Consider the following 72,089-nt stretch of genomic DNA (forward strand, 5'->3'; position numbering starts at 1 on the left):
TCTCATTTTCTGCTAATCAAAAGATCTTTCCTCTTTGCCCTAAATGCCAACAAAACAGGCATCACCTGAGCATATCTTGAACTGTTTAGGGCTGGACTGGACATTCATTCCTCTCCCCTTTTGGTTTCGGACTTCCTAAATGTCCACGGATTTATTGATCTGGTGTGACTCCGTCAGACCAGAGATGAATTAGCAACAACAAGGAAAACTAAAAAGGAAGCCATTGATTTGAATCAGGAATTAGAAGAAGCATTTTCTGAATTGAAGGGTAGACTAACGAAAAAACCAGTATTGTAAGACCCAAATTATTCAAAAGAGTTTGTCATTCAAACTGATACCTCTGACAAAGGTGTTGGGGGTAATTATGGCACAGAGGGGGAGGGCGAATAATGAACACCCTGTTCTTTATCTTAGCCGAAAATTTTCCGAACCAGAAAAACGGTTCAGCACGACGGAGAAGGAATGTGCAGGAATAATTTTCACAATCAAAAAATTAAGACACTACTTGGATGGACAAAAGTTCATAATAGAAACTGACCATAATCCTCTCGTATGGCTGAAAACAAATGCTGGAAATAATTTTCGTTTGAAGAGGTGGGCATTAGCCTTACAACCTTTTAATTAAACTGTGATTCACAGACCAGGACAGGATATAAAGCATAACGACTGTCTCAGTAGAATAGAATAAAATTAATGAATTTTTATTTTTTGCTGTGTTATTAAATTTGTATTAATTTTTTGTTTGTATAAATTTTTTTGTATTATTTTTTGTTCAATCATTAAAAAGAAAAGAGATTTTTTTCCTTTCTTTTTCATAATTATTGTTTCAGTTGTAAATTCTTTTCTTAAAATTAATGTAATCGGTTAGTGTTATTAAGTTAGTCTTTTTCTTATTGGCCTCTAGTAAAGTGATTAAGCTGCCTTTGTTGTCTAACTATTATTTTTTAGCAAAGCAATTTTGCTCCTGATGTTCGCAAAATCGTTTTAAGGAGGCGGGGGGACATGGACAACTGACCCCCAAGTTCATTCCCCTCGGCATCCGGTGTCTCCCACAAAATTATGAGAACTCCAAGCACGTGTTGAAGGGGAGAAATACTGGACTTTGTGACAGAGGAGGACAGATCAGTCTTGACGGACAGGAGATGATCAGCGGACCTAGGGCCGTCTCGATTAAGAGAAATAATTCTCTTTGTTTTTATTAATCTAGTGTTCGGTAGAAAGCGACTATTATCATCTAGAACTGTGTAAATATTTGTAATTAAGCCTTGTACATATAATTTTAATCTGGAAAATTATATTAAAAGATTTGTTTTTGATAAGAGTGATTTAGTTCAACCCGAACAAAGTAACAAAATCGCTACAGTTCTCAAGCAGTACATTTGTTAAACTGTTCCAAATTTAATAAATTTCATTGATATAAAATTATTAATTTGATATAAAATATCGAATTATCAGTATTATCATTTTTTTCTAATTATCTAATTTTTTCAGAGAGGGAGATAAAATTTACATTACAAAATGTAAGATAAATAGAAATACAGTAAGGAAGTTTTTTTTATTAATCCCCAATTTCATTTATTATAATCCTTAATTGGTAAAATCACATTATTTAGCTTTACTGTCGATTAAGCTAATTATCCCCTGATAACTTTGATAAATACAAAATAATGCAACAAAGTTTTTATAGTTTTTCTATTCATGTCATTAAGGACACATGCTTAATAATTTCATACTCCATTATGGTAAAAACATGTTTTTTGAGGACCACTGGTTAAATACCCTAAATTATCTCAGTAATTATAAAATATCGAAACAATCCTTTTTAAATATTTATTTTTATCTCATAAAAAGTATATGGTTCAAATTTGAGACTTCTATCTAGGTAAAAAATGTGCTATTAGTCATTCTTTTCAATTAGGTTAATTACCCTAATAATTACAAAATATTGAAATGCGACCTTCTTAGTTTTTTTATTTATTGCATAAAGAACACAACGTTTCAAAGTTTTGCTTTCTAACTTCATGGGAAGTGGGAAAATTAGTAATGAGTTAAGGCTTTGATTTTTATATAAAGTGCGTAGCCAAATCTTTTAACAAAAAATAAGACCTTTTAAGTACTTTCTAAGCACTCAAAAAACATTTTTAAGCACTATATACATTAAATAACTGCAAAATAATTTTGAAAGACTTTACATGATCATGATAAAATAACTAGTTTATTACAAAACACTATTTTTTTTATTATATTAGCGACTATAAAAAGATCGAGAGTTTTTTTGGTTCAATTTCAGTGGGTGGAAGCTGAAGACTGAAATTAAGAATATTTTGCAAAATGCAGCAGAATAGCCTATAAGAGTGCAAAAATCTCCCCGACCTGAAGACGCACATGCTGGCTCTAGAGTATTTCATCAAACATGTAAAATGATTAGCACTTTTATACACTATGGACCAACAGTAGGCCAAAATGGATTGTGGTTGAATGAATTGTGAAAACGGTGAATAGAACAATGTGAAAAGCCCGATTTTGCATCATACGTGGCGAAAATCGACATTGTGAAGAAAAAAAAATCACATTTTCGAAAAGGGAAAATTAAGCACTTTTTAAAAACAGCTAATGAAAAAAGCACCTTTAAGGGCTTGCTCACTAAAAATTAATATAAAGTAGAAAAGTCACAAGTACTAATTTTCTGAAATTAAATATTGTGAAATTGTATATTACGTATTGAAAAGAAATAACTTAGTTTCAGTATCATAAAACTCAAGTTTCAATTTTTAATGGATATTGCTCACTAATGAAGAAATTCATTGTCAGTTTACCTTTCCTATTTATGAGCAAGGAAATACAGGATAAGAATAGGCAAATTCAAAGTTTTACATAACCATGCTAACATTTAAACATTTTTTAAAATATGAAGAAAAAAAACAATGAAACTTCAATATGTTAAAAAACCCAATTCAACTAAAGAGCTCACAGGAGAAGTGATATTTCAGTGAATTTAAAAACATCAGCTTAAATATAGAAATAACAAGAAACCATGTACAAAAAGTAGCTGAGATATTGGCTCAGGTATAATATGTGCTAAAAGGTTCATTAAATTAAATTTAATAGTTTAGTTTTAAGAGCATATCTAGAAAAAGCATTTTTCTTTTCTTTAAATCTCCCACTCTATCTGACAAAACAAGATTGTGCAAAAGCCAAATAATTGCCTATAAATACTCATATTAAAGATAATAAAATATATTTGATCACAAGGTATTTTCATTTTTACAACTTGGAATGAATAAAATTAAAAATGCAAAAATAAAAATATTAATGTCAATAAAATCCAAAACAATATTTATTAAATTTGGGCTTACATATTTAAAGTTCTGTATAAATTTACATGAATTTCTATACATTGATATTATGTAGAAAATTTTTTATAATAATGATACTCAAGAAAAATATTACGCTTTATGCTTACGCTTTTTACAATGGCATGAATATTGATTGTTGCTCACCTAAATTAAGAATGCAAGAAATGAAAATGTGAATAACTATAAAATATGTATCTATGTTTATTCATATCAATACATATTTAATGCAAATATTTTCATTTAAAATTGTAAGTAAATGTACATAAATTTCTAATTATTTCATTTTTTTTACAATAATATTATGAAAGAAAAACATTATGCAGCACAATTATTTGCATAAATTTTCAAAAATGGAAGCTATTCAGGTGGGAGACATGAACACCAGACATATTTAATAAGTTTATGCCAGATAGATTTGGATTAATGAATTGAGAGGAAAAAAAATAAAAATTATATTTATAGGGGGAAAATAAAGCAATATTAGTTAAAAATTTAAAAAAAAAAACATTTTAAGTTATAGATAGAGTTGAAAGCTAAGTATAATGATTAGCACAAGAGCAAGAATGATATTACAAAGGTGAACGTTACTTATGTACTAGAGTAAATCAGTATCTATTTAAAAATAACAATAAATAAATAAAAACATTCCTCTTGTTAGTCGTCTAGAGCACCGTTGAAGACTATTGTTTCTAGATAAAACTAATTCATGAAGGGGTGTAAACATTCCAGACAAGATTCGCATCAAACCTGAGAGTAAATAGCAAAAGCTCTTTTCTTTGAAATATTCCTTATTTCCTGTGACTGTAGTGAAACTTTTTTGGTTAGAGAGACATTACACGCTCCATCTAACTTAATGTTGAAAATAATATCCACAGAATTGTGCGAACTGTGTTTCTAAATGAACGTTAACACCTTGAATCAGCTATAGGCAGCTGAAAAATTTACAATCGCACCAAACATACAATTATTGATTAATTTTTTTTTCACAACTCCTACATACCACATGTACCCCCAAATTCCGAAGAAAAAAAATTGTAGATATAGAATGTAAAAATAATTTTTATTGAAAACCCTACCTAACACAGAATTACAATGCACAATTTTTTTTAACGATCGCCCCACTTCAAGTCCAACCACATAATTTAAAAATACATCTTAACATATATTATTGGCAATTCTAAAAAACATTACCTTTATATTTTACAAAGGTAGCATTGACTTAAATGAAACAAAATATTAAAAGAAAGATGTTTAGATAATTTTAGTTTAAAAGAAGATGATTTGTGGATATAAATAAAGATTTATGGGTACAAATAAATGATATGAATAATTATTTTGAAACATAAACAGAAAAAGAAATATCATGGCATAGTCAATATTATTATTTTTTTCCTAATATTTGTAAATTCAACATAAATCTTTTAAATTGAAAGATTGACGTATAAACATCTATTTATGCCTTTTATGTGAAACAGTAGTCCAACCATCATCTTCTTCATTCATAGATAAATTTTCTATTTCGTTAGTGACAGAACAAACTGACGAGACCTGAAAAAATTAAAACTCATTTAAATTTGTACTTGTACATTTTAAAACTGATAAGATAACTACAGAATTCAAGCATAAAAATCAATATGGTAACATTAAATATTTTTTAAAATATTCCACACAAAAAAAAACTGAGTAAAAAAAAAGAACAATTTTAATAATTTTTTTTTTTCAGTAACTTTTCCAAACTAAAAGAAATTTCAAAATATTCAAAAATCAGGAGAATTTTTAACTAAACCAGAAGAATGAGCAATTATTGTAAAAGTTAATCAAAAAGTAGTCATTAAAATGAAAATGTTATCATTCTAATGTTTCATTATAAACTAGTGAGCCATAATATTGTCAAACAACAATTTCAAGAGTTCATCTTTCCTAAATAAATAAAGTATCATACAATATTTCAAATTAAAATAGTTACTTCTTTTATGATAGTTTGCATTTATATCCGTGGAATTTACATAGATGCGGAAACTTTTGAATGCTATGCTATGCTAAATTTGAGCCAGGCATGTAAATGTTGAGTTACATAAGAATAACAAACATTTTAAGCACAAATTCTTATAATTCTTGATAGGAACATTCTTTAACTTAGGTGTATAGATAAAAAAGATTAAAACCTTAAGAAGTATGAATAAACATATAAAGTATAAATAAATATAAAAAAATTAGGAAATTCATATTGCTAAATTTTTATCTTGGATATCCTATACAAATTATATACTACAAATTAGTTAGAGAGTTTGATTAAGAGGTACAGAAAAGGACATATCACAATAAGTATTTCATTATTTATGAATAAGCATCTTTAAAAATGGAAATAAAAATGATAATATACCATTTTTTCACACTCTTCAGATTTAGAAATTTTTCTTGTTCGACTAGATGACACTTTTACTTCTCTCATTTCACGAAATATTTCATCATTTGGATTGCTTAAAGATAACCCATAAGCACAGCAAAATTTACTAGACACCTTTTCAAAAAAAGTCAAATTAAAATCTTTTTTTTAAAAGAATAGAGAAATTTTGGTAAGAAAACAAATAACAATAAAATGTTTGTCAAATTTTATTAAATCTTATTTCAGAAATCTAATCACTTTATAAAAGTTACCTGCAAAATTTAAAAAGATTCATGAGTACCTAGTATATAAATTAACAAAAAATGAAACTGTACGAAGTATTGCTTAAAAAGGAATTTCAATTTTTTGTGAAAATAAATGATCATACCATTGATAATGAGTGCTGTCAAATATAACTAAGCTTAACTTTTAATGCTGTTGCTCACTCTTTTTATTGAGTTTAGTGTACATTTTTTTTACTTAATAATTATATCTTTTGCCAAATTTATAAAAATAAAGAGTAATATTATTAAAACTGGGCTTGTAGTAACTTTTATTGAGCAAAAAAAGAAAGAAAAAAGTACTGTCTCATATTATATGAATTGAGTATAAACTTCGAGAAGTTATGAATCAATTATTTTAATTAAAAAATTAAAATCAACTACATAAATCTTTTTTTTTTCTTCAAAAAGACATGAATACAAAAAGGACACAAATACAACTTTAAAATAATTTTAATTGACAAAAACTATTTATTTCTTAAGGTTTAAAAAAGATACAATCACAAAAAAAAAGCCATTAAAATAATTTGAATTAAAATTTTAACTGAGCACATCCTCAAAACTGATAGTTCATCAACAATTAGACTTTAAAATATTAAGATACCTCTGCTAGACTACCATCCTCAAAGTAGGTATCAAATTCATTTTCCAGCATTTCACCAAGATATTCTTCTATTTCCGCAGGTTTAACATTTTCTGTTTAGAAAAAAATAAATACATTAAACAACGATCTATACGAACAAAACAAATTCTATTGATTAAAATTATTAATACATATTTGTTTTTAAAACAAATAATTTTCGTTTATTTGCCAAATCCACTAATTTAAGCAGGCAGATATTGCAAAAATATTTTCAGTTAACAATTAATGTAAAAATTTCATAACAATACTTTTTTTTACATTAATTTAACTGTTGAATATAAAAGATGTAATAATGCAGAAACTAACTGCTAAAAGGGTTTTTTATAAAAACAAAGTAGTTTCATCCTAAAATAGTAATTGTTAGAATAAGAGATGCAAGTGGTCCCAAAATATAATATCATTCAAACAGTGTCTAAGAAGTAACAATAGGAATGGAGAAACACATGTATAAATGATGAAAACTAAGAAAACTAGAAAGAATAATTTACATGAAAATTAAAAACTTTTGTGGGTTCATAGTTGAAAGAGAGAAAGGTTGGTATTAAGAAATGGCAGAGTGAAGTATTTTAAGTATGATTAAGTAATTTGCGATTATAGATTTTTTAAAAAAGAGAGAGAGAACGTTAAAACACAGTAAACAAAACAAAGTATTATACATTTTTTTAAACTTTACCATATTGTTTAAAGTAGTTCTCTACTTGAACTCCAAGCCACACTTCCTTTTCTTTTGCATAAGGTCCACCCATTCCAGCATCAATAGCTGTCTAATAAAATCAAAAGTAACTTGATAAACTAAATGAATAAATACATTCCTACTGATTGATAAATAATATTAATAATGTTGGATATAATGAACTAGAATTCATAAATGCAGATATTTTTTATTGCATAGAATAAAAAAAGAGTTTGACATTAATATTAATTTATACATCCTAACTTTAATTTTAGCTAAAACTATTAGAACTATTTTAATCAGTTTTTAAGCCTTTAGCTAACTAAATTAGCAATTAAACCAGGGTCTGCACTACGGACTTGAAATTATTAGCCAGTAAATTAGTCAAATATCAATAAAACTAATTTTGTGAAGTGATTATTTGAAAACTATTTTTGCGAATATGAGAGAATCCAATTAGGACCACGTCCGTGTAATCTCGGGCGACAAGAGTCAGAAAGGCTTGTTCCACAAATGATAATATTAATATCATATATCACTGTGATGGGTGAAACTCCATGTCTTGAAGGGTAAATTAACAGAGTAGTACATATAATCATAGTACCAGTAGTACTCATTATCATATTGACTTAACAGAAGAGTTTTGGGTTAACCTTAAAGAAGAGTTTGGGTAACCTTAAAGTAACAAATCTAAAGACTGATCAGGGAATGAGTCCGCAAAGCCTTCGTATTCTATGACCAGACCATTGATCAGATCCATGATCATTCCATGAAACATGCATAGAAAAAAGGGTCTAGGCTATCAAACATCTGCATAAAATATTTTGGACAACAAATTTGCAATTTTTAATAAGGTTCAAAAAAGTAAGTGGGAAGGTTTTCCTATCATGTTCTGAAGCAGAATAATCACCAAGTCTTGGCATTTTCCAGACAGCGGCCTGTAAAAAACTAAAAAAACAGTCGAGGTCAAACCCATAAAAGGACTAACCAAGGACAGATAGGATAAACTCAATGAGTATGTCTAGCAACAATCCTCAGGTAATGTACACGTTTTTTTCTTCAAAAAAATTGCATGTTTAAAATCTATTTGGTGGTTATAATTGGCGCAATATGGAAATATACGCTTATGTATCCAGTTTCGATCAAAATTAGTCATATTTTTGGTAGATTTCCATGTCGTGATCAGTGGCAGAATAATCGCAAAGTCTTGGCAATTTTCGGGCAGCAGCCTGTGAGAAACTAAAAAAAAAAATAATTAATTACAGAAAGAGTACAACTCAAAAGGTATAACTCCTAGCCACCCCAGGCAAACATCTACATGTTTTGTTTTGCTTTTAAAAAAAATTTGCAAGCTTAAAATCGATTTGGCACCTTGGCGATTGCAGTTCAGAGTACGAAAATAGACCTTACATTATGACTGCTCATGTTTTATTTTTCATTAATGTAACAAAAACAAATAAAATTGAATTTATTTTCAAATATCTCGGTCAAATTTCAATAAAATCCATCACCTTATTTTTGAAACATTATTAAAGGTATGAAAATATAACAAAATTTCTTAAAAAATAACAAACTAAAAAAAAAGGAGCCTTCTAACTTTTCTTACTTTAAAAAAAAAGTTTTTTTTGCTTAGGAATAATCAATCAAATTAAATATTTCATTAATATCTATACAAATTTAATTTTAACATTTTCAATAATGTCTCCAATTTCTAAAAATGTCTATTTATTTTTTAAAAACTATTGTTGGAGTAACTAGCAAATAAATAATCTCATATAAAGCTACTTCTGTCTAAGATGTTAATAAATGCAAATTTAAAATATATTATTCCTACTTGAAATCCAACCCAATTTTTGAAAATGTGGCGAACGTAGCATAAAAATACACTTTCTTCAGCCATTATTAGATAAAATATAGCAATCACAAGGATTTTATCACAGAAAATATGAGAAATATTTATTTATTTTTATTAAATTAACAATATGTGATAAAATAAAAATTTATATCTATAAATAAAACTATTAAATTTCATTATTGAAAATTGGAATTATTAAGCATGCGCAAATTTGTTTATTTATTAAGAATCCTAGTTATATCTATTTCTGCTCGACTGAAGAATTAACTAACTCTTTAAAAAAATTGAATGATAGAATTAACGAAAATTTGCCTTTCTAACGATTAATTTTAAATGCAAATGTGAATTTTTGATAAAAATAAATATCTATATTATTTATAGTTATATTTAAATTTTTATTAATAATTCAACAACAAGCACATTTTTTACTCAACTTCCTGAAAAATTCGCCGGCGCCTTTCCACATTTTTAACATGTTGGTTTAGAATGACTGATGTCGAATGTTTTGAGTGTCTGTTAAAGAATGCAAGATTGTATGAATGAATTATTTCTTGATACTTTTTTTGATCTTATTTGATTGAATTTATTTCTTACTTTAGTGAGGAATAATATTCAAGATGATGACAAACAGGGAATGAGCATTTATATGCGATGAAGTTCTCCTGGCTTTTCGGATATGATGACTAGAACGGATATCTGAAGTGAATGTGTAGCAACTTTGAACCTATTTTATAGCGTTTGGTTGCTGCGCGTTTTCCTTGTTGTCAATTACAGTCTGATCCGAACTATATAAATAAAAATAACTCATTTTATTGCAACAAAACAATAGTTGGATTTTCCTTGAGAATACGCAACAAAAATGGCTAAAAACGTTCTGCTTTTTAAGAATTTAGTCTCGTACAATACATTTTATTAATTTATTTGATGCCTTCTATATTAATGTATGTGTTTTTAATTTCTTCAATGAAATATTATGTTAATTCTAGTTTTGCTGGTTAAACGAATTTTCTAACTTTGGAAAAGTATCTGAAAAAAATTCTATCAAATTAATTGCCTTACTTTTTATTGCTGACTTGAGTAAGGAGATTTCCATATCGTGATCTGTATCAGAATAATCTCCCAAGTCTTCATAACTTCTAGGCAGCGGCCAGTGAGAAAATGAAAATAACTTAATAATTAATCTATTTGGTGATTGTGGCTGGCACAACAGATTACAATACTGAAATATCCCCAGTAATTGAGTATTACTCCTACTTTATGAATTGATCCTCATTTTATGATGTACCAATTGAAGCTTTTCATGTTTAAAATAAGACCTTTCATTTTAGCTACTGATACAGGAAACCTATAGTCCTGTTTGCTATTTTGCAGTATCATTTTAACACTCTGAGTGTTAAACGGGTGTTTTCTATAGTTAAAAAAAATTTAACTGATAGTAGGTCCAGCTTGGCTTTGCCAACCTTGGAAGCACTGCTAATAGAGAAGTGCAAAAGTTCCGAAACATGCTGCTATGATGCAGTGTTAACTGAACAAGACTTAATAAAAGCTACTTATGTTTCTTTAACTGGCGAAAAAGTTTAAGTCTTTGATATAATTATGTATAATGATAACAATATAACGAGGAAAGTGTTCGTTTTATTAAAATTTATTTTTCATTTGCTTTATAATTATTTTGTCTACAATTCTTTCATAGTAATCTCATTGCATAATGTAAGTTTAAAAAATAATTATACTTTTTTTAAAATCATTAAAAAAGTGAATAATATAGTTAATTTTAATCATGATTTAATAATCTAAGATGGTCTATATATTGTTCAGTAACTAGTATTAATTTTCCATTTTCAATATTTTTCTATTAATTATACCCTTCTAAAGTAATGTATCTTTAAATTTATGCACAAAAATATGAATAAATTTGTTCCGAGTTACACTCCTGAAGAGACTCCCAAAACTCCTGATGTTTTTAATAATATCTCCTGAAATCCTTTTTACAAAGTTACCAGGTCTGCACTCATTAAGATGTCTGGGCTGGTCTGTTCTTACCTAAATAGTACAAACGAAATTTTGTTTTATTTATTGAATTTCAAGAGAAGAAAGACAATGTTCTGCAGTTTTTTTGTTATTAAATTATTTCTTTTCATATTATTGTTAAATAAAGGTGAACATATGCATGAATGATGTTACAAGGCCACCAACTCTTATTCTAAGTGGTCCTCAGCATTATTTATGATAAAAATACTTAGTGATATCTAGATGACTTTCATTATTAAGAAGTGTATATTAAACCCTCAACAGGGAATAAAAGTGTATAAGGTTACAAAAGATTGATTAATTGTATTTTTATTGTCTGAAAAATGTCTTCACTTTTCTAAAAGTGTAATAGGTGGCATATTTCAGAGGTATATTTTGTGGCATGCCTACTAATTTAAAATTAATAAATTTCATTAAATGTTGATAGAAGATAATTGCTTTAATTAATATAACTGTTTTTATTTTATTGACAAAAAAATTTCATCTAGAATAGTCTTGCTATAGATTAAGTCAAATTATCGTTTCAGAAAGTTAACTGAGTAGCCATTGAATAAGGAATAATGTTAAAATGTAGATAGGTTGGTAGTAAAATTGAAAATGTTTTTTTTTGTTTTGTTTATTTACAACAAAAGATAACATAATATTTTAAGCCCCAAATTGAAAGCACTACAAATACATTTAATAGATACCGTGTTAACTATTAATTAATATTTTCTATTAAAAATTTGAAAAATATCCCATAGACCTGTATAATTAAAAATTTTAAGTTAGCTTATTTGTAACTTAACTACTCCATTTAATACTCAGATGCATTTGTTATTTTAAAGTGAATATCAAACGAAGTTTCCCTTTGATAGTTAGTGTATATAAAGATTTTATACTTAACATTTTCAAAGGGCACTCAGCACCATGAAAAATTATCAATTGTGTAATATTAAGTAATAGCTGAAACTGGTTCTTAACAATTTTTAAATTATCCTCATGTATTATCTTATGTGTGTATTTCAAAAAGTAATACTGACTCATCAAAATAAGAGAAAAATTTTTAGTTCATGAAAAATTGGTTACCCTAAACAACTATCACTGTGCACTCATTTTTTCAAAAAAAAGTAAATTAAAGAAATTATTAATTATACAACATGAAAGCTTTTTTCTTTAATTTAAACTAAAATTTTTGAGATTATAAGCATTTAAAGATGCACTTTTTAAAAAAAAAAAAATTAATTTAAAAATTAATATACTCTCTCCGAAAAAAGAGAAACTTTTAAAAATTTAACTAGTGCAGAATAATACTTACAAAATAAACATCTGTAATAATCAGAATTAAACCAATTAATGCAAATAATTTTATCAGTGAGTTAATTTTTTTAAAATGGAATATGGATAGAAAGGCAGTGTTTTTAAGGGAAAATGTTTAGATATAGTTTCCTGCCAAAATATTGATGTGAAAAGTTGAAATGCTTAAAATACAGCACTACCTAAGATACATTTTGCTCCTTACAATCAAAAGCAGAAATGGAAATTAAGTGCTTGACTTAAAAAATTTTTATAATTTACTTTTCGGTTTATGCTTAGAATCATTGAACAAATTTGTAAATTGTATTATGATTTAATTCATATTTTCAAAATACATTATTTGTACTAAGAAATTACAGACCTTTTAGTGGTCTGAAGAAAAAACCAAAACAATTTTTAGTACAGTATACGTATACTAGACTACTTAAAAAAAAGTACAAACTGAAAAAAGTATAATTTGCTCTACTTGAGTACAATGAGACAAGTTTTATTGCAAGAAAGATGATAAAATATGCTATTTTTTAATTTCCGAGTTACTTTATTCTGTTAAAAAAAGTTATAACAATTTTTCCAGTTGAATTCTATTAATGAAGCACTAAGCAACTCATAACAGTTAGAAATAAATATTAAGGAAATTGTAACGGTGCTGCTCAAATTAATATTTTAAAGTTTGGTTTCAATAATTTCAAAATTAATATACTTTTAGCATTTGTGTTCAAAAGTAATTTTCTGGATGAACTATCAATTAAAATAAAAGGATAATATTAGATCAAAAATCCATATCTTTTGATTGTTGAAACCAATTATTTTTAGAACTGTGTTAGTATTTGTAGAAAATGTGATGTTCTAAACACATTAAAATCAGAAATATTAGGACATGAAGCTAAAAATAAAACAAATAAGAACAAAATGTTTTTATCAGAAAAATCAAATTTCAGAACTGCTAACTAAGATATTAATCTTAAAGCTCTATTATTTTAAAATAAAGAAATTTACTTTTAACTTATTATTAAACCATTAGTACGGAATCTTGTAAATTCCTATGCAACCCGTGTCATTTTTCATTACTTTCAGGTAATTATTTTTTTATTCGTTATGCCTGTTATTTGAATGATCAATGTGATGATGATAGCATAGATGGACTACATCACCAGATTAATATTTTTAAGATTATCTGGAACTATAAAGCTAAATATTGGATATATTGGCTAAATCTGGAACTATAAAAAAACTTGAATTGAATATTTCATTAAATAAAATTTTTTCTTTAAAAATGCATCTTGTAATCGGAAATATGAAACATTTCATAAGTTTTGTAAATACAAAATTAATTTAAGTAAAAGAAAAAGTGAACATGTACTTCAACTGTTTATATTTTAGTTTAATAAAAAAAAAATTTTTATCTATTTATGTAAAAATAAGAAACTTTATAAATGCTAAGTCGATCTAGTATTCTATTCTTACACCCTTGGCCAAAGAATGCCTGCTCTTTGTTCGAAAAGCTTACACCTATTAGGGGTAAAAGATATTAAATACAAGTAGATTTTTTTTCAATTAATTATTTATTTGCATGCTTTTTAAAATACATTTTCATTTTTTATGTCCTTATCAAACTGAAGTTTAAAACGTCATAAATCCTAGCAGCTAGCTTAAAACTTGCTCGATCAGTTAAACATACAATTTTAAATGGGGGGGGGGGGGTTTTTCTGGAAAGAAGTAGAAGCTCCCTGATCTTATTTTAACATAGTATATATAAAAAATACTAATTTTCAAGCTATCATCTACTTTGATAGTTCTACTAATATTAAGCTATATTTTTTTTAATTCGTAAGTAATAATGATGTAAAAACTCCCAAAAAAATTTTACTTCTAATTTAACACATTGAGCATAATTATTCAGAAATTTTTCATTAACTAAATAAGTGTCAAATGCGGAATTATGAATTCATATTTAGGAAACGATTTGTATGATAAACTTTTTTAAATAAATTAGTTAAAACCTGTATAAATTTTTGCATTTTAAAAATATATTTTTGTGGCAAAACTTTTCACATTTAGATATTACTTTTAAAATCAAAAAAATAGGGAATTATTATTAGAAATATTAATTTAAGGGGATTAAAACTCCAACTGCTCTAAGTAAAGAAAAGTAAAATTGAAATAATTTGCATGTTCAATTGAATGAACTTCTTTCATAGTAAGTGACAAATTAACAATGTCAGCAAAACTTAATTGTGCCTTAAATACATTTAATTTTGTTTAGACGTTTGCTTTTAAAACCATAAATAATGTGAATTAAAAAAGGATTAATTGAAAAACCATAACTGAAAATAAAGTAAATAAACAAAATTAAAAATAAATAACTAATATGTTCATTTGAATGAGTTTTTCTTCACAGTAAATGACGGATTACGTATTGATAATGTAAACAAATGCATACTATTGAATTTGCTTAATCTAATAACGTGAAGTCACCCAGAAGAGCAACACGTAATCTATTAAGACTAAAGCCTACAGTTTTTTTTGTCGTTGATATTTATCTGTCGATGACTTGGTGATATTATAACAGGTTGCATGTTTTACCGTATTTTCATTGCTTAAATTTCTGTCTTTATGAAGTACGCGTCACTCCCTCGAAGTATGTGGACTACATTATTTAAAATTTCAATCTTAGCATAAAGCAAATTTTAAAATGTTGGCACTATTTTTAAACAACCGTTGAACAGCTGACCCAATTTTGGGTTTATATCTGCTAGGTAATGTTCAACTCCTTAGCCTTGTGAGTTTCAATACAGAGGACAATGGAACTCCCTGGATCAAGTATTGGCAGAAGTTTTTAGGGGCCCTGGGCCTTATACGAGTAATTTTAAAGAAAAAAATCTCACTTTTGAATAATTTTTGTTTTAAGAAAGTACTAAAACGATACATTATTGTACGAGTTTTAATACATCAATACTTTTTACGCGTTTTGAGAGGAGAAGCCTTCCATAACATCATAAAAATCAATTTTTTTTACACATCATATTCAATGCTCATGATTGGCAATTGAATCATTCCTTCTTAAGTCATGGTATTTAGTTTATTAATTATAGTCTGGAGAATGAACGTGAGCCACTACATTTAGTTATGAGTGACAAATGTGTCTTCGAGATAGTTGTTTCTTACTCTTTTATACATCTCATCTATTCCTGATTGGTTTAACTTAATCTCCTATGCCAAATAATGCTTGAAATGTTCTTTTTCATTCATATCATTGGCATAAGATCTTCAAAAATTATAACAATAAAGGATTAGTTTATTGGACTTAAAAAGAAGAAAAAAATCCGAACAAATCAGCTAATGGATTACCATTATAAATTGTCAAAGGAGGAATTCTTGGTGAAGTACGCGTCGTCTTATCTCATATTTACAATTCGGTAAATTTTCCTTGGAAGTAGTTTCATAAATAGACGGCTTTTCTCTCTGTTCACTCTCAAAAGCAATCAATTTCAGACCAGCATCGAAAAGAAGATCTTTCTACTGTATGCTTATTGAAGTCTGATTTATTCTTGATCGCCACAAAATATTCAATTTCCGCCAGCATCGAGTACAGTTTCTAGAAAAAAGCCATAATTTTTCCGTAACTTTTAATGCAGTGCTGTTACTGCGTCTAAATGGGCGCTTAACGACTAGTCCTAAATCTAAACGTCCCGCAGTGGACTGATCGTTAAGACACGGTTCCCAGCAGATCACCGAAGTCAAGCATCACTGGCTGCGGTCAGTGTGCGGGTGGGTGACCACTTGGATCAGTCTGCGAAGGGACCGAGGGTGTGCGGTATTGGTCCTCGTTAAACTGTGCTACCGTAAAGTGCTCGATTTCGCGCGCAGGTCGTCGGGCTACCGAAGCGGGGGTGCCACCCCCCCGCAGAAGATCAAAATTGTGATGGTATGTCTTCGGATAATCCTCAGGGATGTTTCCCAGACCGTTGCCAATAGCCCAATGTGCAGTTCTAGTGCGACGTAAATTAACAACAACCTAAATCTAAACATTCTGTTCAGTTATTCCGCCGATAGGTAGCACTCGAGAAGAAAAAAATTCTCTAAGACGCATCTCGCGGCTTGTGCACGAATTAAGTTTAAGCTATGTGCATGGTAAAACAAATGGCGATGGGGCATTTTTCTTGCCTGCCATATGTGGTGCGTTATCTTATGTTTGTCCTCGACAATCCCTTATATTTATGCCTTTCAAATGGAGAAAAAACGTACCATGGGAATTTCGGCGTTCATATATCGGACAGCAAATGTCTAGTATTGAATTAATAATAATAATAGAAAAATATTTTGCTTTCTTTAGTTCTGCAATTATTTTGTTTTATACTTTATATCTCGCAATTGATTCAGCTTCGATTAATTACAAATCAAAGTTGGTATTTGGGGTTATGTCCATTTCCAGCAAAAAAAAGGTCAAGTTTACTGAATAGTTCCGAAATTTCCAATTAATTTTCATTATGCTGCGATCCTATTGTTTAATCGTCTCCACGGAATGCAAGACTTCGTGATGCTAAAAACTTCATTACTTCTAAAATTCTTCTGAATACTTTTCATTAATTGATTTGGTTGTTCGTCTGATATCAGACGAACAACCAAATCAGTTAACTAATATTAGTTAAAATTCTATCTATTAAGCATTCTTTTTCTTGACCAGTAAATCATTGTAGCGTGTATGTGCTCAAACATATTTTCCTGTTCTAAAATGCACACATTAGTGTGTTACCAATAGTTAAAGCAACTTTCAGAACTAAATGCTTTGCTAAACAATTGATCCATGAAACAAACACGAATGTAAATGTATTAGTGTTTTACAACTTTCAGGAAGATAACTAATTTCGTGATTTTTTTTATATACAGTTGACTCGCGTTATAACGACCCCATCGGGACTGCCCCAATCTGGTCGTTACATCAAATGGTCGCTATATCAAAATGAGCAAATTTCGTTTGAAAATCGGTCACATAATGGTTTTAAACTGTTAAGAATTTTATTTTAAAGTACGGATTAAAAAACATGGTATGACAAAAAAAATCTAGTTTCTAATGAATTAATTTTTTGATGTACATAATTTGCGGTATATATAACGAATTTTTTATGTACATAATCTGCAGTATTATAAAGAAGAATAAACCGAGGAACATAAACGAGGCTTCATTAGACGAAGGCATTAATTTTTTGATGTTCATTAATTTGTTGAAGTTGCATGTTAACAGGACTTAACAGAGGTGTGCTTGTTCAAGGTCAACCAATCAACCCAACTTTCCAATAGGAAGTTAGAAAAGAGAGGTGTTCAAATTCAGAGAGGGTCGTTATATTAAGAGTTGACCTTTTTTACGGTCGTTATAGCAAGAGTAAAATGACGTTATCTTTTATGGATGTGAATTGGGACTCCTTCACAGGGTCGTTATAACACGAGTCGACTGTATATATGAAGTGAAAATTTATACTAAAACAAAATAGGCACCAATTTAAGAAAAAAAAATTCTAATTAAAATTACTGCTCTCTAAAGAAAAACGTATTTATTAGTATAACTTATAAATCAATCGATCATATTTTTTGCTATTTGAGTTCATAATTTCAACGATAATCAATGAATATGCGTAATAAAATTAAACTCACAATCAGAACTTGTTACGTAAAATCGAAATAAAACTGATATATGTGATATGTTATGATTCTCCCACTTACTAGAGCACATGACCTAACTAAGTTTTAATGCTATTCTTATAAGGAATATAGAATACGAATTATATAACGTAAAACTTGAAATGGTATCAAAATTCAAGAAATAAACATTGTTTCCCTTTCCCAAAACTGTATAGCGCGTGCAGTTCTTTCTTTCTTATCACCTTTTCTGTTCTTGTTCTACAAGAACGTATGGCTGAATCAATTTTTTCTTTTAATATTTCATCTCGGACATAACCTTTATTTTTAACAAATTAGTTTGGATAAGAAAAATAAATTTTCGGAACTCGTACCCGCAGGATCCATCCTAAAAAAACAGCTCTGCATGGAGAAAACATGGAATTTCAGACCCTGCTCCGCGGAGGAAAGGCAAGTTAAATTGTCTCGGGGGCCCGGGATTGCTGAAGGCTTGGATTAAATTTCCTACTAACATTTTTTTAATTAATTAATTTAAAAAATATTACCGAAATTTTCTTAAAAAATTATTGCTGCCGACATCACTGTTCTAAAAAAATATTTTCCTCGAACCTGCTTCTAACTGTCACGACTGAAAAACTTGTTGACGAAACAATAATGTCTATAAATTTTGTGAATTGACAAATATTGAAGAAACATGTTGATATGAAAATGTAATTGGTGGACTGTAGTAGCCCTGTGATTTGAGCATTGGACATCAATACGGAGAGGCCGTGGTTTGATTCTCAAAGGCGCTAAGAACAGCTGAGTACATGCTCGTAAAACCTGTGGAATATTAAGTCCTGTGGTCGGTTGCTGATCAGTACCATGGGTACAAACATCTGACAAATGTTCTCTTCCCTATCAGAAAATAAAATTCTGAAAGCGGCAGAACAATAGGGTGTTGCTGCGTTAAGTCACATTTTATGCTAGTTTGGCTTCTGGGTTAGGTTCAAAATTACACAGTACAGAGTTGAACACTGATGGGCGTAAACTCGGAGTTGGGTTGACTATTCAACTACGGTTATAAAATAAATTATGTTAAAGTTATTTCTTGCTCCGCGTAATTCAGTTTAACAAACATCATTTGAGGAAATAAGATTGTTTTTTTTCACAGCCATATACCCATTATGTCTAAAAATAAGTAACTCTTCACGATTTAAGTTTCGAATTAGTTTTGGAGAAATTAAATAATTCTTACTAACATTTTTCGATGTAAAGTGAAGGTTAGTCACAGTAAAATAATTTTTTTTCGGCCGCTCATGCTCAAGAAAAATATTTTTAAAAAAAATTAACTTTTGCTCTTATAAAAATTTCGCATCGATTTTAGCGTAATTAAACTTAAAAAATGTAACAAACAATTAGTATTTTTTCTCCGGTTTTGGACAGAACCGAACCATCTATTCTCCTTTCTATAAAAAAAAAATTATAATTTTGTGCGTTTTTTATCGTTGATATTGATATAAAATACACTCCTAGCATTTAAAATTGCTGCACTTGGAATACAAATAACAGAATGGCATAGGGCTATAGATCCAGAGAAATCGGTACTAAAAGTTGCCACCTAAAACAGAAATAAGTGCATTTATCTACTTAGTCAAGATATCAATCGTACTGATTCTTCGGGGACCTCAGTCATTATATAGCTTCAAGACTGCCATTGTTTATCGACAGTAGTAATTAGTGAGTGGTGACGAATCGGTAATTAACTGAACGTTTTTAACTGTTAAACTATCGAGAACGGTATGGCCACGGCTACTATTGAACATGTTTTGTATCAAGACAGGTCGAGCAACGTACAATATTATCCTTCTGAATTATGCTGCTGAAAAAGAACGTTGATGTTACGGGTTTTAATACAGACACTCAAGACATAATGGGTTTCACTAATACGAATGACATGGCTGCTCGAGTACTTCTGGTAGGGAATATTCTCTACAAAGTAGCTCTGCAGAGTAGCTACTTTCCAGAAAAATTTGAAAACTGTTGATCGGATGAACGAAATGTTTAAACTAATTTTATGTCTGTGTTACAGCTGGTCAACTAATATTAACGTGAAATGGATCTTTTTAAAAAAAATTTACAGAATGTAAGCCACCTTGAAACACAACTAAACACATTTCATTTATCATTCCGCCTACAACGGCAGGAGACTCATCGGCATCATCAGAGAGATGAAGGACCTCCTTCACTCTGACGCATTTAACATTCTGACGCCACGCCCCTCTGAAGATCTACTGCCCACTTCTGCTGGATTCCGAAACTCTTTAAGCTTTATGAGAGCTCTGTCTGAGAATTCCCTGTGAATTTTGAAATAATTTTTCTGTAAAATTGCTCATTCTGCAATTTATTTTAAGCGACAATTACTAATTTACCTTGGAAACATTCTTTTTGAGCAGGGTGCAATGATAGACAGTTTATCATTACCAACAGTTGAGTAGGCGTTACTTTTCATTGCATACTTTACGTAAGAAAGCAAAGATGCGGGTATAAAGTAGGCGTTACTATTCCCATATGCACATTAGGTGTGTAGAAAATGCTCTTTTTCAATATCGATATTCAAATACGGCAAGAATGGTGTGTTCGATGAGGATGGTGAATAATATTTTTTTAGTGCCCTTCCAGACGACTTAAAAGGTCCTTCAAACAAGTCAACAACACAAGATCGAACAACACCAGATCTTTGGAAAAAGATGTTTCTCCATTTGCTAAGCTCCTTTTACTCCGCACAGAACTTGAAACTTATTCAGAATGAAGAAGTCTTCAATTTATTTATCGGACTCATAAAATCTAGAGCTCCTGAAACAACATCCACAAACTTAACATAGACTTTTTAGCAACGGCCAATCAGATGCCAGTAGCTAGGAAGCCATGCCCCTTCAACTTTTTTTTTTTTTGTAAGATCACAGTTTACTGTAATCTTTTATTTTTTCTCTATTTTCAGATCCTCCCGTGTCTGATCCAACATCATAGAGTCACAATTTCGATGGATCAGTTGATGCCGCTTCGCGGCTGTGTACCGAGATTGTTGCCGTTCTGTCAAATTGTAGTTAAAGATCAGATATATTACTCTTTATGTTATAATAGGCATTTGCAAGAATTTGAATTCAGGTGAATGCTGAAACAAAGACAATCATGATTACCACAAGAGGTGGTCACCATGTAGCAATATACACATAATCAGAATTCTCGTGGTGACTTCCAGATGCTTAATACGATATTTATGATCGTGCGAGCTTACTAGTTAAGAAAGAAGAATGTTGCAGTTTTCAATAGATGATATATAGTGAACTAAGTAGATATACGGAGTCGCAAATACTATTTTATTTTACAGTCAACCCAATTCTGAGTTTACGGCTATCTATGTTCGACTTAGTAGTCGTAATTTTCAATGAAATCCGGAAGGCAACGGATCTCCTTGATCAAGTTTCAGAACTAATTAGTCCTCATGGGGAACAAACCCACATTTGCGTTACACAATGAGAAGAACTCCGACTGTCAGCCCGATGACAAGGGGATTATAACATATGATCTGTCTACCACTGCTGATATTTTACGTTAGAACTATGCTCGGAAGCTATAACTCATATTAACCCGCCACCATCGGAATTCGAACTTTAGTCACCTCATTGTGGGCGGAATGCGCCAGAGCCACAGTAGCTCGCGTAAATATTACTGCAGGGATGCGAATGACATTTCTCAAAACTCCTTTTAAAGTTATTATTTATTGATCACTTACCATAAACTCTTTAGAATCACTGAATGTTCTAGATTTTTAAAAATTTTAATTTCAGAACTTTTTTATTTGCAATCACATATGTCCGAGGCATTCCCAGGCACGTAATCATTGACTCGGGAAAATATTTTCATTTCATATCTGGGAAGGATAAACTATTGAAACGCTTGTGAAATACATCAAATTTGAACGAATCTAATTTTAGTCTCATCTTTAGGACACGAATAAATAGGTATTGGTATGAATAATTTAGAAAGAACGCAAGCTCACGGATGAAATCGCCTCTCGTTCTCTTGAAATCTTCCTTTTCCACCTCTGCATAAAAGTAGGCATTACCTTTAATGTCTCGATCAGATTTCTAAAATAAAAAACGCCCACTTTCTACTCAAACCTTGATTGGAATTTCGCGCTATAAATGTATATAAAGCTATGCGCGATAATTGTGAACAAATTGACGAATAAAATTTATCCTGCTGGAACGCTCGTCCTAAAATGTTACACTGGCAGGCAGAATGATATCTCCTTACCTGAGACTGGAAATTCGATACAAATAACGTTATTCAAATTTAAAGTGTTTTTCGTTTGCAGTAAGTCATTAAAACAGCTAAGATTAGATAAATAGTTTAAAAACAATAAAAATTCATGCATAAGAAAATAAATAAATCACTAAGTTTAATTATATCAGTGTTACACAATGGTTATTTATGTGCTTGCACTTTGTATTAAATGCGTTTATAGTATGTAATTTTTTCTTTTTAAATTTTACTATTTACTGCTAATACACATTTGCACTCACTAAGTCCTTTTTTGTAATATTCATTCAAATATCGTGGATTCGATTGAAACATCTGCTCTCCTTTTGTATACAGTGCCTTGAACTTCAAAGTTAAGTCTTTGTACCCGATTCTCAATCAATGCGACATTTTCTTGCCTCAAATGCTAAATACTCTTTAAAGCAGATGCCTGCTTCTAGATCTAGACGCAATTAACAGTTCAAAAGGAAATGAATCGAGCAATATTCAGGGCAGAAAGAGATTACCATGGACACTTATGATCAATTCCTGCTATTGCATAACTTGTTTTTAAAGTAATTTAAAATTATTTAATAATTAAAAATCTTGCATCTATATTGTTACACGCAAGAAATTGATTTCTTATCTTTACGTTCCATCTAGATAAAATAAAGACCTGCACGTGCTAGTGCGTGAGGTGTGTCAAATGGAAAGTGGCCTAATAAATTAGGAAAATTAAATTTTTTTTGTAGGGCCTCACTCGCAATTTACATTTTTGGAATTTGACTTATTTCTAATAGGCCATAAATTGGCACAGACACCTAACCAGCTAACGGTGTTGCTATAAAAATACAATATTTCATGATGTCCTATTTACGAAAAGAGATACAAAATTTGCAATTTTTCCAAATTATTGCAATGACTAAAATGATAACAACTCCTTCCCTTCAAAAGTTGGCTGTGCTCTAATGAAAATGAAACTCCATTCACTGAGAGGGCCAATTTTCGCAGAATCATCTCATCATGTAAACTTTATCATTCTGACAAAACATTATACCAGTATGTAGGCGTTACCTTTAGCCTTAAACATCAGAAAAAATAAAAGTACCAACAGCGTTTAAAGAACAATGTGCATATGTAATTTCAAATATTGAAATACGTTAAGATCATACTTCATAGGATCATTTCTATAGTATGATTAGCGAGTTCACTCACCGAACTTCGCAGAAAACCCAACCACGATGATGCGGAATGGGGCTTTCTCCTGAGCGTGAAGCGGTTGCTCAACTTCTCCTTTGAAGTGAGCAACATTGATGATCGCACTGTTTGGCATTGCGCCAAAGAGATGGAAAAAGCTCGTTCTGAGTGGTTTTTTAAAAATAAAGAAAGCCGAAAGTTAAGAAACAATTATCTTAAGAGACTTCTGATGTGATCTTGTTTTACCGGCTGGACCACGCAGAAGCTCCCAGCCCATCCATAGAAGTCACTGTGGCTGGCTAAACCATGGGGCCTGCGTCCCAAACCCTTAAGAGGACGCGATACCCAGATAAAAAACCGGAATTGGCAAAATCAGAGTTGTAATANAACGTCCCCTTAATCCTCCGTATTGACAAAAAATATATTAGGACATGGCACAAAAATAGGCTCCTTCTTTCGAGGCGGCCCTGATCAGTGTATCCATATATGTAATATAAAGAGTTAGAGGGAGCATCCGTTTTCAAAGAAAAGAACAGACACCAAAGACCGCTGAGCAGGTTTTAATCATGTGACCCTTCTTTCGACTGGGGTACGATTTCATGTGGTGTTTCGATAAAAGCCCGGCTAAAAAATGGTTAAATATTGCTGTGCCTTCACCCGCAAAGAAAAAATCATTAAAGGAGGGCCTGTAACGGTTCACAGGTAAGTTTATTTACATTTTTTGTATTTATATTTTTAGTTAAAAAGTATTTTATTAGTTTTTTCTTTCATTTGGCGATTTTCAAAGGCTTCTCTACATCCCTCTTTCGAGAAGGAAGGAATTTTTTTCTTTTGGGGAAGAAAATGAATTCTTTGGACAATTTTTTAAGAGTTAGATCATTCTGGTGGAGGAAATAATCAACGTATTATTTAAAATTTCATGACAAATATTTCAAAAACTAAAAGAGTTTTTTTTGTTTTGTTAGTAAAACATTTAACGTAACTAAATATAAACATTTGATATTTTTTTTTTAACTTTAACTCAGAATTGTTAATTTATATATTTGATGAGTTTTTTTTTTATTTCCATATACGCATTAAAATTTAATTTGACCTAGTGAAGCCCGAATTTCGAAATATGTTAAACCTTCTTTCAGATACAAAATGCAGATATGTTTCATATATTTAAATAACAATATAGCTAAATTTTTGTTGTTCGAAAAAGTAATAAAAAATAACATTTGTTTTGCATATTAAAAGCAAATCTATGTGTACTTACCGTAGATTCTACATTTTTATCCATTACAGAAGGTCATCTTTATACTATTTAAAAATAGTGACATTTTTAATAAAAATTACTTATAATTTAAAGGCCGAAGATAAATTAAATTAAACAATTTTTAAAAAATTTTTTCAGTAACATCAGATTATATACTATATACAGATTATGCACTATATTTCTGCACTTGAACTAGCAGCTAAAAATATCTAACTTACAATAAACACAAAAAAAAAAGTGTATGACAATAATACCAGGGCTGAAAGCCTGTATATACCAAGACAGAAAAGAGCAAAAACTGGTACGAAAACCATTGCATTCTAGCATTTTTTCGAGAAACATTAAATTTCGGTAATTATCGAGATTTTTTTTACAATTATAACATATATTTAAAACTGCTTCTTTCCTGCGAAAAAGTTGATATTGTTGAATAGTTTTTAAGAAAATAATAGATTTACTCCTCCCGAAAACAAATTGATATTGAAATGGTTTTACTACCAGCTTTTCATTTTTTCCATCTCCCTGTCACGCATGAGTAATACACGAAAGACTTGCTGTGCGGCCAATTAGAAATGAAGATTACAATTTATATTCAAACCGTTGAATGTCAAGGTTTAATTTTTAAAAAAAATAATGATATCAAATTTGAAACGAGTAACACACGACTAACAAACAGACGGCTAAACGGACGACAAACAGACGACTAAGAAATAGACGGTAACAGACTACTAAACGACTAACAAATATCAAACTATGGATTGAGAAATCACTTTAAATCGAAAAAAACGCACTAAAGTATCGAGACTAAGATTAATCTTTAGAAAACTTTAGTAAAACCAAAATTTATGTATGAAAGGGAGAGCTGGCTCATGAAAAAAACTCAGGTACCTATATAAGTTATTAATACTTGAACGAAATATACCAAGAAAAATATTTGGAGCTGTCAGAGAAAGTAATGTCTAGAAAACGCTTTTTAATAACAAAGTTTACACCAAATTCAGAGTATCAATTATTGTGAAAACTGTAAGATTGTATAAATTAAGATTGCTTGGGTATGGTATATCTAATGATAGAATAATCTAAACTCACTGAAAAAAGTGACATTTCAGAAATGTGAGGGAAAAAAGGTAGAACTAACTCTATATGGCATGATGCATTTTGGATCAACTATTAGAAAACTGTGGAAGTGGGTAATTCTTGATGGAAAAACTATTGGAGTAAAACTTGGTATGCAACAGGCTGTAGAACTACATAAGAATGAGAGTCCTTTAGGACTACCTAGACAGGTCACACCTATAAATGTAGCTTTCTGTAAGTCGCGTCGAAGTATACATATGACAGAATTCGCTAAAAAATGAATGTGAGAAGGAAATGAGACAAGTCGCAATAAATATTCGTATGACTTAAGGATGACATGTCGTGACATGCTTCCCACGAGATTGTCAAATGATCAAAATTAGAATAAATTTTATTAACAAATTTAATTAGAACAAAATAAGTTTCTAATTTTATCCGTAATCTGGTTCTCTCTACAAGCTACAAATTTTATACAATTTAACAATATTATCGGAATCAGAATTTTTCAAAATTTACTCGTATAAATGCTCAGTGTCCCCTTCCCCATCCTGAAACGCGATAAGAAAATATTTCAACTTTGATATCTCAGGAACTTTTTTTCTCAAAGTTTGTATATTGTCATGTAAAGTTATATTCTTTAAAATGTTGCAAAAAATTTTTTTACCTTAAAATTCAAAATTTATTCGACTGTTATTGAACATGATAATAAAAAATAATAAATATTTAACTTTAAATATATAAATATCTTTGAACAAACGAATTTTATAACTGCATGCAAAAATTTATATGCAAAATGTGAAATTAACATTAGCGGGTTTAAACTTTGGAGCGCTCTCATGACCAAATTATTGAGACTTCCCAGGTTGCGGAAAATCCCCTGCATTACGGGGGTCAGAAATTCGAATCCGTAGAAAAAAGGATGTGTTCATTCGGAGATAGTACATTTTTTATCTCTGATTTCGTAACATGAAATATCGCCTGCACTTATTAATTGGCATATTTGAGATCACAACCTCGAGCTGTCCTAGAAGATACGATAATTATCCGGGGTAGTAAAAAAAAATTTTTTTTTTGATGCATTGAACACATTTAAACAAAAAAATAAGTAAATAAATAAATTGATGAATAAAGTTATAACCTAAAAATACAAATACCACTTTGAAAAGAATGTGAAGCTTTTTAATGTATTTCAGATCAGAAATTTTCTGCAACGGTATTAAGTAAGCTTAAACGCAAGACCAATGTAGACTACTTACGCGTTAAATGCATTAAAAATTTGTTTCTCTGCTGAGTTATTACTATTATATACTTTTCAAATTAATGAGATCTGGTTTGGAGAAGAAAGTAGGCGTTACTTCTGAGAGTATATGCGAGTATAAGCAGTAATGAAATTTCAACAGATATGACGCTCCAACAATTTTTCAAAACATGCACCTGAAGTACGTTTAATTTTTTTTATTGAGAATTCATTGTTAGATTAGTGAAATAGATCATAAGTAGATGTATTAAGGAATTAACCATTACAAAAAATTAACTATTAGAAAATTGTTTTTTCTTAACTTAAAACTACCAGTAAAATAAAAAAACATTTCTGTATATGTATTTTTTTTTTTCAACGTCGTAAATCGTACTTTAGGAGAATGTAATGGTTTGCAAACACTACGTGCGCTGTGCAACAGCGTTAAGCGTATGTAGTAGCAATAAACAAAACTCGGAAGTATTGACTCGCAGATGGTAAATGTTAAATACAGTTTATTAAATTGCTTTTTTCTTCGATTAAATAATGTGAAGTATTGAAACTGAGGAAGTTTCTCGGCTGAATTATGCACATTATTTCGGCACTTATTCAATAGACGGTATATAATGAACTATGTAGGGCTTTGTAAATAGTCGTTTTTTAGTGGTGACGAACTTTAAGTTATTTTTAGTTTTGTATTTTTCATTTTAAGAGGTTTTTCAAGCACTACATATCAAATATTCAAAGTATCATATAAAATACAACTTTGTTGCAGAGTGGTCACATTTTAAAAAGGGGCGTAATTATCCTTTCTTTTCAAGTTTTACTATTTAAATCTCTACCAATTTATTAAAACTTTTGTAGAAAGCAGAGCAGTTGGCCTACCGGCACTATGTAGTGAGTCGCAAATACTTTTATTTTACACGATTATCTATGTTCCGTAGTCTTGTAATTTTGAACAAAATACGGAAGACAAGGGAACTCTTTGATCAAGCTTTGGGCAAACTAGATCCGTCTGCCTACTGATGATCTCTTACGTCAGCACAGTGTTCATGAGCATAACTCGTATCAACAAGCCGCCGTCGGAATTCGAACTTTAGTTACCTCATTGGGAGGGCAACGCTCTATTGCCAGAATATTAATGCAAGAATGCGAATGACAAATCATTTCTCGAAACTACTTTTAAAGTTTTTATTTATTTATCAATTATCACAAGCTCTTTGGAGTCGGTAAATTTTCTAGACTTATACAATTTTTTTTCTAACCATGCAGGAGGGAAAATATTCGCTTTTCGTACAAAAGCTTTACCTTATTGAATGTATTTGTTGATAATCTAAAAATATTGACATAATGTTATTATTGATGCGCTACCTTCGTTATTTCTCTTCACGTTTAAGCTAAATACAGTTAGAGTTAGGCCATACCCAACATACTGTACTGCAGAATTAATATCCCGCTTTTGGGTCATAGTCATAAAAGTTTAAACTGAGAGATTGAGACCTCACGTGGGCCCTATTTCCATTAATAATGGAGTTTGTAGTGAGAGAATAGGATAACTGGAACGCAAATTGGATGAGGGGTAGAGAATAAGTAGCACGTCGCCTTAAGTTGATCAAGATGCTTGCAGACACGCGATAGAGATTAATAAAGGAAAGGATGATGACTATATAAATGTAGACGTCTACTTACAGCTGATGTTGAAGAGTTAATTTCGCATCATTGTTGAAGAATTATGCAATAATTTGAGGAGTGGAATCTTTTTTAAGTTTTTTAAATTTAATTTATTGTTAAAATTCGCAATATTGAAATCTAGGGATTCATCAAAAAGTTCCTGATCAGCTTCTTAAAATATTGATTAAATGAAACAAATTTTGGGTAAGTACGTATGAATTCTTTTGAAATCCCCGACTATCATTGATTCTCTTTAGAACAATATTGTTTTAGCATAGAAAGTTTTTTTCTTCTTTTTTTTTTGAATTGGCTGTCTGCGACATAAAAAAAATTTATTAAAAGTTTCAACTATTAAAATTACAGCTCAAAAAGTAACTGGTAATTGAATTTCAAGCACAATCAAAATTATTAAGTATAAAACCGATATTTGGTTGTAACTTTATGTAAATATTGAAACTATGTTGAAAGCCCACGAAGTTTTAAAAAGCTGGCATTTAATTTTAAGGAGAAAAGTTTGAAGAAAATGAATGTTTCTTTAGCATAAATTGAGGTCACCCTCTTCTGTAGGTCATACCAGTACTAAGAAAATGCCCCATCCAACTCTCCTTGTGCCTTCTGACTGCATGGAGAAAAAGTACGTGTTTGAACCATTTGAGGTAAATTTTCCTACCAGAGAAGAATGGAATAACAACACGACTGATACAAAAAATGATGATCTAATCTGGTTCACAGATGGATCAAAGAAAGGTAACCTCTCAGGACTGGGGGTCTGACGTCTGTGGCATGTCACCAAGATTCAATCTTTTTGAAGGTCTTGGGGAGTATGCTACTGTCTTTCAGGCGGAGGTGCTTGCTATCGTCAACTGTCTGCAGATAAATGTTAAGAAAGGCTACCATGGTAAGCGGATTCTTATTTTCAGCGACAGTCAAGCAGCCTTGATGGCTCTTTACTCATTTCAATAAAATCAAAAATTGTTCTCCCAGTAGAACTGGCAAAAAGGAATAAAATTACTCTTATTTGGGTACCAGGGCATATAGGAATTGATGAGAATGAAAGAGCTGATGAACTCGCAAAACAGGGATTCTCTTTCAATCCAATAGGAACGGAACCCGTCTGTGGAATCATTATAAAGACTACAAAGAAAGCCACCCTAAAATGGGAAAAACAGGAGATGAACAAAGTGTGGCACGATTCTCCTGGACAAAAACATGCTAAAAGCATGATCAGCAGCCCATCTGCAAAAATTGCTTCTAAAATTCTTAGGCTCCCAAGATTTAAGATTCAAACAATTGTAGGCTTCATCACTGGGCACTATCATTTCAGGAAACATCTACATAGAATGGGACTTTTCGAACAAGAACCAATATGTCGGAAATACCGTGAAGCTATAGAATCAGCTCATCACATCCTATATGAGTGTGATGCCCTCGCCCTTACGCGCCTCACTACCTTAGGCAATCCATATCCTAAAGAGCTCCACCTCAACTCCATTAAGGGACTGTCAGACCATACAAACAAAGAGTGCGATATAAACAAATTGGGCTTGGAGCATGGTACAAAATGCAACAAATGCAGTGGTGCCACATATCTGACAAGCTCAAGCAAAGAAAAAGAAGCATAAATTAAGAAATGTACTAAAAAAGACTAATTATTTATCTCAATGTGTTCTCTAATTATTAACAATGTTAATATTTTAAATCTTGTTTCACAAACCATACATCTGATTTCTTTGACGTAAAATATTCGACTGTTAGTACTTTTAGAAAAATAAATTCTTGACTTTTATGTTGAATAAAAAAAGGCTTCTTCAATAATACTTGCAATATGTTTATTGAAAATAAATGTGCAAGTGAGCTAAAATATTCAACATTAGTGTCAAAAATATTTTAGCATAATCGTTAAGCATCATATATTGTTAATATTTTTGCATTTGACAGAAATTTTCCGGCTGTCGAAAAGTGTATTGCATTTATATAATTTTAAATCTATGTTTTACTCTTAGTTAATTAAGGAATGTTTCAGAATTTCAGAGCATAATGAGTGTTTATTTAAAAAGAGCTTGTATTTCAATATTTAGACCACACCATATTTTTTTTTCCATCTCAAGTGTTCTTTTTTGTTTGAAGTAGATCAATTTTACAATAAACCTAAGACGAATGAGCTAGTAGTATAATTAAAGTTAAGTGTATACTCAATTTACTAGAATATCTGACATAACACTGGTTGCTGTTATGATATTTATAATTAGTTGAGTTGTAAAAATAAAAAGAACCTTTGATTGTCGATTCAACTCGTATTTTAAGTGCCCATTTTATCAACCCATATTTGGCAATTTCAAGATAATAAACACCGGATAGACTATATTTGAGGATGCCCCTTGATTCTCGCCAAGTTGTGATGGCGGTTTATCGCCAAGCTGGGCGATATTGAAATCCAATCGTGATTCTAATTGGTTTAGATTTCAGAGTTATTTTTAAATGTTCAACGGTATATGTAATTCCAGAGGTCCGTTAGTTCTACGTTGGATATCGGCTGGTAAGGTTACTTTTGCTTCCGGTCAATAAGATCGAAGGTATGTTGTCAGTCATAAAAAGGGACTTTAGAAAAAAAATGTCATCGCCAGTCCGGTACCACAGACGCCATTTTTGATTCATATTTCGCCATATTTATGTGGCGATGGAGGTACATAGATTCTACCCATGATAAATTTAGACAGTATCTAAATGCTATTAGGGAATTCGGTGCACCTAAATCTAAGGATATTCAAGCTTAACGACGAAGTGAGTTGTTTTTTTCCTGTTCTTTCTGTGCTTATTCCATTAATTTTTGTTTCGATTCAAAATGCATTTTATTGGATTTATTAATTTTGCTCATATCGGGTTCGTTGCAATTTTAAAAAGTTTTGGCCGATTTTTTGTTGAAATTTTCCAATGTTTTATTGAAATATCATTGTATTTTGGCAGCTATTCCTGTAACCACGGTGTTCCGCGCAAACAGGAATGGCGCCAAACATAAGTCGCCAATTTCGCTAAGGGGCNACCCTGATGTGACTTCATTTGATAAATTGAACTTGTCCCAATTCGATTGGTTGGAAATTGAAGAATTTGAAATGCAGTTGATTGATTTCCAGTCCAGTTCAATATGGGTTCAAAAATTTATTGAAACAAGAAAAGAGTTGGAATTAATCGAAACAGAAAGATTGACAAGCAATATAAGTAAAAATGCCAATAACAAAATTTTGGAAGCATGGAATTCGTTACCAGATACATTTACCTGTTTGAAGAAGCTGGCTCGTGCTATTTTAACTATATTTTCGACCACCTATGGCTTCAAGTCATTATTTTCAGAAATGAAAAACATTAAACACTCGCTTAGAAACCGTTTGACAGACGACTCCACTGCAGCGTGCATTCTGCTTAAACTAACATCTTACAACCCTAATATAAGTTATTTGTCATCTAATCTGCAACAACAGAAGTCACACTGATGTTACTTTAAAGTTTAATTATGCATAAAACTGAGACATTGCAAAAAAAAATTTCGTAATGAATAATAAGTTTTGAATAAATAAATAATAAGAATTTCGTAATAAATATTAAGTAAATGAAGAGTTTTGAATTGATAGTATTTAGTATTATTATTTTACCAATAATCACGTAAGTCAAAATTGTTTGATGGCACGTCTATGACCTCATTAAACACCTTTCTAGAAAAAATGGCACGTTGATACATAAAGGTTCGCCACCCCTGCTCTAGTGAAATATCTTAAGTATACACGATTTTAAATTTAGACTCGAGAATAAAGGCATAAAAAAAGTTCTGAGTCTAAGATAGTTAACTTTTACTTATATTTTAAAAGTTATACTTGATTTATGCAATTAATTGAAAAAAAATTTTGTAGCAACCACATAACTAAGCTACAACAGCGCCACCATGTACAAGGCAGTGGATGCTCAGACATCGAACTGAATGGACCTTCCTTTTATTTCTCTTTTCTTAATTAATTAAATTTATGTTTGTTTGTCCGTGTGCTATTTGTGTACTAATAAAATATTTGGCACTAAGCTTTTTCCCTTATTTTAAACCCCCCGAGATCTAGCAAGGGCCACACTGGCGCCCAACGTCTTCTGTTCGAAATAGTCTGAGCGTCTGCTCAATAATTTTTCAGGTAGAAAACCAGGGAAACCCTTTCCCGTTCATCATTGTTCTTGGAAAATCCTTTTCCTGCAAGAAATCATACGATTTTATATGTACCAGTGGTACTGGTTTTCATAAAGATACTGTACGGAGTCCCGCATCCGTTGATAAGTATATTTTTTACAGTAAAGTATTAAGTTAAATATTTACAAACTATTGAAACTTAATGAAAATATTAGTGTTATGTTTTAAAGTGTATATATTGTGCAAAAGCTTAGAAACTGCATTCTAAATATTTAAGCATTGCATTTTTCTTCATAAAAAAGTGTTTATACAATGTTATCGTAAGGGAAACTTATGTTGATGATTATCAAAAACTAATGTCTTATTTGAATTATATATATTTAGTACTTTCTAAAGAGCTTATCCAAAGCTCTATAATATGTGTATTACTCTGAAGAAAATAAGATAGTAAATTGGGAAAGCTCATCCGAGCTTTATTTTGTTGTTATTGCACAGTTGCTTTTTGCACGATTGAGATTTGTTTACGTATTTCTGAATTTAAGTTCATTATTTTAATCATAAAATGTATAAAAGTATTTCAGAATTCACCCCGATTTCTATAATTTTAGTTAAGTTAGGTAACAACTGATTTATTTTGTTTCATGAAAGTGATAAAAGCAAATATTTAGTTTCATAAAACATTTTTATATTTATTGAATGTTTATTAAAGATGGCGACGTAAAGTTAGAAAGTTTCACTTTCAATCGCCTACGCAATCATTCTTAAAAAGTATATTAGTAATTCATTCCAACCAGGAAGTTGTGGATTAAAAATACTATTTAATTCATGGATAAATGAGAATAGCTTATTTATGTGTTTTGAAAAANAATTTCTCTCAGTACCCTTTCTATTTGTTACGAACTGCAACTGTAACTCCTTATGCTGTCGAACTGTAACCGTAACTCCCTACGCTCAGGCAGATATGTATATGTACTCAGGCAAGGAAGTCGAACTTTCTCATCATCACTGAACTTGTAGACATTTCATTCATATTTCATTTTCATCGTCATGATTTGTTAATTAGAACAATAAAATGTTCTATTGTTATTCAAATTGGCTGTCGTCATTAGATATTTATCATTAGGTATATTGACGCCAACCCCGGACCTATATATAGAAAAGGTTGGTCGTACTGCTTATACATATAGAACATAGCAAGGTAAGTGATACCTTTCAATGATTCATTTTTGGAAGTTCGTAGTGGGACCTTCAATCAAAAGTAACACTATTAGTTTAATCAAGGCATTTCTCTCAAATTCAATATTACTTCAAAATACGTTCTAGAGAAAATATACTGACTCTAGTGAAATATCTTAAGTATACACGATTTTAAATTTAGACTCGAGAATAAAGGCATAAAAAAAGTTCTGAGTCTAAGATAGTTAACTTTTACTTATATTTTAAAAGTTATACTTGATTTATGCAATGAATTGAAAAAAAGTTTTAACATTAAATTTTCTTTTAAAATTTTGAAAAGAAAATACTAAGAAACACGCTAACCTGATTGCACAAAATCACTTTTTGCGCACATTAAGAAGCGCCAACCATTTTAGGGTTTTTGTTATATACTATCTTTTTTTTAGTATTGTTTAAACGCATTGTTGCAGGCAACAATACATAAATGATAAGATGTGTTTTTCTTCTATTATTATAACAATAGTTAAGCGATTGTGTGAAAAGATACATTTTAGTCTATGATTTTATCACAACCATCCTTGGTGCAGTCTGAATTTAACTTGAATTTGAAAGTAATTCTTCATGGAATAATATTTATAATTATTTTTTAAAATTTCCATTGTCTCATTACATATTTGCTTCATTTTATTCTATCTGTTGCTGTTACTGGAAAAATGCTCAGCTCAGAAGTAATGTCTCAGGTACAATGTTAAAACAGGAGAGAAATAGAGAACATATACTTCAAAAATATTTAAATTTTCACCAGACAAATATTTTTAATTGATTTCTTAAAGTTTGTTACATTTCTAGCCTTTTTGATAAAATTTAAAGTTTGGAAAAAAATAATAAAAATCACATTATAGATGGTCACTGATAAAAATTTATTTATTAACAATGACATATGTTCGATAAATTTCCAGGAATTATTTATTTCACGCACGTAAATCATTAACTCGCAAATTCTCTTTTTCCTTCATTACTAATTTACAATTTAAAAGAAAGAAAGAGTTCTGGAAAATCTAATCATGAAATTTCAATTCCTGAAAGAAGAAAAAAAATATTAAAATGCAAACAAATTATTAGAAGAGAACTCCTCCGTTGAGTAATCGCAAGTTATCATCTTTTAATTTATTTTCATTTGTGTATTTAAAAATTTACTTGGCCATAGATGGCGCCACTGGAAAACAAGAACAATCGCACCCCCTCTGCCTAAACAGGCATACGTCAACAACAACAGCAACAACAAAAATTTTCGTTTCATGGCTTATTCGAGGTTTGTTTGAACTCACTTTAAATTAGTTACGAAGGAGAAAGAGAATTTGAGAGGAAAAGTTTCTCCCGTGGTATGGCGTCCTCTTAAACTGAAGTTAAACGAATTCATTTTACTAGAAGATCTGTCATCACATTAGCTGCGGACATGTTTATAGTTCGTTAATTAGTAAAACTAAAGAGCTCCCCTGATTGCCCATTTTACTCATATATTAAGTACCCATTTTCTTAATATTAAGCACCCATTAGTTTATTACGTACTCATATATTAAGTACACATATTTGGCCATTTCTTCTTGATAATAACCTGCTCTTTATGAGTACTACGTATTTTAAGTAGAAAATATTTAACTAAAAAATATTAATGATTCGCAATGAACACTTTTTTATGATTTAGAGTTTCTTACATCAGTATAAACTTAACAAGTTTTTCAAATTCAAAATTACGTTTTAACTGCCTCATTAGAAAAAATTTTTCGACTCTGAAATATGCATTTTAAACTAGAGAATATATGTCTACAAATATTTTCTCTATTGCATGCTTATGTATGTCTGAAAAGGCTAACTTTTCTTGTATTTTTAAAGTTACACTTGATTTATGCAACAAAATTAAAGAATTTTTAATTTTCTTTTGGAAATTTTGGTTAGGAAATACTAAGAGAAACTAGCTTACCAGTTAGCGCAATGCACCCAATTTTCCTTATCAATTCCTATGATATTTGCAGAATCATCCATGATGCAATCTGAGTTAAGTTTAAATTTGAAAGCAATTCTCTATGGGATGATATTTAAAATGATTTTTTTTTTAGACGTCTACTGTTTCAATACATATTACTTTATTTTTAATTCCGTTCCATCTATTATTTTTGGAGAAATGTTCTACTCAGAAGTAATGGTAACAATTATTTGTTTATTAGTGATGTCTATTTTTAATGTAGCATCGGTATTTTATACCTGCTGTAACATTTTTCGTTAAAAAATATGTACGTTTTAATTGAGCCAATAGACTATCTCTTTTCTTCTCAATCGACCAATGAGAGCCGTGGAGAGTTCGTCTAACTGGTTTCGAATATTAGAGATGGCTGTATGACGTTGTGTCACTCACTATCTTTTAGATTTAAAATTTATATTGTCTCTTCAATTTATTTGGTAGTCTTTACACTTTCCCTTACGGAAGTGAACTGAAATGTCGCTTCCCTCAAATTCGCAGAATGGCAGGTGCGTCGGCTTTTTTTATCTATCCACGTGAGCCCTAGTATTTCTACACTTTGCGTTATTTCCTAACCGTAACTATCTTAAATATTTAAATACTTTAACTTTTATTTTACCTTTTTACTCCTGTTTTAACCGTAACTTCTAATTTTTTTCTGACTGTTACTCGTTTATAGCATTTTGCTATTTAAGGGGTTGACTGTGCTTAACGCGGGGCAAATATTATTGAGGATAACATAAAATATAGTCCAATTACGCCATTTCTAATGTCAGACTGTATATTATCAAAATCATACCAATAACTTAACACACACAGATTAAACCACTAACCACTAGTACTACGGCGAACCCGGTGAAGGAGCAACCGTAAGCAACCCTGCAGGTTCCGATCCGGGTTAGCCGTAGGAATTAGTACAGCGAGCAACCCGGCACGAGCGGTNACAACAAATCAATACCTCTGGGGGTACTGATCCAGGAGTTTCCTTGTCTTCTGGATTGGTTCAAAATTACAAGGCTACGGAGTTGAACGTAAGTAGTCGTAAACCCATGAAATTGGGTCGGCTGTTCAACGACGGTTATAAAATAAAAAAAATAAAAAATAACTTAACACACACAGATTAAACCACTAGTATTACGGCGAACCCGGTGAAGGAGCAACCCTGCAGGTTCCGATCCGGGTTAGACGTAGGAATTAGTACAGCGAGCAACCCGGCACGAGCGGTCGAAAACCGGGACAACCGGGTCGCTGTTTTCACAGAGGATTATCTAATGTAAATAATGTTAATATTTGTAAATATATCCTACTTTATTAGATTAATTATTCACTATCGAACTATGATTATCATATCTGCATATAATATTTGTATATAGTTTCATTATTATTTGCTTAACATTGTCTTCTTCATTGTTTTCTCATGTTTTTTATACTTGACTATGGGGTTCTTCCCTCTTCTTATTACTAGCATAAGCTTATGACCTGAGAACACAGGACATCACAGATTCGATGAATCAGTTTGTGGCGCTTCGCACCTAACACCGAGCTATCCAAAATATCCAGCCTAACTCGGGGCATTCGAGTTTTGTATTCTTCTCATCCTCACGTCTCCGCTTAAACGGGGCCCTTTACTTCCCCCCCCCTAAGGCTGCTAGGAAGGATGGTGCACAACTAAAAACTCAAGTTTTCTTCAAATAAATTATAATTTTACTGCACCTCATTATTTAAATTGAGTCTAAAACCTGCCGTCGTTTTCTTTTCCTGATGTTGGGAACATGGGGTTGATGGAATATATTTTTCCTGTATAGTTTTGCTGATTGAGCAATGGATCTGAATGTCTTTTTCTTCCTGACAAGATCCCCAAGTATGTGGCCTGAAATTCCTCTACCAGATCACCATCTTCATCACTGAGATTTGCTGTTGCTCCTATGCATAATTCATCAGAGCTAAATAAAGTTTTCTGTTACTTCTGACTGACTTTCTTTATTTTCAACTGAGATGGAAAGGTATTATGTTTCGTTTTCCCTTTTTAGATGTTTTTTTTTTTTACGATTTTGTATCCGGGATGTTATGGAACAACACTTATGCTACACTAGTACGTTCATTGCCCAAGTTTACCTTGAATTTTTATACATCACCCAGCCCCTTATGACAGATTGGTCGATACGAATTCCGCGCCCGGCTCGCCCTGAAATCAATGCTGGCGTAAAATATCCTCAGTGGTAAACGGATCATGTGTTAGAGTCCCCTTCCCACCAGACTAGAGAGGTTTTTGTGGTTTTTCTCGCCATATAACGCAAATGCGGATTAGCTTCATCCAAAAGTCCTCCACGAAGGCAAGTGTCTCCCATTACTTGATCCAGGTTTTCTGGGTTCTTCAGGATTCTTCAGGTTCCCTTGTTTTCTGGATTGGGTTTAAAATTACAAGGCTACGGAGTTGAACATAGCCGTAACCCAAAAAATTGGGTCGGCTGTTCAGCTTCGGTTATAAAGTAAAATGGACCCATGAGAGGCTTTCATGCTCTCTTACCCAAAGTCCATGTTTTTATATCCCTCCTTACATTCATATTATTTGTTACGTTTCAATAACTGTTAAGTTTTTTAAAGTGGATTCTCATTACTCTTTAAATCTGAATATTATTTGTTACGTTTCAATAACTGTTAAGTTTGTTAAAGTGGATTCTCATTGCTCTATATATCTTACTGTAATCATCTCATCGTAGCCTCACTCTCTCCATATTATGCTAAAATTTTCTGAGCGACATTAAATATATATTATTTCTATATGTAAAAATTAAAATAATGAAAATAGCAATTTAATAATTAAGTATAAATATTTCTAATAAATTTCTTACACCTCTAAAGGTTAATTTTTATAATTTCAGATATCATTATGTTATATGTTATGAACCGATTAACCATTTTTCAGAGATCCAGTTGTTATTATAGATTCAATTAAATTTTGAAATAATACTGATGACTAAAAATTGAATAGCAAGAAACTGGAATGGTAAGAATATTAATCGAGAGTATATCCTCAATTTTGGATGAACTTTTATTTTTCTTCTTCTTTGTATTAATTTTTAAAGTTTTTTATCTATATATTTTTTACTCAATAAACTGTAATGATTTCTATTTTGTCACCTGAGATGATAAATATGCATAGTCAAATTTTTTTTGCATTATAGCATATTCTCATGGTTTGAAAAATATTGCATAATTTTCATGTCTTACATTCAAAAGCAGTTTGTCTGAAAGAAAAGTGTAAAATTTATTTATTTATTTATTTGCCTGAATTCAACAAATATTTTATCAAACGCAATAGCAAATTTTTATTTTTTATTTTCTTAGAATCAAAAAAGAAGTAAATAAAAACATAAAATGAATAAATAGAATAAATAAATAAAACTTATAAATGAAATAAATAAACAAATAAAATAAATAAATATATCTTATAAATAAAATAAATAAACAAATGAAATAAAATAAGCAAATAAAATAAATAAATATAACTTATAAATAAAATAAATAAACAAATAAAATAAAATAAGCAAATAAAATAAAAAATAAAATAGAAAAAATAGATTTTGTTAATATTTGACCTTTTCATTATGTCTCGTCTAATCTATTTTTTTCCCTCGATTTTTTAAAAATAATTTAAGTTTTTGTGCAAAATATTCTTTGTTCTATAACATTTAATAGGTAAATGAAAAATGTTCTCTGACACCTAATATTTACTTCAAGAGTCAACCTTTCATATTATCCACTTGTTCAATAATTTATTCCGTTAGATGTCAAAATTAATCATTGCCCACTACTAACCTATAATCAATGAAAACTCATAATTACACAAAATAACAATAGTTTTTACCTTATTTGAAGAGCAACTGCCACTTCGTGGCATTCTTGAATAAGAATTTCTTTGAAAAAAGTCCCGTTTATACCATTAGCACCGAAAGGAACTGGACAAAGGTGATGGGTCAAGGTTCAGAGGTCGATTCAAACAGGTGTATAAAAGAACAGAAAGAAAGTTTCAAAGAGTTTTTCTTTCTAAGATTTTTCAGTAAACTCATAAGAGTTGTTCCCTTTCTCAGATTTTACAGGTATGTGTTGTTTATGTTTATCGTATTCATTCTCAGTGATATTAATATAAATTTATAACAGACTTACTTTGTTTGACTTACATTTTATCGGTAAAATATATTTATGATCTAAAATAATTTTATTTGTAAAGAGTATGCAGTGTTCCTTATTCAAATTTAAGTGGAACCATTAACAGTATAAATGGTTCCAGTATTAAAATTTAAAACTGGAATACTGCATTACAGAGGTGTAGCTAGGGTTTACAGCACCTGGGAACTAATTCAGTTTTTGTTCCTCCTTGTATGGTGTGAGAGTTATAGGGGTCTTTTCGGGGTCACTTTAATCATTGCCCACTGCTAATATGTAAAACCCATTGTCATGGGATTGTTAAATTTTGCATAAAATAAGATTTTTCACCTTCAAATGCAATATTTTCTTTTTAAACAACGTAGCTTGATAATTTAATTAATTTTCGATTCAAATTAATTTCGATTAAATCAATTCGATTTAAACTTATTAATTCGATTAAAATTTAACAGTGTATATTACTAATATAGTTTCTATTCCATTTAGTTATTTTCGATCTCGTTTACTGTGTTTTATTGAATGATAAGTGTTTTATTTTAAAGGCATTTTTCATTCAATATATTGCCAATTTGTTATAAACATTTTTTTCTTTAAATAAAAAAAAAAGAAAAACCTTCGTATAAAGCAAAATGAAATGATATAGTACGGTGAATCGGATAAAAATTTAACAAAGTTATGGTGCCCTTAATTTGCAAAATGAAACTTGTGATATTTAAAAGAGAAAAATAGTTCATTCTGGAATTTATTTTCAATCATTTTTCATAAATTTTGCGCTCCCCTAAGGCTGCGCCCGGGGAAAGACATCCCCTGCCAGCTACACCACTGATGCCTCAAACTTCGCAGTTCTACCCTCAGTTCTAGGATTATTTTAAACAAGTTAAGCACTAAAAAAACTTAACACAACCTAATTATAATTCTAATTTTTATATTTTATAACTGTCTCCGAACATCTCACCCAATTTTTGAGTTTACGACTACTAATGCTATGTAGCCTAACTATGCTTAACTATGCTATAAATTCTAAATTAATTTGATTATAAACGTCAAAATTTTTAGCGAAATATTGAATCATGTGAATATCACGTGTGAAATATTTTATTTTATTTTATAACCCTCGATGAACAGCCGATCCAATTTCATGGGTTTACGACTACTAATATTCAACTCCGTAGCCTTGTGATTTTGTACCCAATCCAGAAGACAAGGGAACTCCTGGGTCAAGTATTGGGAGAAAGTTTGCCTTTGTGGTGGACTTTTTGGTGGAACTACCCGCATTTGCGTTAGATGGAAAAGAAGTCCACCAGAACCTCCCATGGTTAGCCTGACGGCAAGGGGACTCTAACCCATGATCCGTCTACAACTGAGGGTATTTCACGTCACCAATGCGGTCGGCGGGATGCGGAATTCGTATGGACCATCAGCCATCACTGGGATTCGAGCCCGGTTCACCTCATTGGAAAGCGAACGCTCTATCGCGGCTCAATTCTAATTGTTCATTCTATTTCGGCCCCTGACATCAAAGACAGTACCAACCAATCCATGTGTGGATATGTATTTATATCAATCTCGTTATAATTTAAGCCCAATTTCAAGTTACATTTTTCATAATAACTAACAATCACGAAAAAAGTATTTACTAAGTATTAATGGGCTTGTATTATCATTAGGTATAGGTCTCCAGATGATATTTAAGCACTTTTGGCAGCTAGTCAGAAAATTACCTTAGGTTATGAATTTTGCTAGTAACTATCATGAAACTAGAATTATTATCATACAAAGAGCTCCGGTCAAAATATGTGAACTTCAGCTACAAAGAAGGTGATCAAAATTTGACGATAAATTTTCTCTCAACAAAACAAGAGACCTAAAAGAAACTGGATAACTATATATGTATTCTGCTTTTAATTCGCAGAAGAGGAAAACTGTTTTTTAAAAAATTAGAAAATAACCTTAAGGCAACAGCATACAATTCCACAGTGTGTGAATTGAAGAAAATCGTCAAATCCGCAAAATCAGAATACTTTAAAAACAAATTCATGAATTGTAATTCAAATGACCAAAAAAAAAATAGAAGAACAGAAAAAGCACACTTGGAATTTTTAAAATTTATCTATTGGCAGAAACGTGAAAACTGCAGCTATTTTCCGTGACCTATCTAAAGCATTCGATAATGTTGACCATAGTCTTCTAATTAAATAAGTCTAATTAAATAGTCTTCTAATTATGCTGGTTTCAGAGGATACATCTTAAAATGGTTTATTTCATATTTATTGTACAGAGAACAAACTATTAAAATTAGAAACAAATTTAGTAATTACCCTTTTTTCAAATCGGGGTGTTTCGCAAAGATCTATATCAGGACCTTTATTTATTATATTTATTGATGACTTTTGTTTTCTCAAATTATAAGCTAAAATTACAACTAGTCTGACGAATCTGTTTTGCTATATTCATGCTCCGATTTCAATGCACTCAAATTTCAAATTTAATTAAATTTTTCTGATATTGCAAGATAGTTTACGGGTACCAACCTCACTTTAAATTTAAACAAAATTAAATTTATCTATTTCAGCTTAATAAATTTTGAAATTCATTTCAACATTAAATTCCATTCAATTTCTTGCACAAACAAAATAATTGCCAATGTCGCATGTTAGAACCTGTCAAAAATATTAAATACTTAGGTTGGTATATGGACTCTAATTTTAAATGGAAAATCCATGTAAATAAATTAATTAAAAAAAAACTGCATTTTGTTTTGTGGTATAACTACCACTATAAATATTAAATACCAATTTACTAGTACATATAACATGCTAACTTGATTCTTGAGGTACCTACTGATAAATAAAATCAAGTTAACATGTCATATGTGCTAGTGAATTAAAACATTAATATATAATAGCACTATAATTTGGCGTGGTGATTACAAAATTCCTATTATGTCCATGAATTTTTTTTTTTTTAAATGTTAAATTTTCAGCATCAAAACGCTTGTATTTTTAGAAACGTTAATTTACTTTCTCTACACCATAATGTATGTTTCCGTATTTTAAGTTTTTTTTTACCAAAACAAGACTACCTGCATTTAAAAAAGTATAATATCTTAAAGAATACGGATTGAAATTTATAACTTATCATAATCATTATGATACAATATATTTGAAATTTTGTGACAGAGCCATTATTTGAAAATAACTTCTTTGCCTTTGCAAAAGTTTCTTTAGATATACGAGAAGAAGAATTTAAAACAAATTTTGTCTTTCTAAAAAAATAAAGGGTAGGGAGAGCGAAACCTAAAATTGAGAAAAAAAAAAGAATGGGGGAAAAAAAGAGAAAGTATGCATTCTCATATGTAATAATTACTGGGACATTTTACTTTGAAGAATAATTTATTTCATTTAATATTTTTAGGAACTAGAATTTCATAAGTTGTTAAAGTTGTATGGCACTATTTCTTGTAATGAATTTTCGGTTGAAAAATTAATTCAAATCAAGTAATTTTAAAATTATTCCTTCAATTAAAAAAATTTTAAGAATGAAATTTAAACTTTCGTTTCTCTAAAGCAGCTTAGTTAATGAGCAATACTGAAACACTTTGTTGAAAATACTTTGTCACAGAATGATATTTTGTTTTTATGAACACCGATGAATGGCAACACCGATTTTCATGGCGTTTTTCTCTACAAGCTGCAAGGATGGTTTGGATTGTGTTTCAACATTTTTGACCTCGTTGTGTGACTCGACTTTAATTTTTTCTTAAAGAACATCTTATTATTTTTTAAAGAATATCTTATTGTTTAAGAAAACACAGTTATACAAATAACATCGTAACAAAGACTTATCTTTTTAATAAAAGTATAGAGGAAACACAAATGCCAGGTTAAAGCTAATTAACCCCAAGTTCAATACAGAGATTCTCTGAGAATTTAAAACACAATATAATTTTTAATTTCTTTTTCGGTTAACGTCTCTTTAAATTTCATTAAAAATCATTTAAAAGAATAAGTATCAGGTATGAAGCTAGGAAGTTCAAGAGTTTTATAAATCTGTCAATCAATTATCATTTCATAATAAGAAAAGAAGCCATATGTTAGAAAAATGGAAACGTACCATAATAAAGTTTTGGAATTAAAACCGCAAGCCTATATGTTCGTTTAATTAACACATAAAATTAATAAAAATACTTTTTTCCAGGTATATAATAGGTTTTTAGCTGATACATGTGCAGTTTTATTTAAATTAAATCATTCGATACTCTTAGGTTCTAAGATTTAATTACCTTTCTACGAGTTGAAAATTCCAAAATTTAAGACTTAATGCATAAAATTAATAAGAATACTACTTTACAGGCATATGATAGGCTTTTAACTTATGTTCAGATTAATTTAAATTAAATGTTTCAATACTCTTCGGTTCTAAGATTCGATTACCTTTCTACGAGTTGTAAATCCCCAGACTAATGACTTATATATTTTCTTGGAAAAAAAAAATAACAATAACAATGCTCTTTAGTAATGTTAAAAATGTAATTTTTATAAAATTGAGATCATTTTAATAATCTATTTTTTTATATGATGGTCTTTTCAATTGATGCTCTTTTGAAGACGCTGTCTCAGTTTTAATCACTTATTTTAATATATAAATGAAGTTTGAAAAAATGAGAAATTTGTAAAGTCAAAATAAAAAGAGTAGAAGACTTAGTTTTTTAATATAGACGATAGAAATTAATTTTAATTTCAAAAATTACAAATTTATTACAAATAAACATTTGCAGAAATTGAACACGAACTGCTGATAATTATCAACAAGTTTCCTACTGATGCTACGAAAGCATTAATTTGTATGATTTTTTTTCTTTTTAAATAAAGAATGCATCACACTGAGTAACACAATTCCTTTCATAACTTAATTATAGTACCTGTCATGGCGTACTAGTATTTGAGTCCAGTACTAATATTTAAGAATTAATATTTGAGCCTAATATTTACATAAACGCCTTCGTACCTGTCGTCTCTAATGCCACTTGCCAATACCAGAAAGCTTGCTTGGTGAAACCAAGCGAATTTAAGGCAGAGGATGCGTTTCTTGCTTTTCAGTGGCACTATCTATGGCCAATAATAAGACTTCAGTCACACACATACGTCACATCCCGTTTTACAGGGAGGACACATTCACTCATTATCCATCCGCATTTCTTAATTTAGACTTGAACCAGAGCGAGATCAATCTCCAATCCAGTACCCTCAGAGGAATTGATTTGTTATGGGAGCTTGAAGGACATTGTGACTCAACAGATTTAACGTGTACCAGTTACCATATACAACCCGTGGTGTCTTCGGAATGAGGGGATAGAGCTCACGAACTCTTAGACATGGGCCCAACTCCCTACCAACCAGATTATTTCTGCCTACACCTTAGAAACCTAATTAGTACTATAAACGTCCTCACTTGCAGACGTGTAAGAAAGCCCTGATACAGAGTGAGTTGATCATACTAAGACTTAATTTCAACCCGAACATTTTTATCCCCTTAGTTATTTCTCGAGATACATAGGAGTTCGAAAATTTTTGAAACAGATCAGTTCACCGGAGGTAGATAGTTATTATATAAAGATGTTCATTGTAAGTATGTAGAGCTAACTTATTTCAAGATAACACCACAAAATAGTTTAGCATAAGTATAATTTAAATGAAATATTCATTTTTCTTTAGCATCATAAACTATTTGTTTAATGAATTTTAAAAAAAAATTACATTCAAGGTTTTAGGCTTCAGAATAAACAGTACAATAGTTAATGAATCTTTTTCCATCTTCTACTTGTTTCCGTGTCCTTGGTGCGAACAGGAACTTGTTTAGCATTTTCTGAACAGTTGGTTTAGGAGCTGAGCTGCAATAAATTAAAATCTAAATAGATACGTTCCTAAAATTTCCCACGTTTTAATATATATTTAAATTATTGCTTTGAAACTTCGTTGAATATTTAGAGCGTCAGACGAGTTTATCGAGATAACAAGAACGCAAAATATAATAAGGATCGTTTTTGATTGATAGATTGGTTTGATAAACATCTAGTTCACTGCAAACCAGAACAGTTGCTTGAATTCCTCTTTATTATTCGTATTTATAATTCTATAATATTTATTTATAATGCGTTAATGTTTTATTTTAATATTATCGGGATAAATAAAATTTCTGCAGAGTCTACCTGACAACTATTCGAAAATTTTAGTAAGGTAGCATACTATGCTTAAAATAGTACCAAAAATAGTATGCTTAAAATAGTTCATACTTTACTACTTAATCAATAGTTTTAATTGATTTTTTCGTACATAAATGGCTTCAAAAATTAAAAAAAGAATCTAACGCAGCACTATTTTTCGCATTCCATTTACGTTCAAATAGACCTCAAATAACCATCTCAAGTTGCATAATATTAAGATGAAAAGGTTCAAAAGCAGCACTATGTGCTCAATTAGTACAATATACATGTGTCTACGCAGCGCTGTATATGAAGAACGTACGATAAACCACATTCTCAAACTGTTCAAGGAAGGAAACACCATGATTATCATGTTGTAGGCAATACGATGTTTCTGTGTTATTGTGAACAACCTAGTTAGGCTATCAATTCCTGAAATTTGTAAAAATTTCCTCTTGGAAATTATTTTGACTACATTCATATTGTAAAATTTCTACAATCATAGCTGGATGCAAAAATGGGGGGGAGGAATGGTTTAGCAATGTAATGCCTTGAACCCTTTATATTTAGTAGCTAATTTCTCCTGCTTTTGGCGAGAGATTTTTTATAAAACAAAATATTTTTAATGGTTACAAATTAAAGCTTTAGAATTTAATTTTTGGTTAAATAATTTTGATTTTCTAAAAATTATTTCAATAACCATGTAATATAAATAATTCAAACGCATGCATAAATAATATGAAAATTAAAGTTTTTAAACGCTGGTGAGTTTAAAAAAAACTTTCGCTTGTTTTCATTGCTATTTCACTAACAGTTTAAGAAATGAGTGATAGAGCTAGACGTTCTGGATTTGTAGCTATGCATCGTTGTTGAAAATTAGGCCGTAATCAAAGTTTCTCCAAAAGACCATTTTTATTTTCATAAGGAAGTAATAATGTTTCTTAAAATCCATTTAAACTAAAAAAAAAANAAAAATGGCCTAGTTCAAAAAAAAAAAAAAAAAAAAAAAAAGAAAATCAGTAAGGTAAGGGAATGTTCAAATATTGAATATGCATGTTTTTGGCCATTTTGGACTCCCCCTTCCTCTTTGTCAGCAAAAATCAATAAATAACAAACCCCCTCATTATAATAATAACAACATTATTACTATTATGAGGGGTTTTTTTTTAAAAAATTAATGAATTGCATTGCTGTTAGCATTTTAAAATGCATTTTAATGACTAGCATTGACTGATTTGTATAGTTAAAAAATTTTATTGAACTTCAAAATTTAATGTTTCTGGCATGTCCCAAACAATATTTCCAATAATAACTAGCTTCAAAACTTCCCATAAATTTTTCAATATCAAATTTTTTCTATCTCAACCGGTGTAAGCATTTCTAGAATATACGCAGAGGGTATTATTTACAAAAACTTCGTTTAAAATATTCACTTAATTTACAAAAAAGGCAATGTTGGGAAAACATTCCATCATATGAAAAATCAAATATGTTATTTAAAATGAACCCGCATTTGTAAGTGGAATTTAAAAAAATATTTTGCTGTGTCAAAACGAAATAGGTTTTTATAACACATAAATACTTCCTGTATCTAACTAACAAAACCACCCTATCACTTGAATTTTCTTACCATCAATCTATTCTAATTAAATTGATAATTCGTTAAGATACCATCCATCAACATCCATTAACTACCATCTGAATGTACATTTTTTTTTCTTTCTTTCAAAAATAATAACGTGACGATATCGTTTGACCCCTTTTTGGTGGGGTCATCATCATCTATGCAAACTTTCAAATTCCCATTGCATATATTTTTTTTTAAGCACTTTCTGAATAGGTTTTTTTTATTAATTTCTGAAAAGACATTAGATGGAGATAGGAAGGTCATTTATTCGGTAAATGTTTTGTCATGAACTGTTGTTGCAAAGAGTGTCGTCAGGTTAAGAAGAAAGTTTTCATTATTTTTATGAAGATTATTTGGCAGGAAATCAAATGGGCGGTCATTGTTGACGGACAGGTAGCTACAACAGAATCACTTTGAAGGAATAAGTGGAGGGTGATTTCCTGCAAGGTGCGGGGGGTCAAGATGTGAGGTCAGATGCAAGTATGTATTAATTCGATATATAATCATGTGCCTAGCTTTGAATGTAGGTCAAGAGAAAGCTAGCACCTACAGTTAAATCGAACGAAAAGATTTAATATTCATTTTGGAGAATATAAACACTAGAAGGTATTTCTTTAATTAAGAGAAAAATCTTATGTCAGTATTAATTTTTGTATTTCAACCCCACCACTAACACACAAACAAAATAAATTCTCTTTTTACGTTATAATTTAAAAAAAAGGAATTAATGCGGAATTATAAAAAATTATTTATATTAATAATAATTTAATAATAAGATAAATTCTTGATAAATTTTCTTGAGGAATTAAATAACGTTTGCAGGTAGAGGTATAGTAACGTTATTTGAAAACAAATTGTCTCTCAATTTAAAAATACTTTTATTTATTTATGTCCGCGTTATACTTTTTATTTATTTAGGTCTGCGTTATATCTTTTATTTACTTATCTTACGTCTGTGCTATATCTCTTATTTATTTATCTTATTAAAAATCGTACGCTCGCTCGCGTTAGCATTAACTTTTGTATTTCGAGCCCCTTTTCCTCCCTTTAAGAAAATCTTTTCTGCGTTAGGATAAAAAAATTTTAAAAATATTGCAAAAAAAATTTAAAATGATTTGCGTTATATGCAATAGATAAACTCAATTTAAGTTTACATACAATATTCAATAAGCGGTTCTTATGCGTCTAGGTATCCCACAAAAAATTTATAATTTTTTCGAAGATTTAAACGAAGTTTTCTATTTAAGTAAAATGTAAAAATAAAACTGCCTCTTTGTTTAAAAATTCTTTTATTTATTTACTTTTTATTTATATTTTATGAAAACATTAGTACATTCTTTGTTTAAAAAAAAAATACTCTGAAAACATAAACAGGTACTGACGGATCCAAATTATAGACCAGCATCACCCCTAATTCAGGAAGCATTGTTGTACGTCTTTGGAAAGTTACATTGCTTCCCCTCTAAGTCTTATCTTAGTTGAGTAATTAACAAATCTTAGATGAATATTTTGAATTATTAACGCGTTTACTTTCATCCGAACACAGGTGATCTCGTGATTGTAAATGAAGCCTATGCCGGTATTTTATATGTTTTAACTATTTTACGTTCAGTTGAAGGAATTTTTTTTAATCACATCAATTAAACTAAAAACCAAGTATTAATCCATAAATTTTCTGTAGTAAATTTTAAAAGTTTAAAGTATGGGTTAAGACATCAATTTCCAAAGTGTTTGATCCTGGTGTACTACAGTGTCTTTGAAGTTAAGTCTAAAAATTTTCTTTTAATTAAATTGATTAAAAACATAAGATTTTTTTAAGGAATTTTGAATGAACCCTTAAGAATCCTGGCCCCTTGGCCAATTATCCATACCTCCCCCCCATACTTTTACTATGCTTATATTATATACTAGAAACTAATATCTTCTTACTAATTAAAGAATTTCGAGTATCACTTGTATTAATTATGTTTATGTAATCAGTAATTATTTACAAAGGTACTACTTCTGAAATGCTTATACATTATACAACACAAAAGTAACATAGGATTGGAGAGACAACTTTTTCGTGAGATAATTTTAAATGTATGTCGTGAGACAATTAGGGAAGTTTGTGAATGCATGCAAACACTAGCAAAATTAACAACAACAAAATTAATAAATAAATAAAAAATATTTTATATTAGAATAAAAAATATATATTCTACTTTATANAAGGTGCTGATAGGTAGTCTGAGGTACCTGGTACCAAACGCTCACCTGCAACTCCCTCACATTGCTAGGGGGTAGCGTGGCAGCACGAATTTGGTTTTCCAAGTAAGACCACAAATGCTCTATTGGATTAAGGTCAGCTGAATTAGGGGGCCAAGACATGACTTGGAAGTCACTGGAATGTTCCTCGACGATTCGACCCTTATGACATGGTGCATTATCCTGTTGGTAAGCACCATCCCCCGCAGGAAAAACTGTTGCCATGAACGGGTGAACCTGGTCTGCAAATATGTTCAAGTAGCTTACAGACGTCAGGGATTGGAAGAAAAAAAACTGACAAATTTAATGAATTTTTCTAATTAATAATATATGCATTTTTTTAAAACTGATTTCATACATTTGATGATTACATTTTTTTTCTTTTTAACTTTGTGTATAGGGTCAAAATATTCGCTTGCGTGAAGCACTTCTGAGATCAGGTGATTATCTGAACGATGTTGATGGGGATAACATACCAGGGCAAGCTGGATTAGATTATCCAGTTATATATATATATATAAAACGTGTGCCTATAATTGTTCTTTCATTACCACTTGGAAAATTCTTCAGCAAAAAGGGTTAAGGCTGACTTTTTTTAAAGAAAAAAATTACTATAAACACGATGCTGGGCAGTATCTCATACTGAATATCAGCTGAATACTTTAACACTTCTTTAATAGCCTCAAAGTATACACATCTAGGAGGGATTTGAAATATTTTCTAATACATTTATTTTGTTTTACAGTTTCCATCATTTGAAAAAAATTCATGAAATTTTACATTTTATTAGCAGGTGAGAAATTTTTTTTAAAATGCATTTTTAATTAAATTATTTTTATTTTTTTTAATTTCAGTGGCATTTGTTAAAAATAAAACATTAACGTTTTTATTTTTAGGTGTAGTGGGAAGTTTTATAGGCATTCAGGTAAGCTAAATATTATGAAATTGATTTAATTAAAAAAAAAATTTAATTACGTAGATTGTACTGCAATAGTAGAGAAAACAGATAATTTTATAGGTGCATTTTGTTGTATTATATTTTATATTGTTTTATGATTATTTTTTTTACTGCATGAGGTTAACCTAAAATCAGTTTTCAATTCTTTACATTATTTTGGTCACATCCTACACCTGCTACGAATTTCCGTAGCAACTATCTAAAACTGTTTTTAACGGTTAGAAAAGTAATAATAGTAATAGTATTTGATAATTTGTTTAGTAAATTCAACTAAAAAGAACTTTGGCTCCCACGAAAAATAACTAATCGACAAATAATAATGCATAAAAATGCCAAATAATAGGAACTTTTTTAAATCCTGTAAAAACTGAAAAATAAAACTTCTTTTAAATTGTCCTGCTTTAGTTTAGCACCATAGCAAATATCTTCCGCAAAAAGTGTAAAATAAGGGAGATGTGAGTTACGCAAAAAATGCCTTCGTGGGAAAAATTAGAAAGGACATTTATGCGTTATTTAAAGTAAGTGAATATCATCTAACGCTAATTACTTCTTTGTTTTAAAAAAATCGAAAAAGCTTGTTTTCAAAACAATTAATGCTTTTTAAATTAGAATAAACTTGTTTTACTTGCTCGGTTGACTAGTAACTAAAAGCTCACAAGTTAAAGTTGTCTAAAAAGTTTGTCTCTATCTATGGCAACAATTCGCATGCTTTCACCATTAGCGTGTGGACAGTCGTAAGAGAAAGAAGAACGTTAGTTTCTGTCTTGATTTTCAAATAGAGAGAGATTAAAAACTTTTAAGTTTGAAAACTAAGTGGAACTCAAAACTGCATTAAACATAATTCTTAATGAAAGTGTCGTGGAAAATTATTTTTGACAATTATATTCGAAAAATGTTATGGAAGGGGAAAATATCGTAGTGCATTCCCGGAAAAATCAAGACAGGGGGACAGTCTTCTGCCCAGATGGCGTATTCAAGCGTTGCAACTGTGAATACAGAAGGTTCCAAAAAGACAAAAAGTCTTATTTGTATATATATACACCGAAAAGCCATTACATTATGACCACCCTGCTAATAACATGTAGGACCATCTTAAGCCCTCAAAACTGCTAGCACCCGCCGTGGCATTGATTCCACAAGGTGCTGATAGGTAGTCTGAGGTACCTGGTACCAAACGCTCACCTGCAACTCCCTCACATTGCTAGGGGGTAGCGTGGCAGCACGAATTTGGTTTTCCAAGTAAGACCACAAATGCTCTATTGGATTAAGGTCAGCTGAATTAGGGGGCCAAGACATGACTTGGAAGTCACTGGAATGTTCCTCGACGATTCGACCCTTATGACATGGTGCATTATCCTGTTGGTAAGCACCATCCCCCGCAGGAAAAACTGTTGCCATGAACGGGTGAACCTGGTCTGCAAATATGTTCAAGTAGCTTACAGACGTCAGGGATTGGAAGAAAAAAAACTGACAAATTTAATGAATTTTTCTAATTAATAATATATGCATTTTTTTAAAACTGATTTCATACATTTGATGATTACATTTTTTTTCTTTTTAACTTTGTGTATAGGGTCAAAATATTCGCTTGCGTGAAGCACTTCTGAGATCAGGTGATTATCTGAACGATGTTGATGGGGATAACATACCAGGGCAAGCTGGATTAGATTATCCAGTACATGCTTCAGTACCTGAAGGAACAAGCTTCCGATGTTCTGATTATGATTATGCTGGATATTTTGGAGACGTTGAAGCTGGGTGTCAGGTATTGAAATTATCACGGGCTCAGTTCAGGATTTTTTTTACTAATATTTTCATGAGTATTCTCTCAATAATAACACAGAGAAAGTTTTTTTTACTTTTATTTTGCATAAGATTCTTTAACGGAACTTGAATATTTTCACGCCACTGAAATCAAATCTACAATCGGTATCTCGCTCCAGCTGCAGCTCTTTTTTAAATGTCCCTTTTAGTTCATCTTTTGTCAAAATGTGCAAATTTAAAAACGTTATGTAAAATACGGGGTACCATAAATGTCGCGACAAACTTGTATGGGAGTTAGGGCACAGTATCAGGATTAGAATTGCATAGGTACCTATGCCCGGAAATATCGTCGAACGCCACTAAGGATGCTTCCTTATAATGAACTGTTTCGTCATGTGGTTCTGAACAGGTTATAACAGGGGAAGCTCCCCGAGCCGCGTAATCCGGCATGAGTTCCTATGTAATTTCAATCATGATGATGAGAAAGTTTATCGTAGACGTTTATCGTAACATTTATGAGACCCATGTTATATATAACGTTTCTGAATCGGCACATTTCGACAAAAGCTAGACTAAAAATGACGTTTTGAAAAAATCTGTAGCTTTAGGAGCAAAACTAAGTTTAGATTTGAGATCTCCATACCCAAATTAGGCAAGTACAAGTATATGAATAAAATATTTAACAAAAAAATTTTTCTAAGTGTAATCATTCACAGTTACGAAAAGATTGTTTCTCCCTTTTTTTGCCATTTTAAAGTAAATGGCACTCAAATTCATTTTTCTTTTAAATTAAACCTAAACGAGGAGAATTTTTACTATAATAAAATTCTATTTTTTTTATCAGACCGAAAACGAAGGACGTACCACTTTCGTAATAAGCTTTTATCATTACCAAAAATCTCCCGACGTATTTTGAAAGTGAGGCTTCCTACGTTTTTTGCCTGTCGAAAAAAATAGAATTATATTTTCTTCCTTTTATCTCTCTAAGAACGTAGTTTTAAAAAGCTTTGATTTTATTATTTTTTAAATTAATTTGAACTCATCATAATTTATATCTATATGATCCTGCTTGTGTGTAGAAGGAAATAGATCAGAAAGAAATAGAACAAAAACATACATTTCTTTAGAATCAACTTGCGGTGCTCGCCACTCTCACCAGTCTTACCGCCAGCTTGGCGATTTAAGATCTTCAGGTAAAAGCAACCCTGTGATCCTCGTGATATATATTCTGTCCTTTGAAGAACAGCCACTTACCATAATGTTGCAAAATCAAAATGTTATCACACAATGTTTTTAATTCATGATGTATGGGATAGGGGCCGCTGCGCGGCCCAGGTACCCAATTTTCTGTTAATAAATGAAATGAAATGAACAGCCACTTACCTTTTCAATTTTTTCACTAGCTAGCTTGGTCGCAGGACGACCCATAATGTTTAATTTAGTTTATGTTATATTGATGTTTGTGTTCATGAAATAAATATGCTTTAAGAGAAACCCGCATTTCGTACTCACTTCAGTGGTGACCTGGACTTCGCAGCATGCTAAAATCAACTTTCATGGAAGAACCCTTGGATTATACTGTATGAATTATGGGATTGCAAAGCTAACTGGCGACGATTCAAGTATGTTTTTATGGTCATTCGCTTGATTTAGGTATGCAATTTGTCCCTCTTAGTCATTAAGTTATCAGTGGTAGTATTTATATTTAGGTAACTAGTCAATTCTAAACTTAAAATACTTGTCAAATTACGTTAATACATGAATTAGTTTTAGCTGTTTAAACTTGCTTCTATTTAAAGTTCAAAATGCCAAATGAAGGTNTTAGATTTGAGATCTCCATACCCAAATTAGGCAAGTTCAAGTATATGAATAAAATATTTAACAAAAAATTTGTTTCTGAGTGTAATCATTCATAGCTACGAAAAGATTGTTCCCCCCCCTTTTTTTTTTAACCCTTTTAAACTAAAATGGCACTCATATTCTTTTTTCTTTCAAATTAAACCTAAACGAAAAGAATTTTTGCTATTTTAAAATTCTATTTTTTTTTATCTGACCGAAAACGAAGGACGTACCATTTTCATAATAAACTTTTATCATTACCAAAAATCTCCCGACGTATTTTGAAAGTGAGGCTTCCTACGTTTTTTGCCTGCCGAAAAAATAGAATTATATTTTCTTCCTTTTTTCTCTTAAAGAACGTAGTTTTAAAAAGCTTTGATTTTATTATTTTTTATATTAATTTGAACTCATCATAATTTATATATATATGGTCCTGCTTGTGTGTATAGATCAGAAAGAAATAGAACAAAAACGTACAGTTCTTTAGAACCAACTAATCCAGTTTCTTTCATTTCAATTACTTTTTTAGGCCTACCACGTTTGCTTTCCAGATGGGCGGAACGCCAGCTTTCTTTGTGTGAATGGAACTATTTTTCACCAGCGATTTTTCGTTTGTGATTGGTGGTTCCATTTCGAATGTGGTAAAGCACCAAATATGTATGAATTGAATCTATACCGCAAAATACCCCTTCCTGTCCTGCCACCGGTGCAAAGGAAGCCATTTGTAAGACCAACAAATCCTCCGCCGAACTCTTTGCCAGGACCCATTCCACAACCCAGATCAAACTCGGTTTCTCAAAATCCTAATCCTTCACCACGGGTAAGAAAATAAAAGTTTATTTCATGAAATATTTTAAAAAATTTCCAAAAATTTTTAGAACAATGTTTTTTATTCTATAAACGGCGATGAACAGCCGACCCAATTTTGAGTTTATTACTATCAATTTTCAAACCTGTAGCCTTGTAATTTTGTACCCAACCTTGAAGACAAGAAAACAACTAGATCAAGCATTAAGACAAACTAGCCTTCCTGGAGGACTCTTTGATGGAACTAACGCGCATTTGTATTACATGGAGAGGAAAATCTCCCATGGTTAGCCCGACGGCGAGAGTATTAACCTATGATCCGTCTATCACTGAGGGTATTTTATGCCAGCGTTGTGGTCGGTGCGAGCTGGGAACAGAATCTCCCCACTACAGCTGAGCTTTGAATCTGTGTCACTGTAACATAATTCAAATCTTTCATATTCATTATATGTTCGTTAAATACGTTGCCTGAAGATTATTATGGCACTGCCTCACTGTATCTTAAAGAGCACTAAATGTCTATTATAAAAAATAATATAAGTATTTTTCTTTTCCATTTCTGCTTATTAATTTGTACTTTAAATCTATTCTACTTTTTGAGAAATATGATAGCTTGATTTATCATTAATATTTATAGCAATTTTACAGTCAATCATACAATTGACCAATTACATAGTAATTAACCGAGATATTTCAGTTTATATGCTTATGCCGTATTTATAGGAATAATATGATTAGTATTCAGTGTATTTAAATGCATTCAACAAATACGAGTAATATTTTATACTAGATGCGTATTTTAAAATCTCATTATTGAAGGGGGGGGGAAGGTGTATTAAAATTTTATTTAATTTTGAGAAGTTTAAAAAAGTTCTGCTTTAAGTAATATTGTGAAAAACCACATCTTTTCTTACACCAAACTATAACTTAGAATCGTGGTGGCTCAGGGGATGAAACGTTCGCCTTCCAATGAGGTGAATCAGATTCGAATCCCAACGATAGCTGATAGATACGAATTCCGCACCCGGCTCGCACCGACCAGTGCTAACGTAAAATATCCTCAAGTGGTAGACGGATCATGGGTTAGAGCCTCCTTGACCTCAGGCTAACCGTGGAAGGTATTCGATGTTTTCCTCCCCGTGTAACGCAAATGCTGGTTTGTTCCCTCAGAAGTCCTCCACGAAGGCAAATTTCTCCCAATACTTTATCCAGAAGTTCTTTTGTCTTCTGGATTGGGTTCAAAATTACAAGGCTTCGGAGTTAAACGAACATAGGTAGTCGTAAACCCAAAATTGGGTCTGCTGTTCAACGACGGTTATTTAAAAAAAACTATAATTTAGAATTTTTTGCAGATAAATATTTAATAAGTTTCCAGAATTCCTACTGAATTACAGTACAATACACTGAAACACGTTATTGGCGATATGGAAATCGTAGTCTTTTTCATCATAAACAACTCCTTGAACAATTTAAAAAATTGACTTATCATTACTTCGCTCCAAGTATTTCACATTATAAAGAAATTTAAACATTTATAGCTAAATATTTCATAATACTGTTTTTATTCTTTTTAAGAATCCCAAGAGACTGGATATAGATAATCCAAAAACCGATAGAACCCAAGGAAAAGATAAGAACAAATGGAATAAAGACAGAGAACCGCCAAATTCTCGCCGAACTTTCACCAACTCCTCATTGAGCGTTGGGATAAAAATGAATGATCAATGCTACTGTGATTGTCCAGCCAACCAACCAGAAAATCATCTTTCTCCGGCCGTCATATACCTTTAAGTGAACAATATTTTCTGATTGCGAGCCATGTGTGCAGTAATCACCGACCAGGTATCTTTTTTTTGAAAAATCAATCTATCTTAGAATCACATTCACATCAGTTTTTGTTAGTGTATTTGTCACTATCTCATTGTTTATATCTACTTGATTCAAAGAAAAATATGAGCACAGACAGCAATGATGAAACTTTTGATTTGAACTATAGTCAAAGTCAGACAATTCCACTATTGTACTCTGAATTTAGCATTATTAAAATAAGAGTTTAATCAAATAATGACTGTACTAATGTACTAGAGTCCTTTTTTTTCTTTTGAATTTTTGGCAACTTACTTACGATTTTAATTATTCAATGGTATGCCTAAGATCTTGATATACATATATACACCGAAGAGCCATTACATTATGACCACCCTCCATCTATAACAATGGGCTCGCCCAGGTTTTCATGGTTTCTCGCCCAGGAACAATGTTTTCATGGGGCACATTAGGACCCATAATCCTCATAGAACAATCCCTGACTTCTGTAAGCTACTTGAACATAGTTGCAGACCAGGTTCACCCATTCATGGCAACAGTTTTTCCTGCGGGGGATGGTGTTTACCAACAGGATAATGCACCATGTCATAAGGGTCGAATCGTCATGGATTGGTTCGAGGAACATTCCAGTGACTTTCAAGTTATGTCTGGGCCCCAAAATTCACCTGACCTTAATCCAATAGAGCATTTGTGGTCTTACTTGGAAGACCAAATTCGCGCTGCCACGCTACCCCCTCGCAATGTGAGGGAATTGCAGGACCAGTTGGTGAGCGCTTGGTACCAGATACCTCAGATTACCTATCAGCACCTTGTGAATCCAATGCCTCGGCGGGTGCTAGCAGTTTTGAGGACTAAAGGTGGTCCTACATGTTATTAGCAGGGTGGTCATAATGTAATGGCTATTCGGTGTATATGTGTGTGTAGGGGAGAATAAAATAAACAATAAAAAATTAGGATATAAAACACTAAATTTTGTAGAAACATAATTAAAAAAACTCATCTTTTTTAAAAAAGAAACTTAAAAAAAAAAAAAAAAAAAAGATTATATCGTTGCGGAGCACAGTCAAATTGCCGCACCTCATAGAAGTTTACCTTGAAAGTTGTGCAGCCAGTATTCTTCATTTTAGGCGCGACAAAAATAAATAAAAAAATGTTCACTTAAAAAGCGTGCTTTTTTATATAATTTTTTTTCCAGTTTTATGTTCGTTCATGAAAAAGTGTACGAAATTTCAATTGCCACAAAAAGATAAAAAAAATCATGCTAATATCCCCAGAAAACGATTGAAAGTTGGATTTTTACGGTACACAGAGCTCCAGTTGAAATATGAGCATTCAAGCTAGTCAGCAAGTAGTTGAAATTTCGATTGAAACATTTTTTTTCATCACAAAGGAACATGAAAGTTTAATTAAATGCGGTAAAAGTTCTTCCATGAGATAAGTTTTATGTACTTATGATATTGTAATAGGATAATGACAATTAAAAACATATACTTGAAGATTTTTAACTGTATACTCAACAGTTTTTGTAAAAGTTTTAGAAACATTTATATCCTAGGATATTAGCACAAAACATTTTGGTCTAAGACTTAATTTAACTATGACTATAATTTCATGATATACAATAGTAAGAAAACAAAATGAAGGTTGCAAATTACATTTGAATTTAAATTGCAATAAATATGTACTGCAGTAGCATAGGAAATAAGTAAATATACAGGATGTCACGTATAATTTGAGACAAACATATAGTAGGGCACATCATAAAATAAGAGAATTAAGAATTGAGGATAATAGGATTAAGAATTGAAAAGGGGATTAAGATAGAGATTAAGAAATAAGATTATAAGAAATAAGAGGATTAAGAATTGAAAATCCAGAAATGTCATTGGAGGCTGCTAATGATGCTTTCCTATTATTTCCAAAATATATCATTCGTCTTTGAAGAGGTACATTTATTTATTTAAATTATCTTAACTTTACGTTATATAATAAGTATTGTCGGCATAAATCAGCTGATTTATCATAGTTTAATAATTTGGCGAGTTTTGGTGGTTGGACAGCTGTTTGGATACTTTAAGAATCCTGATTATCAAGTAAGGGAGAGATCCACTTGCTTCTCTTTTCATTAATTCATTTCCTCAACCCAATGACAAGGTGTTCACCTAGATACATATCCTAACTGGCTCTCCTGGTTTATAAATCAGTTTTTAAGCATTGTCTGGTTACTCAATATTAAAAGATACTACCACATTAACAGGGTGCACAGCCAAATTTTTCAACAAAAAATAAGCACCTTTTAAGCACTCAAAAAATATTTTTAATCACTTTCCAAAAAAAAAAAAATCCTAATTAGGATATGTGCAGTGATAAAAATTATTCCTTTCTATTGTTTAAAGTTCTCAATTTATAAACATAAAATCAACGAAATGCAAAAACATTTTTAAAGAATATACATAATTATGATAAAATAACTAGTTTCTGATAAATATTGCAGAGAAAATTGTGAAAATTATATAATTTTTTTCTAAATTTATGACGACAATCGACGCGGCAAACATCTCATTTTAAAAGATAGAAAATTCAGGGTGCGTAGCTAAATTATTCAACAAAAAATAAGCACCTTTTAAGCACCATATATGGCAGTACTTTTACTTTCGTTACTTGTACCGCCGGTACAAGTAAAAAGTACGTACTTTTACTTGTACTTCGTTACTTTTTAAATTTAGTACTTTTACTTGTACTTTCGTTACTTTTTTAGGGAAAAAGTANTTGTTAAATTTTTAAAAAGCGTCTTTGCTTCAAATCCCCATAATAATTCAGCAAGCTCATCTTGCAGGTTGATGCCCACGTTTTCAATTTGAGCAGAAAATGGTACAATAATTCAATCAGGGATGTTAATGTTTTCCAAATCAACAAAACGCAGTTTAAAATCGTCGCTCAATTTTTGAAGATTTACCTGTATATATTTCCAAGTCTTCTTCTTTTTTTTCTAATTGTCACATATCTGAAAAATACTGATAATCCTTCGACCAATCGACCTTTCCGGTTCGGATCGTCCCCCATTCGACCCCCTGGCTCAGATCGACCCCCGCTTATGTTAAATAGACCCCTGGGGGTCTATATAGACCACTTTGGCGACCTCTGACCTAGATACATATCCTAACTGACTCTCCTGGTTTGTAAATCAGTTTTTAAGCATTGTTCTCAATAATAAAAGTTCCAGTTACTCAATAATAAAAGATGCTACCCCATTAACAGGGTGCACAGCCAAATTTTTCAACAAAAAATAAGCACTTTTTAAGCACTCAAAAAATATTTTTAATCTTTTTCCCCCCAAAAAAAATCCTAATTAGGATATACACAGTGACAAAAATTATTCCTTTCTATTGTTTAAAGTTCTTAATTTATAAACATAAAATCAACAAAATGCAAAAACATTTTCAAAGACTTTACATAATTAAGATAAAATATCTAGTTTCTGATAAATATTGCAGAGAAAATTGTAAAAATCATAATTATTTTTTTCTAAATTTATGACGACAATCGACGAGGCAAAGAAAATATCTCATTTTAAAAGATAGAAAATTAAGCACATCTTACAAATCCCAAATAAATAAAAAAATGTCAGTCAAAAATAAGCACCTTAATGCACTTTTTAAAAACGCTATGCACCTTGAGAAAATAATGTTATTAAGAGTTTTTTTTCCTCATTAAAAACAATTAATACAGAAGCTGCACAAAGGGGCAGGTCTATGAGCTTGAATATAGTTTTTTGCTAATGGCGAAGATTATAATATAGAATGTAAAATAATGAAGCTCAATAATTTTAAAGTAAAAAACACAATTAAAAACAGATATTATAATAATTTTTATTCATTATATCATGCATATAAAAAATCAATTCTACAATTTTCATAATAAATACTATTATCTATTAAGTCACATATTATAAAATACAAATAGTTTGTTACATGTATATATTGCATTTTATCAGCATAAGGCACAAGCATTGCAACATTATAAAGACAAATAATGCAGTAAAAATAGAAACATAGGTATAAGTGGTAGAATTTTTTTTAAAGATTGTTCTTTAATAATAAATGTAAAAGAGCATTTGATTTTTTGTAAGCATATAGCAGTTAATTGTGATTTAGATATGAAATGTTATTAGATTATAACAAATTAAAAATTGAATTAGTTTTTTTTAATTAAATTATAAATTTGAACTTTAAAACACATTAAAATTAATTTTAATCATTCACAAATTAAGATGCTTAGTATCATAATCAGTTGAAAGCACTTTTTTTACAAACTGCTATTTTTACCTTAGGTCTTATATTGATTTTTTTATGACATTTAAATATTCTTTAATCTTTTTAAGTGATTCAGAACAAAAACAATTATTTTTAATGATAATCAAAATAAATTTTTATTTTGTAAAAGACAAAACTGGTATAAAACACATTACTTCAAATTTTTAAAAAAATGCCATTTGCTTTCATTGCTCAAGATAAAACATATAATGTAACTACATTACCAAACATTTCAACTCAAAATTTTTTATACCAGTTGTAATACAATTCTTATTTTGAAAATTGAAATAATTACTACAGTGTTCTCCCTTAGCGCTTTTTGAAGGCGACCCACCCTGCTCGCCTTTTGATTCCAATAAATGCGCTCTCTCTGCATTTTTTTTTTGTTGCTAAAAGTAAGCTAACATCCCTTATAAAAAAACTGCCTTTTCATTCAGATTCCATTTTTAAATAAATTTATTCCTTGTTTTTAAATAATAAGTAAATGCTGGTAAAATTATCTGTATTTATAGGTTTAATTCTGATCACTATTAAAAATATTTTGGCCACTTTTATGGTACTATTAAAACTAAGACAGTCGCCAATAGCCTAAAAGTGTATCAGTAATAAAATAGTTAAAACAATAGACAGACTTGATCAACCATTAAAAAATTAAAAGTGAAATTTTTCAGCAGTATTACAGGGTGCGTAGCCAAATTATTCAACGAAAAATAAGCACCTTTTAAGCACTCAAAAGATATTTTTAAGCACTTTAAAAAAATATCATAATTAGGCAGGGTTGGAAAGTTTTTGAAAATTGACTGTTTTATCTTGTTTTAACTGTCATGTCCAAAAAAAAATCTTTTGGCCTTGTTTTTGACAATTGTCAAAAATCATGAAATTTTGAATCATGTATAACAAATGGTGTTTTTATACGCTACAGACTGACAATGCGCCGAAATAAATTGGGATGAGCTAATTGTGAAAACGTTGAATAGAACAATGTGAGCTGTGTCTTTTTGCATAATTCGAAGCAAAAATCAACATAGTAAAGGAAAAATTTCATTTTCAAAGAGGGAAAATTAAGCACTTTTTTTAAAAACACTCAATGAAAAAAGCACCTTTAAGGGCTTTTAAAAAGCGAATATAAGCACTTTTTAAAAACGCTATGCACACTGTATTAACTTAAAAAGATTATTTTACTTTAAATGCAGTAAATTTTACACATCCATCGGTATGTTCTGACATTAATCTGCAACCTTTTCCTATTTCATCTAAGGTGGAAGCATTAGTCTATATTAAATAAACTTTGAACACATTTTATCCATCCGTATTATTTTGCTTAAAATTTAAAAAAAATATTTTAAATAATAACAGAAAAATTTTATGTTTTTATCCCTGAAGCATGGCGCAAAGCAGCATTTGAATTTTCAAATCAGTTAGGCAAAATTGAATTGAAAATAAATAACTATATTTCAGAACAGATTATTATTACGTAAAGATATATACAATGAAACTCTCGAAAGCTATAAACAAATTAAGAAAAATCAACAAATAACAATCATATGTAGACACAAAGATTTGATTTCAAACTTAATTCAGATAAATTTTGACTAGCAGATGGATTCGTCACACAAATATAACAACAAAAAAATGCATAATAAATTTTAATTTATAACCCACATTATGATAAAATAATAAATAATGTAGAACAGAGAGTTAAAATATAATATCAATAACTAGTTGAGTAGCCCAGATACAAAGCCTGCAACTGCTTTTAAGATGAAAATGTAATAACATTTCATCTTAAAAAACAGTCCTTAGAAATAAAATCATCTTGATGTTTCATCTTAAAAGCTCTGATTTCATAAAGTGCATAAACTATGATTTCTTTTCAAAAAATAGAAACACTCAGCTAATATGTTCATATTGCAGTTAAAGAAAAACATGATTTCTATGATCTATTAAACTCCTTTTTACCTCTAAAAACACAGTTAGCAGGTATTTTAACTCAATGACTCATTTATCTTAAATTACACTGAAAAAAAAAACTTATGTATGTAAAATCATATTTTTTGTGTTATCATAATTAAGAAAGTTTTTGTTATGCACGTAAGAACAGATGAAAGAAAGAAGAAAAAAAGGCGAAATCTAATTTTAACTTTATTTCATTAGATTGTATACTTAGAATCAGAAAGACTTTTTTTATTCATAAAAACACATTATCTAAATAAAAAAGTGAGCAGGCATAGCAAGTGCAAATGACAAAATAACAATAAAATTACAGTTCATATTGCTAGAAATGACTGTTTTTCCAACACGATTACATATTATTTATTTTTTGCACCTTTAATATTGCCAGAGGCATTGCTGAGGAGGCAGCCACCACTCTTTAAGCAATAATGAATTTTCACTTATTCTTTAAAAATACAATAATGTACACTTAATAGAAATGTTTTAATTTACTATTTCCTGTAGATTTATATATATTTAATTTGTAAGTGTACACTTTTAAGAGAATAGACAAGCAAAAAATAAATACATTGCATTTTGGTTTATAAAAAAAATACTTGTTGAATTATCAGTTCTACCATGAAAATAATATCAGCTGAATCCTAATATGCTATAACAATGGGAAGATACAAATTCCTATTACTCAAAGTACCACCAAGTATGTGTACCAAGTCTAGGAAGTATTTTCTTGTACACAGAAAAATATGAATTTATTTTTAGCTAGTTGATTGTATTTGATTAGCTGCAAACTTGTGATGTAGATTTAGTTTACATATTTTGATCAGCACTTTTTTTTGTATAAGCCTACAAATTTTGTTTTCCTGTTGCAAGTTTAAAAAACAATAATTTGTAATAAAAAGAAATATTACAGGATATTAATCAGCAATTTCAAATACTAAAACAACAACGTTTTCCGATATTGGAACTAGAATTTTGTACCACCATTAGCTTATACAACAATTCTACCGCCTAATGTTAATAAAATTGTCTCCTAACTTAACATATTAAAAAAAAATTCTCAATTTTCTCAAGTAATACTGAACAAAAGAATCTGCAAATTTCAAACATGCAATATTTAATCTCACTCTAATAATGGACGTAATGAACGCAGTGTTAAATTAAAAGTGACAGGTCGAATATACTGTACAAAAGAATCTGTGAATTCCATACATGCAATATTTAACCTCACACTAATAATGGACGCAATAAACCCAATGTTAAATTAAAAACGACAGGTTGTATATACAATATTTTACAATAATTGATTGAACAGAAGCTTAGTGACAAAAACCTATCTCACATTTCAGCACTCGTCAAGTAATGGTACAAATAAAAGATGCATATCCTTTTTCATAGTCTTTCGAGACTCCTAACATATAACTCATTGATTATTTATGCAAAAAATTAAATAGTTAAAAAAAAAGGATAGGGTATACTTTGTACTATGCACATGGAAGGAAACAACTAGAATAAAGCACAAATAAAGAACAAAAATAAACATATGATAGTTTGAGTTCTATAAACAAGAATCTTCACCAAATGGCATTCTGACCAATTTAGACCACTACTGAAAAAAGTTGATCATTGATCAATTAAAAAACACCATTCAGCGACTAAACACTGGGAAGGTTCTTGTTTATAGAACAAAACTATTGTAACATTTTTGTACTTTATTCACATTTTTTGCTTTATATTAGATAGTCACATAAGAAACAGGGAACCGTGTCAAAAATCTAGAATTTAACTTACCAAGTTCATGATTTGGGAATGGGTAAAAGTATTTAAAGCTTTGCATCAAAGAGTGTTGAAAATATGCTCATATAAACCAGTTTTGTGTGGAAGAACATCCCACAATTTCTTTTTCCTATAAAAGCTTTCTGCCCAGTCTATTATCGTAACATAGTGTATGCATGAAAAATTCAGTCAATTGAAAAACTAATAAGATAATCACAGTGCATTTCTATCTAAACTCCAAGCTCTTAATTGGGGTTCTCCCTTATCAGTATGAAAAATATGGCCCCTGCCACGCCCAGAAATCCCTTTGTGATGTCTACGGAAGTGAAGGGGGAAATCCCCGAAAGAATCTTCCACTACAGGCTCTTCAAAAGCCTCTTTTGCCTTTCTGGTAACGGATTCAAAGGAAGTATCCTCTTTTTTACCTGACATAAACCGGTCCACTTCACTTTGAAGTCGAAAACGACATTCCCGGAACTTGACGAAACGGGCATCATTGTCCAGTCTAGTTTTTATGTCATTACCCATCGGGAATCCAGAATCGCTAGCCGAATGGCGGTATTTGAAACGGGGACGGCATGTCGGCGTGCTGCAGCGCCTTTCCTGAAAAATCTTCTTTGTAAACTGAGTGGAGTCACTGCCTATAGATTCTGATGAGCTTGATTCATGCAGAGTGAAAGACACTTTTTTAAGCCTAGACCTAGGTTGAGCATCTTCCAGCAACTGGCGTCCAATACTTTTCATGCTTTCAAATATACTTTCACCTTCGCTGCTCGAACCTGAATCTCCAAAGTGTGCAAACTTTGATTTTTGCATGGGCGGTATGGTAGTTTCACCAGCCACAACTCTTGCCCATGTTCCTCTTTCTAGAAATATTTATTAAAAAAGAAAACTTAGTTAACATTTATAGAAGAAAAGCTTATTGCACAGAATATGTAAAGTGAGATTTTAGTAAATTTGAGAACATAAGATTTAGAATGTATCGTGACAACAAAAATCTTTTACAAAATATATTTTTCAACTGAAAATTTGTTAATTTAATGAATTAGCAAATTAATTGTCTATGAATACAGCCATCTGTGACAAGCTTAACAACATATAAATTTGCATGTTTACAATGAGTTATGTAACATGTTATTCTACGTTTTAATTACAATATAATCGCACAAATAATAAAGTTTTTAAAGAAAAATAATACACATGGAAAATTACTGTGATTAAAATGAAACCATTTTACAAATTTATAAAGTGGGACAAGAAAAAAAAAAGGAAAAAATTTGCTGTAAGTTCGTTCACAAAATAATTTGCAGTAATAGATGCAATCCATTATTGAACAAAAATACTCAAGATATTTCCTGATAACTTCCAATTTGAAACCATAAAATCCTTCTCTGATTGCAGTAATGATTAAAATTGCTTAAAAACGAATTATAATATATATTTTTTTTTAAAAAATTATATACAAATTGTAAATATTTTAGTTATGTTTCCAGGTTATCACTCCACAGGGAGAACAAGGCAATCCTGGAAAATACTGGGAATTTAAAAATTAGAGGGAAATTTTGAGTTTTTCTTTACAAACTAGGTAATACAGGGAATTTTGTCTTTTTATTTTTGACCTTTAAAAAATGGTGACCCTTCAAAATGCAATCTATGGAATATTTAAGGATGATATTTCAGCTTCACTAAACTGTTTTATTTAAGTATGTTCAGCTGTTCCTTTTCTACTCTAAGCTTTTCCAGCAATTAAAAATAGTATAGTTAGCCCAAAATAGCTCAAATGAGAGCACAGTAATTGTTTCCTCTTAATATATTGTGTATAATATGTACCGGGAAAACACAGGGAATTTTTTTCCCCAGATTTGAGTGGCAACCCTGTGTTTTCATAATTATTTTTTAAACAATCAGTTTTATATTTAATGAAAATCTGCAAACTTAAGCTTTTTCAGTTCCCAAGTGGTAGTGAAAAACTAATTGAAATGTAATTGAAGATAAATTTAACTTTTCACATTTGCAACGGCTTACACTCATTATCGTTCCTATAACTTGCTCTTTTATATAAGATTGCTTTATTTGCATTTAGTGGTAGTCAAAATCACATTAAATGAAGTTTATAAACCCAAGATTTAATAAGACATTTATAAGATTCAATATCACTTTAAATATAAAGATGAAATAGTACGGACAATATGTAGTTGTTGGCAGTTATGTCGATGTTTAATTGGTACGTGCTTAAATCATTCTGTCTAATAATCAAAAACTCTTGAATGCTTAATTATTTGCATGATCTTTAATAAGAATTTTTTTTATTCAGCACATGATTTCTTAGTTCATCCAACTAAGAAACTTAAAAAGAAATTCAAATTTTGCATTGGTCCCCATCACGAGTAGGCATGTGCAAAGTGACAGTAAAGCGAAACAGTACAACTTATTCTAGCAATTTAGGGGTAGAAAAAAAGAAATGGAAAATCGAGAGAAAGAGACTATAGACTATTTTGTGGAAAGGAAATGAATAAAAAATCTAACTTATTCAAAGAGCTTCCTATTGCAGAAAACCAAAAAATTGGAAATGGTATGCCAGTTTGGAAATCTCACCAAAAGAAATATGCATATAATATTTTGCATTTTAAACTCTTCTTGCATAAGAAAAAGCGAACTGTTTCTCAAAGCTTTTCAGCCACCCGCCAACTTGTCATGTTTGAATTATTCTGTATTCTTTATAAATAAATTGCAATTATAGCCCTATACACAGTTTGCATTTTTTTTTAGAGAAAGAAGAAGAAATTTTTTTTGGATTTATTGTAAATACATCTGGAATTTACTCTGTAACCAAGTTTATGCAAAGATAACACTCTTTCTAAATAACAATAAATGCAGCTCTAAGAAAATTATTAAATAAATTTGCTTTAAAAAAAGATATATTACCTTTTTTCCCTGTAGGCAAGGAGAAGGAATCTGGGTGGAAACGATTTTGCCAAGCATCAGGCAAAATGGGAGCACTTCTGCATTGTTGCGCACGATGATGTCGTTTACTATTTTGTGGGGGACCTCGAAGCATTAAAACAACTTCCTTTTGAAGAGAAGTACTTCCTTCAGCCACAACTTGATGAAAATGTTGCGTAAATCTGGGCTTTTTAACAATGGACTGCAAAAAATTAATTATCAAAATTTAATAAAATTACTAATAAATTATACTTGACTACAAATGGTAGAAATATATTAAATAAAGAGTATGCATGCTTCGTAGTGGTTCAAAATAAAAACAGAGCACTTTTTGGTACAATGCACAGACTAGACTATTTAAAAGAAAGGGAAACAAAGAGCTAAAAAAATAGTGCAATCTATTGATTAGAAAATTTTGTTTCGATTGGAATATTTCCTTAGCTGTCTGCAAATTTAAAAAAAAAAAAGGGCTACACTAAAAGTTTTCAAATAAAAAATTAAGATAGAAAGAAGTTGATCAGAAATAAATTTGAAAATGGTAGGATTTCACTCATGCGTACATATAGTAAGAAATATCAAAATTTCTTGACATCAAAAATAGATTCTTCAATATAAAAATAGATCAAAATAAATTTAAAATTTTAATTAATTTCATGCAACAATAAATTACTTAAACTAAATTATATATAATTTATATACTAAGAAATAAATGCGTTTAAAAATAAACAAATGAATAGAAAATGTAATATACATTGTAATCTGGAAACAAAGATCATTAAAAAAACTAAGAAAAGGTAACAATTTTTAAAGTAACTGGATATTTAAAAGCACTTTCGATTTTTCTATAAATGAAAAGAAGATTAAAGTAGTAATTAAAAGCAATTGGACAAACAAAAGAAAAAAATTATGATTCAAAAATATTAATAAGTATATCTAATTTAATACCACTTAGCAATTCGACATATTAAACATAAGAAAAAACTACATAACTATATAAAAACTACAGATTGACAGAAGGAAAAACTAAAAAAGCAAAAAAGCTGAGTTTCTTCTTCTTAAGATGACCAAAAGTCTGGAACAAGATTTTCAAGTCGTTTTGAACCTGCCTAAAACTCAGGAACACGAGGAGGAAAAAGATAAAAAATCGGGAATAAGTTTTTTGAAAATAAGGACAACTATGAGACCCGGATTATGTAGATAGAACAATAATTTACATCTTGAAATAGCAAAAACCATTAATAATTTGCAATAGTAGCATATATTGCAATAGAAATAGGAGCAAAATATTTTTTCTACATGCTATTAACATCAGAATTATATTTTAATAAAATAATGTATAATTAGAAAATTAATTTAATGAAAAAAGTACAAAGGCTGTTTGATGAGAAAACTACTTAAACACTCTTTCAGTATTATAAATCTAGCAGTATTATTAACAATTATTTAATTTTAAATAATTATTTAATTGAAAAGTCTCTAAAAATTATTTCTAAAAAGTAGCATGTTTCTAAAAATTATGCACAAAACACATATTTAGTTAAATAAATTATTCTTAAAAATTCAATAATATTATGGTCTCACTCAGCAATAATTATTACGTTTTTATTAATTATTTATTTGAAAAGCCTCTTAACATTATGCATAAAACGCAGTATAATTGACTGGTTAAATAAGTTATTCTTAAAAATTAAATAATAATTAATTATTATTGAGTGATAACATGTGAACAAAACTGTTCAAACCGAAACAAAGAAATGTTTAAATTACAAGAAAAAAATTTACTTGAAGCTTAAGGATTTCTTGAATGATTTCTCAAGATTCAATAATAATACCTTGCATAAATAAAACAGCTTATTGTCTAATTTCTATGGAAGCAAAAAAGAAAAACATGCAGCACATTATATTAAAGCATCTTCTAAAATTCAAAATTTGGAAATACTTTAACAATATAAATTACATAAGTTAGTAGATCTGTAACTTTTATTTACCTCATATGTTACAATGCAAGAAACAACAGTATCAGGTTGTATTCCAACACACCATCGATCCATAACAAAAGGAGGCTGTAACAAATATTTTTAATGCATTAAGCATATACAATTCAAAGAATAAACTATTTCCATATCAGAGAAAGAAAAAAAGTTAATAACCTGAGAATCAGAAGAAATGAATGAAAATACAACAAAAGATACCTGAGTGATTCTGGACAAAGGCAAACCAGCATGACCACATTCAAAGCTAACTTCTTTAATACAAGCTACAGTAGTTAAAGGGCTGTCACCTTCATCTACTTCTACGTACATCTTCCATTTGTGGTCTTGAGGTTTAGAGCCAAGGCGGACGTGGTTTCCGAATAAGATGGTCAATCTGACAGCATTGGGTCGAATGGAATTGGAAGACGAACTTCGCTGAACTGTCGTCTAAGATAAAAACGGATTATTGGATTTTTAACTTGATACATTTTAATAAAAAAAATAATAATATGATAAACTTTAGGAAAAAGAAAAGAAAAAATTAAAGTTCAATCCTGATCATTCAGGTGAAATCTAGCACAGACATATTTAGTAATAAATACTTATTTAACACAAATTCAAACAGGAAATGATAAACACAAATTTCATGCAGAACTTAATGGGAAAAAGAGTTGGGACCACATAAAAAAAGTTTTAGCAATATTTGAGTTTGAACAAATTGACTGTAATTGTAACTAAAAAAAAAAGAAAAAAAGAAAGAAACTCATGTCAATTTTTAAGAATTTAAGCCTGAATAATAAAATCTAAAATCAATACATAATTTGTGTTTAAATGACACATACCTGTTCTAAAGGTGGAAAGTGGAGCATCCTTTTATTATGATTCTTCAATTTACTTATTTCGTCCTAAAATTTAAAAATAAAATGTTTAACAATATCTAATACACAGTCCATTTTATTCAATTTAAACTCAGATGGAAGTGTAAAAAAATTCGAATTATTCAAAACTTGTTAAAAAAAATTGTATAATGTGAAAGAAATAATAATAAATATTAATGTTAAACATAAATAAAAAAAATATTTTATAAGAAATAAAAATTATCAAAAATTAGGCTTGATTTCAATATACTTTATTCAGCAAGAACTGATTGTGAAAGTAAACAAAGCAACCTGACAATCAACAATAACTTTTGCTGACTGTCATAAAGGTTTTTGACAAACAGCACTAATCTGATTAGTAGTCAATATTAAAAGAATTGCTAACTCATTGACGAACTGGCAAAAGTCAGCAATATTTACGATAAACAACAAACTTTCATGTTTCTTCATTAAACAGTTCTCACTGAATAGAGTATAATAGACTCGCCAAGCTGCTTATAAAACTTTAATCCTCTATGATTTCCTCTTTGTTTTCAATCACAAAAATCTTTAATATACCATATTTGTAAGTTATGCCATTGTTT

The 72,089-nt window shown here is 30.3% G+C and overlaps 3 protein-coding genes and 1 non-coding gene across 8 annotated transcripts in view; 2 read left to right on the forward strand and 2 right to left on the reverse strand.

Annotated features, from left to right (window-relative positions):
* Window positions 1-3,319: 3,319 nt before the first annotated feature.
* Window positions 3,320-9,419, reverse strand: LOC107437988 (pre-rRNA-processing protein TSR2 homolog). Its single transcript, XM_016050140.3, has 5 exons — window positions 9,174-9,419; window positions 7,340-7,430; window positions 6,628-6,719; window positions 5,740-5,877; window positions 3,320-4,904 (listed from the first exon to the last, which is right to left on the reverse strand). Exons 1-5 carry the CDS (start codon window positions 9,237-9,239, stop codon window positions 4,806-4,808), a joined length of 486 nt encoding a protein of 161 aa, XP_015905626.2. The 5' UTR covers window positions 9,240-9,419; the 3' UTR covers window positions 3,320-4,805.
* Window positions 9,420-23,601: 14,182 nt separating this feature from the next.
* On the forward strand, window positions 23,602-23,809 carry LOC122269288 (small nucleolar RNA U3). Its single transcript, XR_006225100.1, has one exon. It is a non-coding gene; the product is annotated as a small nucleolar RNA U3 (small nucleolar RNA).
* A 453-nt stretch (window positions 23,810-24,262) lies between these two features.
* On the forward strand, window positions 24,263-57,911 carry LOC107440171 (uncharacterized). Of its 2 annotated transcripts, none has more exons than XM_071180065.1 (6): window positions 24,263-24,338; window positions 51,223-51,270; window positions 51,374-51,402; window positions 53,009-53,200; window positions 55,568-55,858; window positions 57,421-57,911. In XM_071180065.1, the coding sequence occupies exons 2-6, from the start codon at window positions 51,246-51,248 to the stop codon at window positions 57,634-57,636; spliced, it is 753 nt and encodes a 250-aa protein (XP_071036166.1). In that variant the 5' UTR covers window positions 24,263-24,338; window positions 51,223-51,245; the 3' UTR covers window positions 57,637-57,911. The 2 variants fall into 2 exon arrangements, with proteins under 2 accessions (XP_071036166.1, XP_042897537.1); XM_043041603.2 differs by lacking the exon at window positions 24,263-24,338 and adding an exon at window positions 40,243-40,334.
* Window positions 57,912-64,114: 6,203 nt separating this feature from the next.
* LOC107436520 (mitogen-activated protein kinase kinase kinase 20) overlaps window positions 64,115-72,089 on the reverse strand; it is a 23,885-nt gene continuing 15,910 nt past the window's right edge. For all 4 annotated transcript variants that reach the window (XM_016048272.3, XM_016048271.3, XM_016048277.3 and 1 more), the window contains exons 16-20: window positions 71,470-71,532; window positions 70,847-71,074; window positions 70,643-70,717; window positions 68,637-68,856; window positions 64,115-66,577 (exon numbers count right to left, since the gene is read on the reverse strand). In XM_016048272.3, the coding sequence (XP_015903758.1) occupies window positions 65,925-66,577; window positions 68,637-68,856; window positions 70,643-70,717; window positions 70,847-71,074; window positions 71,470-71,532 (1,239 nt within the window). In that variant the 3' untranslated portion in view covers window positions 64,115-65,924. The remainder of the gene's footprint in view (window positions 66,578-68,636; window positions 68,857-70,642; window positions 70,718-70,846; window positions 71,075-71,469; window positions 71,533-72,089) is intronic.

Source organism: Parasteatoda tepidariorum, chromosome 4 (assembly GCF_043381705.1).
Source record: "Parasteatoda tepidariorum isolate YZ-2023 chromosome 4, CAS_Ptep_4.0, whole genome shotgun sequence".
NCBI lineage: Eukaryota > Metazoa > Arthropoda > Arachnida > Araneae > Theridiidae > Parasteatoda > Parasteatoda tepidariorum.

Coding starts and splice junctions, on each gene's coding strand:
- LOC107437988 (XM_016050140.3), bottom strand. CDS start 9,239: ATGGCTGAAGAAAGTGTATTTTTATGCTACGTTCGCCACATTTTCAAA. Junction 7,431..9,173: donor AAAATTGGGTTGGATTTCAA/GTAGGAATAATA, acceptor TGATTTTATTAG/ACAGCTATTGATGCTGGAAT. Junction 5,878..6,627: donor AGGATGGTAGTCTAGCAGAG/GTATCTTAATAT, acceptor TTTTTTGAAAAG/GTGTCTAGTAAATTTTGCTG.
- LOC107440171 (XM_071180065.1), top strand. CDS start 51,246: ATGAAATTTTACATTTTATTAGCAG. Junction 53,201..55,567: donor ACGTTGAAGCTGGGTGTCAG/GTATTGAAATTA, acceptor TTACTTTTTTAG/GCCTACCACGTTTGCTTTCC. Junction 55,859..57,420: donor ATCCTAATCCTTCACCACGG/GTAAGAAAATAA, acceptor ATTCTTTTTAAG/AATCCCAAGAGACTGGATAT.